A 56,079-nucleotide genomic window follows, 5' to 3' on the forward strand; every position below is an offset into this window, starting at 1 on the left:
ACTTCGTTCCAGACTTTTAAAAACAACCCCTGAAACAGCAATTTAACATGGATTTTACTATCTAATGAGACCACTGATCCATAAAATGAAAGCAATAATCAATGTACTATAAAATAAATACGACAGTATTGCAGATGATAAAAATTAATTTATTTTTTTTTACCTGCACTGATGATAGTCGTTGTTTGGATGAGGGGCTTTCATCCATTTCTGCAGTCACACAACCAATCAATCAGTAGCTGAACTGGGTTCCACACAGTCACAAAAACAAATTAACCGAAAAAACGCAAAATAAATAGCAAAAACAAAAGCTCCAAACTTAATCTGTTCCAGAAGTCCATTTGACTTCCAAAATGTTCAAAAACCAAGGTACAGCTTCTGACTGGTGCAGGTGCCCAGGAAACAATAGCCGACAGCTGTATCAAATGTTCGGATTCCGAAAAAAAAATCGAAAATTGGAACACTTACTTCTGGGTTTTTGGAGTTTGAGAACCAATGCGTTTGAGAACCAAGGTACCACTGTATTCCTCCTCTAGACACTAATTCTCTGTCTTCTCCTCTTAATGATTAGTTTAGCCTTGAGGGGCTTGGAACATTTCTATTATGACCCATCGTTCGCCCTGGAGTGGAGAGAATAAACAAGAGGTGGTTTTTATCATTGCAGGGCGGAAACTCTCATATTGACATTGCAACAGAATCTGCAAATCCCTTTCAAGGTTATGGAATCAGCCATCATGTTACACAATGGCATTGGACAGAACGCTGTTGTGGCATGTGGGTAAATAACTAAATCTTGGTGTAGCTAGAAGGTAAACATGTTTATTTAATGGAGCACCTAAAGGTGATTCAATGCTTGATGATACGGTGTTAGACCTTTCCCTGCAGGCTTGGGCGAGGTTTGGAGAGAAACGTTTGGGAGCAGTGATGTAGCAGCAAAGTCACTGGAGGTTCTGCAGCCAGCTCACCAGAAACAGGATGGGGGGGGGGGCAGAAGGGGAGCAGAAACCAGTGCATGCTGCTTGCTTTTGTGGATACTGATGATGTGTCACAGATGAGCTCAGTCGATACTTAGCTTGCATGTTTGGATAGCAGATACACCAAGAGCCAGGTGTGGTGGTTTGAGTGTTGGACAAGGACCCAGGAGACCAGAGTTCAAATCCCCACTCAGCCAAGAAGCTCGCTGGGGGACCTTGGGCCAGCCACCATCTCTGTCTAAGCTACCTTGCCGGGTGATTGGTTTGAGGATAAAATGGAGAAGGGGAAGAACCACGCGAACCAACTTAAGCTGGTCGGAGGAGAAGCAGAATATAAATATAGTCATAAATAGAATCAGGAGAGTTGGAAGGGACCCCAGGGGCCATCTAGACCAACCCCCTGCAATGCAGGAATCTCAACTAAAGCATCCATGACAGATGGCCATCCAACCTCTGCTTTAAAACCTCCCATGAATGAGAGTCCATAACCTTGGTTCGAGTTCTGCTATCCAGAGCAGGAGAAAACAAACTGGCTCCATCTTCCACGTGACAGCCCTTAAGATATTTGAAGATGGCTATCATATCTCCCTTCAGTCTCCTCTTTTCCAGGCTAAACATACCCAGCTCCTTCAACTCTTCCACATAAGGCTTGGTTTCCTGACCCTTGATCATCATGGTTGCCCTCCTCTGTATGCCTTCCAGTTTCTCAATATCCTTCTTGAATTGGGCTGCCCAGAACTGGCCTCAGGACTACAGGTGGGGTCTGACCAAGGCAGGTTAGATCTGGACGCTACTTCCATTGGTGCAGCCTAGAATTACATTAGCCTTTTTTGCTGCTGCATCACAGTTGACTCGTTTTAATTTTTTTTATAAAATAATATTTATTGAACATTTTCAAATATAACAGAAAAAAGAAAAGAAATAAAACATAACCTTATTTTCATTAGCATCTTGCCAGGCATTCCCCACCCCACCCCCTCTTGTATTCCAATTCCTTCAATAGATTCAGCAAGTTCTTACCCCAAATTTTAAACTTATTATGGTTAACCCAATGTTAAGAATGTTTTTCCATCCCCTAAAATCGACCCCGCTCCCTTCCACGAGTTCCCCTCTTTAATATGCAAAACAGATTAAAATAAAAGAAAATAGAACAAAGAATAAAATATAATTTAACACCCTTTGGAATCCAAATTTCCCTCCCCACTTTCCCGGTTGTGTTCCCCAATGTCCATCAATGCCTGTTGTCATCCTGGAGATCCCACATCTAGGCCGAAATCCTTCACAAGTCCACTTTGCCGTCTTTTTAATAGTCTTTGCCATCTTTTTAATCATCTTTAGTTTCAAGCATCCAATCTTGGAAAAGCTCTATCTCAAAAAGGTCCATTTTTTCCATCCAGATCTCTGTATTTAAGAGTAAAAACTCCAATTTTGTTTCTTTAGACCTTTCAAATCTGGATGTCCCAAATGTTCCCACTTCCAGCTTTGTCCAATTCTTGTTGTTCATGTTGTTCTTATTATTCTCTCTCCTCACTTTCCTCTAGTTTCTTTTCCTGCTCTCCTGCAAAAATGTTCCAATTCCAAAAGCTTCTAAATCCCCTACAGAGGCTTTGTTATTCAGGAACAAAACTTTACGTCAAGTCCCTTCCATTCTTCAATAGATAAATCTATTGTCTCCTTTAGTGTAGAGACCTCTGTAGACAAAATAGTGTTCCATTTCTGCAGTTTCCCAGGAGATAAAAAGTCCAATTCAAATTCCATGCCAGCAATACTTGTAGTGTCCCACAGCCCCTCTAGAGGGATTATAGTAACTCAGTTTCCTTCCAGATCGCACCCAACAGTCAAAGTAACTTGTTATTCCTTGTTTTAAACAATTTATATCTAATTTGTAACAAATGTAATCGGCAAAGTCCTCATAACAAAGTTCTCTTTTTATTCTTCAGCTTTGACAGCTCCTTTGACAGCTGTCAAAGCCTCTGTTTCTCCTCTCCCGGCGCTCTTGTGGATCGCTCCCGGTTCCCGGGGGGGGGGAGGTTGCATTTTAACTCACGTTCTACTTTTCTCCTCCAGCCCGGTCTTATAATTTTCCATCGTGAAATTAGTGACTTTATCAAAATAAGGTAGCACTCGATCTTAGTTGTCAAATCCTTTGCTTTAAATCCTCTACGACAGGGGGGAGACTGACTTCCTTTTTGCACCTCCCCCGCTCGCTCCGAATTTAAAAATTTTCCCCTTTTTAAGTCCAGTTTCCAATTACTCACGGGTTGTTCTTTTTAATCCGAATTTTCAATGGAAGAAGTCAGCGCTCTCCGCCAAATGGCATGCGGCTTCGCTCGGTAGGGGAAGCGGAGGACTCATAGCACCCCCCCCCCGGCACCCGCTCCGTAGCCTTTAAAAAGGCTCCTTCGTGGGTCGGGGGGGCGCAAACGGTGCCCGCCGAGTCACCATGCCCATGGGTTTCAGCGCCCATGGTTTTTGAGGGTCCCCACGACGCCGACGCGGTAGAACCCAGCCCCTGCCGAGCAGGCTCCCTCCGGAGCTCGGAGGGAGTCCGCCATTCGGCGATGGCGCCAACCCGGAAGTCCACAGTTGACTCGTTTTAAGCTTGTGGTCCACTAAGACCCCTAGATAAATAAATGCAATAAATAAATAAATGCAATATTGTGTTATATTTCCAAGCTCTTTGTAGGAATGTTTCTGTTCTCCAGCCAGCCTGGAAAAGGAGACTCAAAATGCTGTTGGGTATCTCTGAACTAAACTAGACATTTTTGTAGCATAATTGTTCTCCCAGTCACTCCTGGGTTGTTGTTTCTTTCCAAAAAGAGCTATTCAGTTCAGCATACATCTCCACAGAATGCCTGTATTATTATCTTTAATTTAAAAGGAGCCTGGTCAATTTAAAATTCTCCATTTTGGACAGAGCAAAAGTTATATTTATGAAACCTAGTAGGAAGTAATCACCCATTCCCATCTAGTTAATGCTAGAAACAAGTTGTAGAGGGACCTTCATGCAAAACCAAGTATGGTGCTCTGGCATGCTTTTCAGGAATGTGCCGTTTCTGGCCCATCACAGGTGTCTTTTCAATTTGTGCAATATGCGATCCCCCTTTTAATCCTGCTTGGCCCTGCAAAATTCCAGTCAGTGCCTGTCCTGTAGTTTCCTGCTGAAATCTGGTCACTTCTCACATCCTGAATCTCCCAGGGTTGGGGTTTTTTTTTTTTTTTGGTCCTACTTTTGTTGCACAATAACACAAGAGTTATCCCTGGAAAAGACCCTGATGTTGGGAAAGATGGAGGGCACAAGGAGAAGGGGACAACAGAGGACGAGATGGTTGGACAGTGTTCTCGAAGCTACCAGCATGAGAGAGGCAGTGTGGGAGGCAGTGGAGGACAGAAGTGCCTGGCGTGCTCTGGTCCATGGGGTCACGAAGAGTCAGACACAACTAAACGACTAAACAACAATAACAATGCAAGAGTGCCCCCGCAGTGGCAATAATGTCACTTTTGCACCGTACATTTAAAGCATGTTGAAATCACTTTAAACAGTCCTGGCTTTCCCCAAGGCATTCCATGAGCTGTGCTTTGTTAAAAGGTGCAGAGAGTTGTTGGGGAAGCCTTATAATCTCCCTCAGAGAACTGCATTTTCCAGAGCTCCCTTCGAACGGGGATTGATTGTAAAACCACCCTGGAAATTGTAGCTCAGTGAGAGGACTATGGGGTCCCCTAACAATGCTCAGCACAAACGTATCACAAGCAACAGCTCCCAGAATTCTTTTGGGTTAGCCATGGATGTTTATACTGGTATCATGGTATATCTATGGTGTGAATTTGGCCTAATATTTGGGAAGCATCACAGAACAACTAAAAGCTCAGAATGTTACGTGGATGGTGCAGTAAAAAAATCTTCACTAACGCATCATTATTGGGTCAGTGGTGTGCTGCAGAATATACCCACAAGACCCCTCAAGTCTAGATGGGTTTTCCAGAAATACAGTGGTACCTCGGGTTACATACGCTTCAGGTTACATACGCTTCAGGTTACAGACTCCGCTAACCCAGAAATAGTACCTTGGGTTAAGAACTTTGCTTCAGGATGAGAACAGAAATCGTGCAGCGGCGGGACAGCGGCAGCAGGAGGCCCCATTAGGTAGCTAAAGTCATGCTTTAGGTTAAGAACAGTTTCAGGTTAAGAACAGGCCTCCAGAACGAATTAAGTTCTTAACCTGAGGTACCACTGTATGTGGTTAAGCCTGTTCAGTATTGGAGGATTGCCACTTTGGGCAGTGGTTGCTTATGCAAGGGCTGTTGGGAACCAGTCCCAGCCGTGTAGGAGCCTGAAATTCCACATCACTTCCACTTACTGTGGCTTTTATGTGCTTCTGCGTGGGCTACCAGCCAACACCCAGTATGCAAAATGAGGAAACTGTCAGTTGCATGCAAATGTTGACAACGCTTCACACGGTTGGTGAATATTCAGAGTTTTAGAGTTATGTTAATGAAAGCGGGGCAGTTACTATTAGGGGATTTCCTCAACCTCCACTGCCTTCGTGGGCCACACGTCTGATGAAAGAAGTACTTAGCAGTGATACCTTATGGAATTCTCATTCCGCTAGTCCCTAAGATGTCAGTATTTTTTTGAACTTTTTACGTATTTGTCCTTAATTTCTGATTTAATACAATGTAAAGCGGGGAGGCAGAGGAATAAAGCTGCATACTGTGCCCAAATAGTTTTAAATCACATGTATTTGTAGACTGCACCTGGGTTTTGTTTTGTTTTTTAAACGATACAAGAGACTTTTCTTCTTCTTCTCAAAACAATCTAGTGACATCTGGTGGCCTGCTGTATAATGGACTCAAAAACGATTGCAGATAGGAGGGACAGAGAGCCATGGCTCATTTCTGCTGGCATCTAACACGGTGGCCATGGGAGAAGCAAGAACCTCTTGGAGTGTTAATGCTGCGAGGTGTTGGGAAGTCAAATGATGTACTGTAGAAGGATAATGAAGAATGGGTGTACTAATTTACTGTAAAAGCATTTAAAAACCAAATATCAAGTAGTCTCACCAAATCATGGAATTGTAGAGTTGGAAGGGACCACAACGGTCATCTAGTTCAGGCATAGGCGAACTCCGGCCCTCCAGATGTTTGGGACTACAATTCCCATCATCCCTAGCTAACAGGACCAGTGGTCAAGGATGATGGGAATTGAAGTTCTAAACATCTGGAGGGCCGGAGTTTGCCTATGCCTGATCTAGTCCAACTCCCTGCAATGCAGGAATCTCAACTGACGCATCCATGACAGATGGCCACCCAACATCTGCTTAGAAACCTTCAAGGAAGGAGAGTCCACCACCTCCCCAAGGAGCCCGTTCCACCGTTGAACAGCTCTCATAGTCAGAAAGTTCTTCCCGGCATTTCGTTGAAATCTCCTTTCTTGTAACTTGAACGCATTGGTTTGGATCCTACCCTCCGGAGCAGGAGGAAACAAGCTTGCTCCCTCCTCCATGTGACAGCCCTTGAGATATTTGAAGATGGCTATCTTATCTCTCCTCAGTTTCCTCTTTACATTCTGAACCATTGGTGGAGTATCCAAATATCGGCTTCCCACAGCGCTCTCCCTGCGGCATTCCAGCAGACCCAAAGAACCATTCAGATTTAGCTGCACCCAGAGTGAACCCCACCCCACCCCACTGAACGACAAGGCATGGCATATCGGCTGGATCCAGCACACCTGATGCCATCAAATGGTGCCAGTCCTTAGCATGATCAGGTAGGGGCAAAACCGATAACCAGTGTTGTGTCTTTGCAGATAATAATAATAATAATAATAATAATAATAATAATAATAATAATTTATTATTTATACCCCGCCCATCTGGCTGGGCTTCCCCAGCCACTCTGGGCAGCTTCCAACAAAATATTAAAATGCAGTAATGCATCAAATATTAAAAGCTTCCCTAAACAGGGCTGCCTTCAGATGTCTTCTAAAAGTCTGGTACAGTGGTACCTCAGGTTACATACGCTTCAGGTTACATACGCTTCAGGTTACATACGCTTCAGGTTACAGACTCTGCTAACACGGAAATAGTGCTTCAGGTTAAGTACTTTGCTTCAGGATGAGAACAGAAATTGTGCTCCGGTGGCGCGGCAGTAGCGGGAGGGCCCATTAGCTAAAGTGGTGCTTCAGGTTAAGAACAGTTTCAGGTTAAGAATGGACCTCCGAAACGAAATAAGTACTTAACCTGAGGTACCACTGTAGTTGTTTTTCTCTTTGATATCTGGTGGGAGGGCGTTCCACAGGGTGGGTGCCACTACCGAGAAGGCCCTCTGCCTGGTTCCCTGTAACTTGGCTTCTCGCAGTGAGGGAACTGCCAGAAGGCCCTCGGCGCTGGACCTCAGTGTCCGGGTAGAACGATGGAGGCGGAGACACTCCTTCAGATCTTCTTTAACTTCCATTTTGGCATTTCCATCACTGGGGAAGCAGCAACAGCCCTACCTGTTAGCCAATCTTTTTGGCAGTTTGAGTCAGGAAGCTTGCTTCACAGACCTTCCCTCCTGCACTCTCCTCTTCCCTCCTTGCCTGCAGTTTTGGGCATTAAGCAGCTACAAGCCGAAGCTGATTCGGGGCAGTCTGCCCCACCCGGTTCCCCTGAGAGACACAAGTTAAACTATGGAACTCACTTCCTCAGGAGGCAGTGATGGCCGTCAACTTGGATGGTTTTAAAAGAGGATTAGACAAATTCCTGGAGGATGGCTGTGCTTTGCCTCCTCAGTCAGAGGCAACAGTGATTTTGAATACCAATTGCTGGGAACCCCAGGAGGGGAGAGTGCTCTTGTGTTCGAATCCTGCTTGAGAGCTTCCCACAGCATCTGGTTGGCCACTGTGAGAACAGGATACTGGACTAGGTGGGGCACTGGTCTGATCCAGCATAGCTTTTCTTCTTTTTTTTGCATTCTTTTTTTGGGGGAATATTTTATTAGTTGAATATAAGAACAACATATAATCAAATACAAGCAATAAAATACAGTTTTCCCCTACCCACCCCCAAGAAAAACCCAGCCCCAACTACGTCCAAGTAATTACATTAGTAATATAATCAAATGAAAAATTATTTCTGCAGTTGCTGGTTTAAAAAATACCATTCCACATGCTCCCATGTGTCTTAGGTGGTTTAAATGCATGTTCTTTCATTGATGCATATGTAATAAAGGAGGACCACGTTATGTAAAAATTATGTAGTTTCTCACATTGTTTTCTTTCACGTACCCTTTCCCTTAACTTTTCCATCAAAATTAATTCCCAGACATAAGCATACCGAACTTCATATAGGTTCACGTTTTTGTTTTTGTGGGATGAATATATTTGATTGAAAAGCAGCTTTTAATTTTTTTAAAAAAACAACACCTTTAATCGTCTTATGCTACTGCAAGGCTAAGCACATTGATGCATGCTTAAGTCCTGTCGAAACAAATGGAATATAAGAGTTTATTCTGGGTTGAATTCCAGGTTAGGACAGCGGCTTTACGTAGACAGAAAACTGGCATTTGGCTTCCTAAATTACGAGTCCATCAGTGAAGATGAAGGCTGCTGTCATTTTGTCCACATGTCAAATGAAAAAGATGGATTTTCATAGACACATATCAACACAGGCATTCTTTTTAAAAAAGGGGGGTTGAAATTTTGATGAAACATCAGGAAAAACTTCCTGCTGTCACAAGCTGTTGGCAGTGGGACAGACCCCCTTGGAAGGAGGTGACCCCTCCATTTGTTAGAAGTTTTAAAGCAGGGCCTTTAAAATGGGCACTTCTCAGGGATGCTGAAGCAGCAAACGTCCTGCATCGGCAGGGGGTGGGCTGGATGACATCTGAGGGGCTTTTCAGCTTTATGGCCCCATCTGCAGTACAGAGGTACCTTGGGTCAAGTACTTAATTCGTTCTGGAGGTCCGTTCTTAACCTGAAACTGTTCTTAACCTGAAGCTCCACTTTAGCTAATGGGGCCTCCCGCTGCTGCCGGAGCACGATTTCTGTTCTCATCCTGAAGCAAAGTTCTTAACCCGAGGTAATATTTCGGGGTTAGCGGAGTGTGTAATCTGAAGCGTATGTAACCTGAAGCGTATGTAACCCGAGGTACCACTGTATAGTTAAAGCTATGGTTTTCCCAGTAGTGATGTATGGAAGTGAGAACTGGACCATAAAGAAGGCTGATCGCCGAAGAATTGATGCTTTTGAATTATGGTGCTGGAGGAGACTCTTGAGAGTCCCATGGACTGCAAGAAGATCAAACCTCTCCATTCTTAAGGAAATCAGCCCTGAGTGCTCACTGGAAGGACAGATCGTGAAGCTGAGGCTCCAATACTTTGGCCACCTCATGAGAAGAGAAGACTCCCTGGAAAAGACCCTGATGTTGGGAAAGATGGAGGGCACAAGGAGAAGGGGACGACAGAGGACGAGATGGTTGGATAGTGTTCTTGAAGCTACCAGCATGAGTTTGACCAAACTGCGGGAGGCAGTGGAAGACAGGAGTGCCTGGTATGCTCTGGTCCATGGGGTCACGAAGAGTCGGACACGACTAAATGACTAAACAACAACATTGCAGCAAGTTAGTACAGCCAACACTTTCTGTGGTCCCTTTCGAGGTCTGTGGCCAATTGCAATTTGCATTCTGCCCCCCGCCCCTTTCTTAATTTTTTGACTGACGGACTGATTGCATTTATATCCCACCTTTTTCTCCAAGGAGTCTCAAGTGGCATATGTGTCTACCAACTCCACCTGGTACTCAGGCTGAGACCCTACCTGCCCGCGGACTGTCTCGCCAGAGTGGTGCATGCTCTAGTTATCTCCCGTTTGGACTACTGCAATGCGCTCTACGTGGGACTACCTTTGAAGGTGACTCGGAAACTACAACTAATCCAGAATGCGGCAGCTAGACTGGTGACTGGGGGCGGCCGCCGAGACTACATAATACCGGTCTTGAAAGACCTACATTGGCTCCCAGTACGTTTCCGAGCACAATTCAAAGTGCTGGTGTTGACCTTTAAAGCCCTAAACGGCCTCGGCCCAGTATACCTGAAGGAGTGTCTCCACCCCCATCATTCTGCCCGGACGCTGAGGTCCAACGCCGAGGGCCTTCTGGCGGTTCCCTCATTACGAGAAGCAAAGCTACAGGGAACCAGGCAGAGGGCCTTCTCGGTAGTGGCACCCACCCTGTGGAACGCCCTCCCATCAGATGTCAAAGCAATAAATAACTACCTGACATTCAGAAGACATCTTAAGGCAGCCCTGTTCAGGGAAGTTTTTAATCTGTGATATTTTAGTGTATTTCTGGTTTTTATTGAAGCCGCCCAGAGTGGCTGGGGAAACGCAGCCAGATGGGCGGGGTACAAATAATTTATTATTATTATTATTATTATTATTATTATTATTATTATTAGTGGTTCTCATACCCTCCAAGTATCCCTGTTTTTCAGGGACAATCTCGGAGTCTCAAGTGGCATATGTGTCTACCAACTCCACCTGGTACGCAGGCTGAGACCCATGACTAAATGACTAAACAACAACATTGCAGCAAGTTAGTACAGCCTACACTTTCTGTGGTCCCTTTCGAGGTCTGTGGCCAATTGCAATTTGCATTCTGCCCCCCCCCCCTCTTAATTTTTTGACTGACGGACTGATTGCATTTATATCCCACCTTTTTCTCCAAGGAGTCTCAAGTGGCATATGTGGTTCTCATACCCTCCAAGTATCCCTATTTTTCAGGGACAGTCTCGGAATTACAAAAGCCATCCCAGCTTCTGATTTGATCCCAGAATGTCCCTGTTTCCCTTGCCATTACCACCACTGCTGAGCTTGGCGAGGAGGAAGAGCTGGCGCTTGTCCCGAGTGATGTTGGCAGCAGCAGTGGGGGCTGCAAGGAAGCACACCTCTGTGGCCTCTCCATGCCTTCACCATGGTATCTCTGTGGCCGCTGCTGCCACCCTCCTCCCTAGGGCAGCTCATAGTGGCTACTGGAAAGCAGGCAGTCTTACACTGCAATTCTAAGCATTTTTACTCAGAACTAAGGCCCACTGAGTTCAATAGGATGAACTCTCTGGTATGTTCCTGATCATTCTCGTTGTTGTTGTTGTTGTTGTTGTTGTTGTTATTTCCTGCCTTTTTTCCTGACAGCAACTCAAGGCACCTAAAATTCAGAGGGAGAGGGTGGTGCTGTGATCTAAACCACTGAGCTTCTTGGGCTTGCTGATCAGAAGGTCGGCAGTTCGAATCCCCTTGGTGGGGTGAACTCCCGTTGCTCTGTCCCAGCTTCTGCCAGCCTAGCAGTTCAAAAGCATGCCAGTGCAAGTAGAAAAATAGGTACTGCTGCGGCAGGAAGGTAAACAACATTTCCATGCGCTTTGGTTTCCGTTGTGCCAGAGGCAGTTTAGTCATGCTAGCCTCATCATCTGGAAAGCTGTCTGTGGACAAACGCCAGCTTCCTTGGCCTGAAAGCGAGATGAACGCCACAACCCCATAGTCGACTTTGAGTGGACTTAACCGTCCAGGGGTCCTTCACCTTTTTTTACAGCTAAAATTTTATTTTGTTCCCTTTATCTATTGTAGGCATTGTACATTATCATGTCCCTTGCATATTTTTTCTTTATACCATTCCTCTGAGGTAGCTTAGGCAGAGAGGTTGTAATTGGCTCAATGTGACAGATGTCTATGTGTGTAAGATGTCTATGTGTACGGCGAGATCAAACAGGAGAGAATCTTCCTGATGCAGAATAGGATGTCCCTATTTTCATCAGAGAAATGTACAGTGGTACCTCGGGTTACATACGCTTCAGGTTACAGACGCTTCAGGTTACAGACTCCACTAACCCAGAAATAGTGCTTCAGGTTAAGAACTTTGCTTCAGGATGAGAACAGAAATCGTGCTCCGGCGGCGCAGCAGCAGCAGCAGCAGCAGCAGGAGACCCCATTAGCTAAAGTGGTGCTTCAGGTTAAGAACAGTTTCAGGTTAACTATGGACCTCCGGAACGAATTAAGTACTTAACCCAAGGTACCACTGTACTAGGTCAGGGGTAAGTGATATTTTTGGCCCCAGGGGCCCGGATTTTATCTCCCCCACCCCATGGGCCAAATTTGGCAGGTGGACCAGGCATCCCACCCGTCAATCCTCTGATGTCATTCTGGTGTCAGGTGGCTGGTAGGTAGTTGATCCCACCCACCTGTCAAAAGCTAAGCTGCTGGGGGTGAGGTGGGGTTCTGCTTTGCCAGTGCATTCTGCACAGGAAACACCTGTGATCCTTCAGATGCTGTTGAACTACCAACATCCATCATCCCTGACAACTGGCGATGCTGCCTGGGGCTGGTGGCAGTCCAACATCTGGAGAGTCTCTGATCTAGAAGCATATTTCATTGTACACAGGTTGTACATTGACAATAAAGGTATCATCATCATCATCTATTAATGTGTGACCCCAGAATTCTGGATCCAAAACAGATGACAAAGTTTTGTGCTAGTTTACTGCTGCGAACCCCACATTTTGTGCTGTCCCCCCAAACTGAGTAACTGACACAGCAAATCGGGGTCACAAGTTAACGCCAAAAAATCCAACCTTGTCTAATGGACTCCAAACCAGTGCCAAAATATTGTGCTAGTTTGATGCAGCAGGCTTTGGTGAAGCTAAGCAGATTTGGAGCTAGTCAGGGTCTGGATGGGGGGACCATGTAGGAACTTAATGCATGTGGAGATGGACAGGAGGTAGATTAGAAAATCCAGAAGTATAGGAGTAGGCGGTGAAGCTTTCTTTTAATTAAGTCCAGTTGCAAAGCAAGCTGGCTCCCCCTTTCTCACCCCGCTTAACCAAGAATCGGACAACAGACTGAGAAGTAAGTTTAAAGTATTATTTACTTACAGTCATGCGTTAGTTCTCAGCAGCAGCAGCAGCAGTAAAATAAATGCAAGCAAAAGACTTCTATCTACAGTATAGGCAGCCTCAGGTATATGCTTGATGCTGGTGGAGTTGGATCTGCGTGTGCTCCCATTGCTGGTGGTGGAAGAGAAAAAAGAGAGCGGGAAGGTACAGGAAATACTACTTCCATTCTTCCTGCCCAAGAGAGGAGGGGAAATGACATCACATAAAGTCCTCTCTAGCAATTACATTTCTGGGTCTGCCTATCAGCAATGTGGCTCGGATGTTGGAATGAAGTTATGTGGTTTTAGCATAATATATTAAGATAAATTATTAAGATAAAAGCAAAAATGGAAAGGATTTGCTGAAATAACTAATTGAACTAGAATACAAAAAAGGGAGGTGTGAGGAGGTCAGGGAAACAAGTAATTGAAAGTTAAGATATGGAAAGGTTGTCTTGTTTTTAATTGTTTTTACTTTTTTGTATTTTGTATTTTTTGTTTCTTTTTCTTTTCTTTTTTTATTCTAGTAACTTTTTTGAAACTTTAATGAATATTATTTTTTTAAAAAAATCAGCAATGTGGCTCTGTGGTCTTCTCCCTTCCCATGCCAACTCGCAAGAATATGCATTGTCAGATTTGACTGTAAATCTCCCATGTCAGTCGCAGGGGTGCGTGTTGGACCTTCCTAATTCCTAAAAGCCTTGAGGCCCTGAGTATATCCATACCCTCAGTGGGGTCCTGGCTGAAGCCTCCATAATACAGTGGTACCTCAGGTTAAGTACTTAATTCGTTCCGGAGGTCCGTTCTTAACCTGAAACTGTTCTTAACCTGAAGCACCACTTTAGCTAATGGGGCCTCCTGCTGCTGCCGGAGCACGATTTCTGTTCTCATCCTGAAGCAAAGTTTTTAACCTGAAGCACTATTTCTGGGTTAGCAGAGTCTGTAACCTGAAGCGTATGTAACCTGAAGCGTATGTAACCTGAGGTACCACTGTATATATTTAAAGCAGGCTCATTTATTTTTTGGGGAACTTCAAATTACCGTGTTTTTTTGCCTATAAGATGCCCCATGTATAAGATGCCCCCTATTTTGGTGGACTCATATTTAAGAAAACGGAGGGGAGATGTATCCGTGTATAAGACGCGCCTTAATTTCTGACATTATTTTTAAGGGAAAAAACCTAGTCTTATATACGGAAAAATATGGTAGGTGGCGTTTCAAAACCAGATCAAATTTCTCTGCCACCTCTGGTCACACCACGGAGGTGGACTCCCAATAAAAAAAAAAGAAGAGTGTCTTGAATTAATCTTGCACACATTTCTCTCTCTCCTTGCCTTACAAGGTCAAGTGGTTTCCTGCTGCTGTGTGGGAGAAGAGACCTGGCTTTTTTCTCTGCAAATGTGCAACCTTCTTGTGAGGGGGAAGCTCAGAGCTTTCGTGGCTGGCTTTGCAAGTGGCTTTATTTTGCAGGAAATGACCGTGCAGAGTGAAGTTCCTCATAATGAAGGAGCTCGGAATCGGCTTCACATCCTGCCCGTCCTTTGATTAGCAGAGTTGGTCCAGGGCCATGAACGAGCTGGTGGCCCCGGGACTGCCACCTCAGTCTCCCATAGCCTTGAAGGGTTATGGAGTCATTGAATTTGGCGAAGACGACCAGGGAGCGAGGAGTCCCCCGGCCAGAAGGTCTTACATTGCCATTGCAGTGCTGTGCTACCTTAACCTGGTGAATTACATGGACTGGTTTCTTGTCCCAGGTAAGATGACTGCCCTCTCTCTGTGGTCCATTCCCTGAAAGATAGCCGTGTTAATACTGCTTTTCGAAAGGTCCGGAGAGAGGCAACACGAGAACAGGGCCTTCGCTGCAGTGGCTCCCCATCTGTGGAATGCTCTCCCCAGTGAAGTTCACCTGGCGCCTACATTATACACCTTTAGGTGCCAGGCAAAAACGTTCCTTTTTAACCAGGCCTTTGGTTTATCTTGTTTACATCCAACACATTTTTAGAATGTGGCTTTTGGGGAGGGGAGTTGTTATTGGGTTACTGCTTTTGGTTTGATTTTATATGTTGTGGTCTTGTTGTGAACCTCCCTGAGACCTCCAGATATAGGGTGGTGTATAAGTTGAAATAATAATAATAATAATAATAATAATAATAATAATAATAATAATAATAATAAATAACAACAACAATTTTTTAACAGCACTATTTTTTAAACAGACTCCAGACCCTCCAAGTGTCCTTATTTTCCAGGGACAGTCCTGGATTTACAGAAGCTGTCCCAGTTTCTGAATTGATCCCAGAATGTCCCACTTTTTCTTAGGACGTCCCTATTTTCATCAGAGAAATGTTGTAGGGTATGGAGTTATGTGACCGCCTGAGCCAAGGAGATTAGCAACTATACAACCTTTAGAAGAATATCTGTGTAGTTTTATTATGTTTTTACATATTTTGGAAGCCGCCCAGAGTGGCTGGGGCAACCCAGGCTGATGGGCAGGGTATAAATAATAAAATGATGATGATGATAATGATGATGATGATGATGAAGATGATGGACTAGGATGTTCCTATTTTCGTCAGAGAAACATTGGAGGGTATCAGACTCCCCCACAAGGAAATGTGACAGCGTATTGGACTATTTGGTTTAGAGAGAAGGCAAGCGAGAGGCGATATGATAGAAGTTTAGATAATTACGCCTGGCATGGAGAGAGTGGAAAGAGGAAGGTTTTTCTCCCTTACACCATACACATGGGAACTTGTGGGCGTCCAACGAAGCTGAGTGTTGAAAGAAAGGACTTCTTCATGCAGTGAGGGCCACCAACCTGGTGGCTTTAAAAGAGGATTAATGGAGGATAAGACGTCTATGAGCCACAATGGCTCTGCTCCCACAGCTAAAGGCAGCCATGCTTCTGAATACTCGTTGCTGGAAACCACAGAGGCAGAGAGGGGCTCTTGTGCTCGAGTCCTGCTTGGGGGTTTCCCACAGGAATCTGGTTGGCCACAGTGAGAACAGGATGCTGGACTTAATAATAATAATAATAATAATAATAATAATAATAATAATAATAATTTATACCCCACCCTCCCTGGCTCAGATAGGGGAAAAAACAAAAACCAATTTAAAATACAGGTTAAAATGCAATTTAAAATACAGCCTCATTTTAAGTAGCCCATCGATCAAAACCCTAAGGGGAGGGAAACATAGAGGTCAGACTGAGTCCAAGCCAAAGGCCAGGTGGAACAGCTCTGTCTTGCAGGCCCTGCAGAAAGATGTCAAGTCCCGCAGGGCCCTAGTCTCTTGTGACAGAGCGTTCCACCAAGTCGGGGCCAGTACTGAAAAGGCCCTGCCCTAGTTGAGACCAATCTAACCACCTTGCGACTTGGGACCTCCAAAATGTTGTCCTTAAGGTCCTCTGCGGGACATACCAGGAGAGGCGGTCCCGTAGGTACATGTGTCCTAGATGGGGTCACTGGCCTGATCCAGCAGAGGTACTTCTTATGTTCTTAAAATGCAACAAAATGATAAGAGCTGGAGCTCTGTGAGGGGTAAACCACAAGCCCAGAATTCTTTGAGAGGGAAATGTGCCTCCAATGTGCATTAAAGGCATAGTCGTATACAGCCACAGATCCCATTCGGTATGACATGCCAGACGACACCTGTTGGCCTCCATGTTTTGTCCTGGATTTCCAGAGTCCTGCCCCCTGCCCCCATATACAAGGGGCTTGTATTTTTAAACCTAAAGTTCACAGCCTCTGATGTCCCCAACGAAGAATTAGTGCTATTTTGGGCTTGCCAATTCTGTAAAATGGAAAGGCAGGCTTCTTTCCTTTTCCACCCTTTGATTGTACATATAACATCTTCCATCTAAATGTCAATGAAGAGCAGGGCACTGATTCTCAGAGGGTTTCCGCTGTTAGGCTATCGACAGATTAAGGTAAGCTTCATAAGAGCTCAAGTAAAAGCAAAGTGAGATGGGTGATCCCCGCTTCTCTGCAAGCAAACAACAACAACAACAACAATAATAAATTTGATTTATACCCCGCCCTCCCCAGCCAGAGCCGGGCTCAGGGCGGCTAACACCAGTAAAATTACAGTAAAAACATAATAGGAAAAAAAACCACCAATTTAAAATACAGGTTAAAATGCAATTTAAAATAAGGCCTCATTTTAAAAGTAGCCCATAGATCAAAACCCTAAGGGTAGGGAAACATAAGGGTCAAACTGAGTCCAAACCAAAGGCAAGGCGGAACAGCTCTGTCTTGCAGTCCCTGCGGAAACATATCAAGTCCCGCAGGGCCCTAGTCTCTTGTGACAGAGCATTCCAGCCGGGGCCAGTACTGAGAAGGCCCTGGTCCTAGTTGAGACGAGTAGTACAACAAGTAGTAAAGGCAGCTTTGCATAACCTGAGCTGCTAGATCAAAGCAGCACTCCTTTGCTAAACCTCTGCTTCCCCTTCCCACAAGCTGGGGCAAGGGATGGAGCCTATCATGTCATAGGAGTGGACTTGGATTTTACCCAGCCATGGGAGAACTTAGGCCAATCTAACCTAACTCAAAGGATAAAATGCAGGGTGGGTGACCATGCTTGCTGTTTTGGAGACAGGGTAGGATAACAAACAAACTTTAAGAAGTCAAAATTAATCCTATCACTGTAATATTGTGGTTGTAATGGATTTTTACCTTGTTACAGGGGTGCTTCAACACGTACAGACCTACTTCAAACTACAAGACAGCAGCGCAGGCTTGTTACACACAGGTAAAAACATGTTAATACAATGGCATTCTCTTTTGTTGCTTTCAGCTCGCGTATGATCATAATCAATTATCTACCCCGCCAATCACTACTGCTTTTGCCTTGCATTTGCATTGCATTGAAATGAATGGGGCAGAGCAATATAATTAATTATGTAAATTACACGAGTTGCATAATTTCACCACAGCAGACGGTGAGACAAATAGTGTCATTTTTGTCAGATGGCGAACTGCAGCAGAAAGGAAACAGCGCTGTGCGCAATGAATACAGGGTAGGGTAGATGGACGTAATGATGTCTTGTTACATTACTACAGTGGTACCTTGGGTTAAGTACTTAATTCGTTCCAGAGGTCCATTCTTAACCTGAAACTGTTCTTAACCTGAAGCACCACTTTAGCTAATGGGGCCTCCTGCTGCGCCACCGGAGCACGATTTCTGTTCTTATCCTGAAGCAAAGTTCTTAACCCGAGGTTATATTTCTGGGTTAGCAGAGTCTGTAACCTGAAGCGTATGTAACCTGAAGCGTATGTAACCCGAGGTACCACTGTACAAGGGCAAGGAGAGAGTCCCGTTTCAGTCCCTGGGGAGCAACTGCCAACCATTGCAGACAGTACAGAGATAGATGGACCAATGGTCTGACTCTGTGTAAGGCAGCCTTCTAGAAAGAAATTCAAAATAGCGTTCTGAGAATACTGGAATTTTGTGCTATGCAAAAACCATACAAAATAAGATCTGCCTGTCGGTTAACGTTTCTCAGGAAGCTGGATTTCGCACCCAACACCACATCCTGTGTTTTATTCTCTGCCCCCCCTGTGAAATTGTGGCATTTTGACAGACCTGTGCAGGCAACCTTCCCAAGTGACCACTCTGTTATAACACATCCTCTCATGTTCCATTAACCTTCTGGTTTCTTGTTTCTTAAAAATAAAATGAAGATCTGCTTCACATTCAAATAAATAAACACATGACTGTATATAGAAAACTTCGCTTTGTGAAAGCGAAGCCAAAATTGCTTTCAAAATGGATTTTGTGTGTGTGTGAATCTGGAACTGTGTGTGAAAAAATAATAGAAATAATAATACAATGAGTCTAATCGGAAGTCAAATGTGTTTATCTTCATTTTTTTCCTTTCTTCTAATTCTTTCTTTAAATCTCCCCACCCTTTCTTCTTTTTCTTTCTACCTTCTTCTTCTTCTTCTTTTGTTCTTTTCTTTTTGATCTGCTAAGAAAGAGATAAAGAGATAAAAGTTAAATATGAAAATTTGAGCAAGCTAAATTGATGTTCTGTAGTTTTTCAACTACTGTTAAAGATGGTCAGTTGTAATGAACTGATGTAGTAGTTATTGTGAATTTTTTTTATTGTTGAATCTTAAATAAAGTATTAAAAAAATGGATTTTATATGTGTGTGTGTTACGGAAGGGGGGGGCATGTCTTCTTCACCTTCTTCTTCGCTACAATATATCAATTTATTTCCAATTGTCAAAAGGGACTAAAATCTATAAAATTCATAGAAAATCAGCGTGCCAGTTTGCTCAATTACTCTAGGACTCCATCACATCTCCCCTGTCCAGCATAATCCCTCAAGCAAAGTGTCAAGACCTTAATCCTTTCAAATTGTTCTGATCAGCCTTTCCTCCAGACAATGTCAGGTGGCAGACTATGCATATTTGAGACCATTGTCTTTTCATCCCCAGGAAGTGTTTATCTGTGCATATCTCCAGCTCTGCATATTCCCCCCTCCCTCCTCCATATGTTAATCTGTGTAACCCAACCTCCCTTTAATATATTCATGATGTAATCTGTGTAACCAAACCTCTCTTTAATATATTCATGACGTGTTTTGCACTGTATTCTGGGACATGGAGGGAGTTTCAAAAACTCATGTCACCCCTTTCTCACTGTTCAATCTCGCCTTGAACCTGTTGCGCAATAAACTTGGATCTTCTGCAGTTTGCTCCTGTCTCCGGCTGAGCTCATTTTCCTCCGCAGGGACCCACGGACTTAGTCCGATGAGCTGGGTGGCAGAGCAGCCTCGCACCCAGATTTTTGCCGTAACAGTTGGCGCCCCACGTGGGGCATGCGGTTCTCCCGCGTTGCTGACCGGGGGCCCTGAAATCTTCAGCCGGCACCAGGCCATTTTGCCTGGGAAGATCCTTTGGACCCCCGGCCATCCTCCGGGCGGTAATCGAAAGCCCCAGGAGTTCAGCCGGGGAGCAAAGAGGGATCCAGCCGGCTTATTCATCAATCCGGGGATCATCATAGAAGACATGTGAGTATAAGGAAAAGGAAAAATCCAGTGCACTGGTGGGAAAGGGGTGGAAATCTCCTGGCAACTGAATCTCTGCCCTCCTCCTATCGCTCTTTCTTACCTTTCTCTCGGTCCGGTTAGTGAGAGAGACCGTGGACCACCGCTCGGCCCGAAAGGGGGGCTCTGAGCTCTATCCCTTTCTCTAAACTCTCCAGCCAGCCGCACCAATTGGGAGTCCGAAAGTAAGACGGAGAGAGCCGACTTGAAAGACAGCCGACTCTCCGCAACGGACATCCCAGTTGAAAGCAAGGGGTTGGAGTTCTTTTCCGAACTTCTTTAGCGCCCGGCAAGGGGGCGGGAAGTGGTCTTGCTTTCTGTATCAATCCCAGCCGCACTGGTCGGTGCCACGTAACACGTGTATCATGCGTGAGCCCGCTTCCAAAAGCAAGGGGGATTTTCGGTTCGAAACTCTATCCAGGGATCACCCGATCTGGCACCGCACGGCGCGGGCGTTCAGTAGGGCCCCTTTTCCTGAGATTGACGATAGGTAGGAGGTTGCCAGGAGGGATAGCCCATGAGGAATTGGGCGGGATCGGCAGAGTGGAAAAGGACCCCAGGTTATTGACTAAGGAAATAGGAAGGAATACCGGATAGCTAGAGCTCTTTAAAAACCCTCTAAGGAAGTTGCCAAGCGACTAAAGACCCCTCTTTACTATAAATCCCGTATTAAGTATATCAATCTCCTAGATATACCAATCCTTACCACCCTTTCTCTTCCCTCTTTCTGTCTAGACACGCGTAAAACATAAAATGGGTACCCAGGCTTCCAAACGCGAGCGGGCTCACTCTGGGAAGAAGGCTTCTAGAAAGCCATCTCAGTCTCAGAAGGACCCTGACTCTCCTCTCCAATTTGTCATCACGTATTGGAAGACGATACCTGGCCACAAATTATTATCGAAGCAAAATTAGAGAACCTCTGTTCTGAAATCTGGCCTGCCAGCACCGCCTCCGCCAAGCCCGAATTGCGTTGGCCGGCTGGTTAACTGGTGGTGTTTGAAGAGGCAAGGAGGCTCTTAAAACCATGTGGGACCTTCCTACTAATTTCACTTAATGAAGCTAAAGGAAGCAGCCCAACTCCTTGCAATAACCAACTAAAGGATGAGAGTATATATGTTTACATGTTGTCTGTTATGTGTGTTGTGTGTTAATACATATATGACAATATGTGTGTTTACATGTTGTCTGTTATGTGTGTTGTCTGTTCCTTCTGTCTCTGACAGACTGCCTTTCTTAAGCGCGCATAGTTTAAACTGCAAGCTTGCTTCAAAATTTAATTTTTAAGGAAGCCATGCTGGACCTTATCAGTCCTAAATAAGACAAAATGAGAATGAAAGGTGCAAATGTTTACCCCACCTCGTGCTCTGCCGCAACTTTTCAGATTGTGAGTCTACAGTCTATTTTGGAATGTGAATGTTTCTAATGTTTCTGGAATGTGAATGTTTCTAATGTGAATTAGATGTTTCTGCTGCAAAAGCGTAGGTGAGCACCACTGCTCTCTCAAGCTAAAATGCAGTGTATTTATTTCATGAAGCACATGCCTATGAAAGTATGGTCTTCCTTCTAAGAAAATATCTGAGTCCAGTTTTAACTTTGATTTGGTTGGACAGAAGAGTTATTGTAAGGCTCCTGATATCAGGCCTCTTTTCTTAGAAAATGCCCCCCCCTTGTTTCATTCTGTCTCTTTCAGGTTTTTTTTCCTTTTTCTCTTCTTCTGTGCCAGGTAAATTTACTTCCGAGTAAGCTTCCTTTAAAGGAAACTGCAAAAGGGGGGGGGGCATAGATTAGGCTTAAAATTGTCACTTTTGTATTCCCTTTAAATCAAATCTATGGCTGTTTTAACTATGCTTTATAAGAGATCCTCTCCCTATCTTAAGAAAATGTTCACTTCAATCTTTCTTTAAAGATCATTTGTCTAGGAACTTGCACTCTAAGGAACTTGCACGTCTAAGGAAGTAAACTCAAACTAATCTCAAGATCTGCTAAAGGGTTCTGTATAAAGTTAGGAATTTTTATTTTCCTCTTCCTTAGTACATGATAGGAGCACTGATTGTGCTCTCTTCCCCAGTAGTGCCTGTATACATAAGAATGTGTGTGTAGTACAAATCTTGCTGTGAAATCTTGCTGTGAACCCTATATTTTGGAGGGTTGGACTAGATGACCCCAGGGTCCCTTTCAACTCTCCCAATTTGTGGCTGTGTGGAAGGACATGTGTCCGCAAGCATCGCAGGGTAATTCTTAAATTCTGGTGTGGTGATGGAGTTGAAATTCAGCCTAGCTTTGCTCTCTAGTTTTAAAAGGTGAGAGGTGAAGCTGTGATGTTTTGAAGCACAACTGGTAATATCAAGCATTTGAGTGATTACAGTGTTTATCATTTTGTCTACTATTTAAAAATCAGACAAATACATATGGGCCTTGACCAATCCTGTAAATAAAGGGGCAGGAAAATTTTTGTCTGCAAATGGTAAGGCCGAAAAACTTAGAATGTTAAAATAAAATAAAATAAAATAAAATAAAAATTCCTATGAATTCTGACTCTCTGGCCATTTCCCATATATAAGGGCGCGGCATTGTTCCACGAATGGCCAGAGGGATATTAGCCCTTTCCTGTACATAAAGGAAGCAGTCGCTTTGCTTGGGCTGAAATTGCTAGCTTTTGTTGGTGAATACTTCAATTGCTGAGTTTCTCTCTTTTGTTTTAAATCTAACCCTCTTTTAAAATCTACTTACCCTTCCCTTATTCAAATTCTAATTTTGCCAAAAGATGCAACATTTCAATAGTATAAAAGGTTTGCTGAGACATGAACTCCACACATGCACAGAGACTAGATCAGCAAAAAAAAAAAAAGAGGATAGGAAAAGAAATGAGAGAGAGAGAGAGAGGAAGGAGGGGGAACTGTAGAGGGGGGGAGAGGAGGTTTATGTAAAACTTGGAACCATTGAGAGAAATCACCCTTAATGTGTCCCAAGTTTGAAATCTTAACATGCCAAATTCTTTTCACAGGTAAATATCAAAGAATTCCACCTCTCAATGGGATTTAAATCACAGACTTTGTTTGTGTGCATTTTAGGAACAGCATTTCCTGATAGGCTTCTCACATGAAATAATTTTCCCTTTTAACAGGATATGTGAACCCCGATAACAAAGTGTTTGTCCCTTTTTTTCTCCCACAACAACTTTCTTTCTGTTCTGTGAAATCCCTGCTGTATTAACTTTCTTTCATAGGTCACTGTGTGTGTGTGTGTGTGTGTGTGTGTGTGTGTGTGTGTTATTATTATTTTAACTGTGTCTTTTAAGTCCACCCTGCCCTTACAGGATATCACTTCTACAAGTGTGTTATTACAGATCCAATGAAAGACTTCGCCACCACAACAGAAGACACCAAAGTTTCAAAGTGATGTCTCTTTCAAAGGATATAGACTGCCGGGGGGAGTGGGGCTGACAAAGGGGGGTGGAGTTGAATTACAAGGACATTTTCTGACTTTTGAACCTCAAGATACATATATAAAATATCCCAATTGTCTCAAGATATGCAACTGATATTTAATTAGTTTGTTTTGTATTATGTGTTATTACGTAGGAATGTTGAAATGTGTCTGACAGTGTGTCATTTCCACAAATGGGGGGGCTATTTTGTGGCTATTTTTGTGTGTAAGTGTTTTATGTCTAATGTCTTATTCCTTACACCCCAGTGGAGGATCCTCATACATTTTATACCTTTTAACAGATCAGGATATTATGTAGTCCAATGTTTAGACTTAGATAAATTTATTACCATATTTCGTTGTTTCACCTGGCACTCTGCCAACTTCCCTACCCATTTTAAAAAATGTGCTAAAACCCACTTTACCAAGGAGAAGCTTCTAAGATACATGAAGGTGGATATGCTTTGGTTTAGCAGGAATGATCCCTTATACAGTTAAATTGACTTATTTCGACAAGTGCCCCTTTAAGAATGGTTTTCTTTTAACAGATTGGTTTGAAGAGTTGAGAACCATGGGGAAAGATAAATTCAAATTGGACTCAGTTTGAATTGGGCAAGTGTATCCAGGCTGCAATTAGCTTTTGGTCCTTAAAGTGCAAGTGCGCAACTTCCCATGACTGCAAGACCAATAATAAAACCCCCATAGGAAGCCAAGGCAAGGACATTTCCCTCAGGACGTGCCCGAACCTATGGCAGCTGTGGTGAGTGCCAGGCAACATGGTTAATATGAAAGCCCTAAGTGGATTCACCAGGGATTGCCACTACTGTGAGACCACAGAAAAGCTACCTTGACACCTGAGAACACAAAAATGGCGGGGGACAAAGCAAACTGCATTTTTTTTCAGTCAGTAGTGGACCTTCCTGCTAAATGTAAAGCATAGACCACTATTGAACAAAATACAACAGGTGTCCTTTTTGCACTACTATACTTGCAAATGGCCTTAAGAGGCATGATTTGCAAGTCCCCTTCAGGTTTGCACAAACCCACACATCTAGTACGATAGATACAAAGTTATTATTTAGTGCATATCTATATAACGTAAACATACATTGTCTTGGTCCGTGTTGCTCCCTCCTTTGTTGCCCTGCTCAACCCACCTCCTTTTCCATTAGGGCCTATTCCCACTCACACGGCACCCCTACCTTCACCGAGATTTAGGGTGCGGAGAAAAGATTTGCAAGTTCTTACAGAACTTTAATGCAAATCTATCTCCGAATGGGGGACTGTTACGGAAGGGGGGGGCATGTCTTCTTCACCTTCTTCTTCGCTACAATATATCAATTTATTTCCAATTGTCAAAAGGGACTAAAATCTATAAAATTCATAGAAAATCAGCGTGCCAGTTTGCTCAATTACTCTAGGACTCCATCACATCTCCCCTGTCCAGCATAATCCCTCAAGCAAAGTGTCAAGACCTTAATCCTTTCAAATTGTTCTGATCAGCCTTTCCTCCAGACAATGTCAGGTGGCAGACTATGCATATTTGAGACCATTGTCTTTTCATCCCCAGGAAGTGTTTATCTGTGCATATCTCCAGCTCTGCATATTCCCCCCTCCCTCCTCCATATGTTAATCTGTGTAACCCAACCTCCCTTTAATATATTCATGATGTAATCTGTGTAACCAAACCTCTCTTTAATATATTCATGACGTGTTTTGCACTGTATTCTGGGACATGGAGGGAGTTTCAAAAACTCATGTCACCCCTTTCTCACTGTTCAATCTCGCCTTGAACCTGTTGCGCAATAAACTTGGATCTTCTGCAGTTTGCTCCTGTCTCCGGCTGAGCTCATTTTCCTCCGCAGGGACCCACGGACTTAGTCCGATGAGCTGGGTGGCAGAGCAGCCTCGCACCCAGATTTTTGCCGTAACAGTGTGAATAGGTCTTGCCTGTCGCAAGGGATGTCTATATTCTATCGTAAGGCTTAAAAAATGAGAGGCGGTTCCCCTGCTGTGTTTCAAACCACAGGGAACACCTCTGTTTTGGGCCAGTTCAAGGTTAGTGAGATATAACTTCAGCTATGCTTGTTTTTCTATATACTTGGTCGTTTTATTTCTAAAAGTGCATTCCACCAATTAATCTGGAGAACTTCGAACCAGCCTATAATTTCCTGGATTCTGCCCTGCCACGCAGATTTCTCTTTAAAAATTGGTGTTAGACTGGCTGTTTTCCAGCCCCCTGGTATGGAGGCCACACTTAGGGACAAGTTATCTGTTTTTTGTTAGAAGATCAGCACATCCAGGTGTGAGTTCTTCTTCAGAACTCTCAAGTTCATGCCATTCAAACCTGGCTCGTTTATAATTTGTTGCTGTTGTTGTTGTTGCTGCTGTTGTTGTTGTTGTTATATCACCCTTTATCATGAGACCCCAGGGCGGTGTACAACATTAAGAACACATTTACAGAGCACAATCATAAAATAATTTTTAAAAAGCATAATAAAAAAATAATAATCATAATAACAGTCCCTCCCACAGCTTTAACAAGGACATTAACGGCCAAAGGCCTGGGTAAAGAGGAATGTTTTTGCCTGGTGCCTAAAGACATGTAATGATGGTGCCAGGTGAGCCTGGGGAAAATACTCCACAAATGGGGAGCCACCACCGAAAAGGCCCATTCTGGTGTTGCCACCCTCTGGACCTCTCACGGAGGAGGCACACAAAGAAGGACCTCTGTTGATGATTAAAGGTTGAAGATTGGTTCCTATGGGGAGAGGTATTGATGTCCTGAGCCATGTAATAAAGCCTAAACTTTACCGTTCTTCACCTCTATTTGCCTCATTTCTTCAGCCCCTCTTTGTGAAAAAGTCCAGTTTAGGCCGAGGTATCTGCCCTACCCTGAATTCTGTGGCCATCATGTCTGACTTGGGAGTTTCAAGGAGGAATGGCCACCATGAGGAAACAGGGTACTAGGCTAGACTGGCCTTTGGTCAGATCCAGCAGTGGGCTTTTATGTTTTTAATCAAAACAAAGATTCTTAAAATATGCTTCTGTTTTTCTAAATTCATGAATATAGCCAAGAGTGACACCCACACTCTGGGTAGACCCAAGTTCAAATCCTATGGAGTTTACTGGGAGACCTGAGACCAGTCAGTCTCAGCCTAGCCTACCTCACAGGGTGGTAATGAGGATAACATGTGTGTGTTTATGGCAAATCTTAGATCTTTGGTAGAAGGATGGTGAAGTGTGGGAACCTAACAGTAGACACTGGGATAGCTCAGTCAGTGTCTCAGCATGAGACTCTTAATATGGGGGGTCATGGGTTCGAGCCCCCCACTGGGCAAAAGATTCTTACATTGCAGCAAATTGGACCCTTGTGGCCCCTTCCAGCTCTTAAGATTCTATGAATTGAAGGAAAGTGAAATAATGTGATAAATACACTGAAATGGACCCTGGTGAACTCCCACACAGCTGTCAACATTCATCACTCCTCTTGCTTCTTTCCACAACAGTTTTTATTATTTGTTTCTTGGTGGCGGCCCCTCTTTTTGGATATCTCGGTGACAGATACAACCGCAAAATCATCCTGAGTGCTGGGGTAATCCTCTGGTCTGGCGTTACCCTTGCCAGCTCATTCATCCCAGAATGGGTAAGTGTCAATTATTTGGTTTTTTGGGGGGTGGAGGTTTGTCTGCATGAATAGATGTTCCATTTTGGGAATGGTACACCTCCTGGTGGCGTTCGAATGTTCAGCAAATCCAAAGCTGGTTCAATGAGCTAAGGCTCAACTATTACAAATGAGAAGAGTGGAGGGGAGGAAACATATTTTAAAAATTAGCTAGTGCTTTCCCCCCCAAGAAAAATAGGTGCCAGAATTCACTGAAGTTGTTACAATAAGTCACCAGGCGACTTAGGGCAGCCCTGAACAGATGCCAGTTTGATAACAGACCCATTTACTGATTGTGGAGGTGCAAAAAAACTACAGCCAGCAGTCTCCTTAGCTGGTTTGGGGGTTAACCCTGGTTCTGGTATAGGTCAAATCAATGTGCCTCTTCCGCCCTCATTCTCTTAGATTATGGCAAATGTCTAGGGCAGCTTGGAAGGGCCCTTGTGCTAACACTCACTTGTGCAACAGTAGAGGCCTGGCAGGAAAGCTTAAAGCCCCCTGCCACTATACAGTGGTATCTCTGGTTGCGAACGGGATCCGTTCTGGAGGCCCATTTGCAATATGAAAAGAGCACAACCCGCAGCAGTGCATCTGCGCACATGTGGGTTGCGATTCGGCGCTTCTGCGCATGCGTGTGACGTCATTTTGCACGTCTGCGCATGTGCGAGCGGCGAAACCCGGAAGTAACCCTTTCCGGTACTTCCAGTTGCCGCGGGACATAACCTGAAAGAACGTAACATGAAGTGGACGTAACATGAGGTATGACTGTACTGTACTGGAGACGGATTAAAGAGAAGGGAATACGAATTGGCTGCCCTGTAGCTTGACTAATCATGGCTAGGAGTTAGCTGGAGTCATAGATCTTTTAAAAAAGTGTAGACTTGCACAAGCTGGCCAACTTCTGTTTTGACTTGAAATGTACGTTTTGGGCTTCTCAGAAGTACATAAAGGCAAGAAGGCGGTGAGGGGAGCGCTGGCTCACAATGGCGCCCACCTGAGAGTTGGTGGAACTGTACTCCTGCATGCTCTGGCTGGGAAAAAAAAGAGCACTGGTTAGGAGAACTGTTACGTACTGAAGTTCTCGTCCTGGGCCAGCAGGGGGATACTGTAGATAGTTATGCAAATAAGGGATCGAAAGTGACGTTCAGTGATTGGATAGTTTTAGAAAATTGTTACAGTTACGCTGTACTGGAGCTCTATATAAGCAGGCTGACTGAACCCTTCAGTTCAGTTCTGTCCTGGCCTGTGAATAAACAAGAGCTGTTTGAAGAATCACTGTGTCGTCTGATATGTTTGCCCACAACTTAACAAGAACAACTCAGTTTTACCTAGGCTACCAATTTAGAACGGAGGGAACCGCCCAGAGAAACTCTGAGTGATATTCTGGGCAATAAAGGTGCAAGCTTTATGTTATAATTGTTTGCCTTGACTGGATCGTGGACTACAGTCTATGAGACAGAAAAGAGAGTAAAGATAGCGAAATTTGTATATCTTTTTATGTCTTGTCTTCTGCTCGGCATGAGCTTCTTCTGAAGGGACAGGAGGATAAATTAAAATAAACAAAGGCTATGCCGAGTGCTGGAAGGTGCTACTTAATGTGTGCCCTTTTCAATATCTTGCACGTCTCATCCCCTTCCTCAAGATGCCCTGGCTGTTCTTCATTTCGCGGGGACTGGTGGGTGCTGGCACCGCCAGTTACTCCACTATCGCGCCCACCATCATCGCTGACCTGTTTGAGAAAGACCGCAGGACGTGCATGCTCTCGCTCTTTTATATCTTCATACCAGTTGGAAGGTAGATCTCTGTTCTCTGAGACAAGTTGGGAAGGATCTGGGGCTAGGGGGCAGCACGGAAGTGGGGAAGGGGAGAAGCGGGGGGGGGATGTTATGGTTGGAGCCTCTTCATTTTCCTTTTAGCAAGGGTGGGGCTGTTGAAGAGAGCCATCTGTCTATCCACACCCCCCCATCCTTGCATTTCTGATGATCAAACTGAAAGTGCCAATCATTTTGTACCCAAAAACACCTGGGAGGAATTTCCAGCAAGATTCAGGGAACTCAAGACATGCAGAACTGCAAAAAATATTTATGGGAAGAAAGGCAGTGTGAGAAACTGAGATATGAAAGCGAGGAGCTAAATGGCACCTTAAACCCAGATTATGGGTGCAACAATAGAATGTCTAGGTGTGCTTTTTTTATAACAAGAATACAAAGCTGAAAATGAATGAACTGCAGCTAAAATATTATGTTCATTTTTCACATGGTCTAGTTCTTCCTTTGCTCACACCCCTAATAGTCTTAAAAGGGTCTCTTATCCAGTCTTAAGAGAGTAACTGGAAGTGGAGAGGCAGAAAAAGTTCCTCCTTTCCTTCCACTCTGCAGTTTTAATCTGAAATCTTAGGCACAGTACTGCGCCCAGAGCTCAGAAACTGCTCGTGCTAATGAAACCCCCTATCGCAAAATGCACCTAGAACAATGGGAGTTTCAAACATTGAAGAAAGGTCTAGAGGTGCAGTGAGGGAGAACCTCTCAAACTGCCCCATGAGGCTGAGTGTGCTCAGTAGTCACAAAATGCTGACTGTTTGGGGGTGGGTTTTTTTTGAGAGGGGACACAGAAAACCAGGTTGGGTGGAATGGGAATTCAGAATGGCAGCAGTCCCCACTGCAACACTTTGTTGCAGGTCCCACTTACTACATTGATATCCCTCTTTCCTTTCCTCACGGAACTCCATGTGTCATACATGCAGGTTACCTAGGTGATCCTTCATCCATGCACTGGCCAAACCTGGACCTGCTTAACTTCAGCAAGACAGCTGCATCCAAGGCCACGTTCTACACTCTTGACTGGTCCTGATTGTTGTTTGAAGAGGATCAGTCACTGGCCACAATTGGAAGCCACGTTTTATTGAATCGCAGAGACTCTAAACTTTTTAAACTGGAGAGGCTAAGAAGTGACCACCAAAGCTCCAACATGAAAATAGGGACGTCCTATTCCATCATTGGGATGTGGGTGGCACTGTGGGTTAAACCACAGAGCCTAGGACTTGCCGATCAGAAGGTCGGCGGTTCGAGTCCCCATGACGGGGTGAGCTCCCGCTGCTCGGTCCCTGCTCCTGCCAACCTAGCAGTTCGAAAGCATGTCAAAGTGCAAGTAGATAAATAGGTACCGCTCCGGCGGGAAGGTAAATGGCGTTTCCGTGCGCTGCTCCGGTTCGCCAGAAGCGGCTTAGTCATGCTGGCCACATGACCCAGAAGATATATGCCAGCTCCCTCGGCCAATAAAGCGAGATGAGCGCTGCAACCCCAGAGTCGGCCACGACTGGACCTAATGGTCAGGGGTCCTTTTACCTTTTATTCCACCATCATCATCATCCTAAACATCACCGTCATTTTATTATTTATACCCCGCCTCTCTGGCTGAGTTGCCTCAGCCACTCTAGGCAACTTCCATCATATATTAAAACACAAAGGAACATTAAACATTTAAAAAACTTCCCTATACAGGGCTGCCTTCAGATGTCTTCTGAAGGTTGTATAGTTCCTTATCTCTTTGGGTTGCGTAACTCCAAACCCCCCAACGTTTCTCCACTGAAAATAGGGATGTCCGAAAGAAAAGCATCACATTCCAGGGTCAAATCAGAAACCGGGGTGGCTTCTGTAAATCCGGGACTGTCCCTGGAAAATAGGGACACTTGGAAGGTCTGGACCACTGGCATGGGAGATGTGCACCCTAATCCTGAGATGTAGCCCCTCCCATGAAGAGCTTCTATCTAGGCTAGTGACCTGGCAACCAAACTGGTGCTCAGTCTGTCCCCTAGACATGCTTGGTGGTTTGAAGCAGTCAGATAAAAACGGTGCGTTTCCTTTCTCTTGCAGTGGGCTCGGTTACATCATGTCATCTGGAATGGCACTGGCTACTAGCCACTGGAACTGGGGGTTCAGGGTGAGTATTTTCTGGATGGACCCCCTTTTGGGGGGCAAAATGGCGGGGTTCTTCCACTCTGCACTTTATCAAGGGAGTTTCATTCAGCTGAACAAATCCGACCGCTGGCCTCAGCCCACTGTCAGCCTATTTTGTGAAGAGGCAGAAACTGTTTGAAACAGAAGACTGGCTTGAGATCTGCAACGCTAAAACCAAGGGCCTGCTTTGAAAAATGATGGGCAAGAGCTTATAGGAACTCCATCTTTTCTGCCATTATTATTATTATTATTATTATTATTATTATTATTATTTATACACCGCCCTATACCCAGAGGTCTCAGGGCAGTTCACAGAATAAAATCGAAATATAAAACCATGAAATGCATAATCAAAACAAAAACAACAACCCAATAACCCTTCCCCCAATAACTCCTCCTTATTGATTATCAGAATGTTGCCACTTTAATCATGGTCTTTGTTGAAAGCCCATTTCCTGCAACATCAGCAACTGTTCCTTTCTCTGTAGGTCACCCCTTGTATGGGAGCTGTAGGCTTGGCTTTCCTCATTTTCTTGGTTCCTGAATCATCCCGGCGTGGAGCTGCGGAGCCCGCAGCTGACAAGGTCAGAGGGGATTCAACTTGGCTCAAGGACATTTCATCACTTTGCAAAAAGTAAGTATCATTATTATTATTTGAATTTTCAGTGCCTGTATGGAATGCCAACCCTTTGCTTGGAAGTGCAGCTTTTAGCCTTAGGTAGTATAATATGCATATATAAATTCTATCTGCCATCTAAGAACAACACTGTGTCCCTGATGAAGACCAGGCTCAAGTCCCCGAAACCTTATATACTTTGACAAATCCGTGCATCTTGAAGGTGCTGCAAGTTGAGCTGGATCCAGTAGAGGGCAATGTTGACTTGAAGAAATCTTCTCTAGGCATCCTTTGAACATTTCATGCTCAGGGCCAAGTCAGGCATAGCTGTCAACTTACAGATTTGAAAATAGGGGACCAGCAGCCTCGAAAATAAGGGACCAGCAGCCAAAATAAGGGATTTTAGTCAACCAGCTCCCGAGCCAAAGGGAGAAAGCCCAGCCAGCCTAACAGCCAAACGAAGCCTCAAGCGGTGGTTCCCACAGCAAAGCAAACCGGCAAAGGGGGTGCAGCAAGGACAACCACTGTCACCTCTCCGCTGGGAAGCGCTGAGCAAAGGCGAGTCCCCAGGCAACGCGGCCGATTTGATCGGCACAAGGCATGCAAGCTCCACCCCCCAGTCGTTCTTAGACTCCTTATTGGGTGAGCAACGCAGCCAAGCAACACAGATAGAGCCTCCCTCCTCCCTGGCCGGCAGGGAGGGAGGGAGAGGAGCTGCTTCCTTTGAAACCCGGGAAATTTAAGGGACATCATCAATAAGGGACAGCAGCGGGACACGGCACTGGGATAAGGGAGTTTCCTGCCAAATAAGGGATGGTTGACAGCTATGAAGTCAGGTAGCGAACATTGTCTGCTCTGGAAGGTAAAAGCCCCCCCGGGTGGTTAATTACGATACTGTGTGCCCTACTTGGCTATCATGTAAAATGCTCGTTTATGACGTAGGCACTGAAATTTCAGGCTTGTGAAACACTTGCCACCCTCCCTGCTAACATTATGTCATTTCTGTGGGTTGCAGTTGGCTTTCAGCAACGTCGAAAGGCACTCTAAAAATTAAAAATTACCTGATTACCCAGAATGCTCTGGTGAACATGCTGGCTAGCCCCCAGAGCTCTCAAACATCACCTTGTCATCCTTCTCCTTAATTAAAAGATGCATAGAGTATACTGTCAGGCATCCGGGTACTCTACAGCAGGAGGAGGGGGGTGTTTTTCAGCCCAGGGGCCACATCACTTCTCAAGCAGCCTTCTGGGGGCTGCATGCCCATGGTGGGCAGAGCCAAAGGCAAGAGTGGGTGGAGCCAGAGGCCAAAATTCAACACAGAGCAACACAGCGATAGCTGGTAGGACAGAAGGCAGGAAGCTCAACAGTAGGTGGCGCCAGAGCCCATGACAGGCAAAGCCAGCTAGTTCTAGTTTTACCCCATCCTCCTCCCTGCTGAGTTCTAGAAGGGGCAACACTGAGGTGGAGGAGGAGGAAGGTGGTAGCCTGGGCCCACTTGCTGGGCAGGTTGTAAGGAAGAAGGCAGGCAGGTGGGGGCTGACTGAAGGCAGATGGAGTTTGGTGGGGCAGCCTCCACTGGAACAACAGGTGTGACCCTTGTCTTTTTACAGTCAGCTGTATTCCAGCCATGTAAAGGCCAGGGGTATCTACACATAGATCACAGAATTGTAGAGTTGGAAGGGACCATATGGTTCATCTCATCCAATCCCCTGCAACGCAGGAATATTTTGCCCAATGTTGGGGTGGAACCCACGACCCTGAGATCAAGGGTCTCATGCTCCGAGCTATCTGTGCATCTCTCCATTCACTCAGACAAGCAACGGCTGTTATCACAGTTTAGTCAGCCAGAAGCACTCAAGGAAACTGCAGAACGTGGCAAGCTAAGGCTGTGGCCTGGGGAGGGGAGGTATGGCCTGATGAAATCCTGAGGGCCTGACAGAAAGGCCTCAAGGGCCGCATTTGCCCCCCAGGCCTGAGGTTTTCCCTCCCCCTGATTTGGAGAGCAATAAAAGCCAAAACCCAAGAGACCAAGGAAACTACAGTGGTACCTCGGGTTACATACTCTTCAGGTTACAAACTCCACTAACCCAGTAATATTACCTCAGGTTAAGAACTTTGCTTCAGGATGAGAACAGAAATCATGCTCCGGTAGCGCAGAGGCCCCATTAGCTAAAGTGGTGCTTCAGGTTAAGAACAGTTTCAGGTTAAGTACAGACCTCCGGAATGAATTAAGTACTTAACCCGAGGTACCACTGGATTTAAATATGTTTCTTATTCCACCCCACCCCCTGTCAGCTGGAGTTTCTTGTGGTCCTCGCTCGGAGTGACTGCCATGTCCTTCATCGTCGGAGCTCTGGGGTTCTGGATGCCAGTGTTCCTTTCCAGAGCTCAGCTCATCCATGACGCTGTCCCTCCCTGCCAACAGGAAGGGTCGTGTGACACCTTCAACAGGTGAGACAAGCTTCCTTTGGGACAAGCAAACAGAGAGCATGGGGAACGCTCCATAGGAGAGATTATCTGAATATTTTTTATTTACTATATTTTTAAAGAAATGTGACAACAGGAGGCTGTGGCAGAGATGGAGCATTGCAGAAAGATCACACCTGTTTGATTTGTGAACCACCCTGAGATCTATGGGTATAGGGGAGTAGGCAAATTTGATAATAAAAATAAGTAATTTCTGCCTGCTACAGCATGGTCAAAGCACAAAGATACAGTCATGTAATAATAATGATGATGATAATAAAATAGTCAGCCAATGGACAGAGCCAATGTTTATAAGGTTATATAACCTGCTATGGTCTTTAAAACACAGACATATTTTTTTCCTGTCCACCAGCCAGATATTTGGAGGAATAACCATTGCAACTGGCATCTTTGGAGTCATTGTTGGAGCAGAAGCCGCCAGAAGATTCAAGAAGACCAACGCAATGGCTGACCCTCTGATCTGTGCTGTGGGCTTGCTGACATCATCTCCATCCATGTATTTGGCGATCATGCTGGCTCAGGAAAGCATTATAGCTACATATGTAAGCATGTGGCAAGAGGGGTTTTGCCTTAGTGGCTGGCCTCTCCTCAAAGACAACCTTGCCTATGGGGGAATTCATAGCAGAGATACTGGCTTGGAAAGGTTTCTAGTCCTCAAGATGGCAAGACTGAAATATTGCAGAAACCGAGATAAACCTTTCTGAATTTCATATATGTGGGCAGGCAATATTACCAGGGAAGCTTGGACTGGGTGCCAGGGGCCTCTAGCATACTCATCAATATACCCTATCTAGTATTTAATTTTTGGTCATTGCACTGGGTAAATCTGCCCTCTAAAAGTTAACTGGTTTTTGTTTTAAGCAGTCAAATTGTACCAGCAAAGCAGCTTGCAAACCTGAGAGGGAGGCTTCCCATAGTTGGCTGTAGTAGCTGCTACTGTCACTTGGGCACTTCCTTGTTCACAAGCTCCTTCAAGCCGGTTTGTGACCAAATCTATATCCTCTGCCAGCTCTTGCTGGCAAAAATGAAGGATCTTCCCATGTTCCTAATTTCTCTCAGCTGAAACCCAACATTGGTAACACCGCCCTCAGCTCATTGATGTGAAGGTGGGATCTTGTAAGGGTTGCTAGTACCCAAAACATGAACCGTTAAAAGGATGGAGAGTAGTATTTAATCTTTCTGTGTGTGCATTTGCAAATCTCCAGTGCCCTGTCAACTCATGACGTTCTCTCTACCTCTCTGTGTGCTTTTTCCCTATTTCAGACTTTTATCGCCCTTGGAGAATTTCTTTTATCCTTAAACTGGGCCATTGTGACTGACATACTGCTGGTGAGTTCAGCTGTCTTTTTCTGTCATATTGATTTTGCTGATAACCTGATACACCTATTCTTAGATCTCTGCTCTCTCTTTCTCTCTCTGTTTTCTACCTTCACATCCCTTCAGGTCCATAGCCAGAAACGTAGCAGAGACAAGAGTCACACGGGGGTGGGGGTGGGGTGGGAAGCAGGGCATTTGAAGTTAATGTGAAATGCCTTAACATGCAATCCCATGAATATTATCCTGCTGACAAGTCCTTCCGTGTTGAATGGGGCTTGCTCCCAGGAAAGTACGTGCTGGATTGCAGTCAAAGAGGATGTCTTCGGCTAGAGGACTGTCCTTGTAGACTTGGATGTGTGGCCACCCTCCTTGCACACCATGCAGAAGTGGTCTCTCTCTTTCAGACGTTTGCAGTGCAAAGCCAGGCACACCTAGGAAATTGTGTAGTGAGTCTCTGTGGTAAAGGTAAAGGGACCCCTGACCATTAGGTCCAGTCGTGGCCGACTCTGGGGTTGCGGCGCTCATCTCGCTTTATTGGCTGAGGGAGCCGGCGTACAGCTTCCGGGTCAGGTTGGCAGGAGCAGGGACTGAGCAATGGGAGTTCACCCCGTCGTGGGGATTCGAACCGTCGACCTTCTGATCGGCAAGCCCTAGGCTCTGTGGTTTAACCCACAGCACCACCCATGTCCCGAGTCTCTGTGGTAGGGCTGGCATATCTGCTAGCAACCCAGATACCAGCAGTATGTTGCTAGGAAGGCAAGGCCCACGTTAGAAGCACTGATATGGCAACCACAGCCTGCTTCCTTATGTAGGTGTTACAGCCTGGTTGGATGCAGAGGAAACGTTGGAGGCCCGGCTGGGGAACCCCCAAGGGAAGAAGGCTCAGAACTCGGGGACTGGTGGTGGTCAGAGGGAGAAAGAGGGAGGAGGTGTTGGAAACTGAAGAGGCAACAGGGCTAAGTGAGCAGGAAGAGTCTGTGGCAGAGAGCAGTCCAGAATCAGAGGCAGTAGCTGAAGCAGAAGAAGAGAGAGGACAAGAGGAGTCAGGTTGGTGCAGAGTCGCCGGTGGCTCCCCCTCCTGCTATGACAGGCTCCCCTCCTGCCCCCCTGTTTCGCAGAAGCAGAAGAGGCATGAAAAGGGTGGAGGAGAGGTTGGCTTCATGGAGGCACAGTCTCCGATTGCTTGGGGAAAGCCCTGGCGAGGAGAGGACCTAGGCAGCTGTGTGGAGGTGAGGGCCTTCAGTCTCAACAGCTGCTTCACAGGGGCAAGACCTGCCGAAGATGAGTTGCTGTGCTCATCAGGCCTGACACTCCTGCATCCATTGTGGTTTTGCTGATAAAGAGTTAACCCCGACTTGCACCGTGTGATTTACTGCTGGCTCGCTCCTGACAGTCAAGCACATTTAGCTGGTCTTTCCTACTTCCTACTTACCTTGACCATTGGGTCTTTTCCCTTTGACTTTTCAGTATGTCGTGAAACCAACATGCCAATCCACCGCACTATCTGTACAGATTTTTGTTAGTCATTTGTTTGGTGATGCCGGAAGCCCCTATCTCATTGGAATCGTAAGTTATATGGGCAGCTTTAGAGGTGGGGGTGGGCTGAAGTCCCCCCCCGCCCCTTGGTGGGAAACGGTACAAAGTGATCTCATTTTACAAGTGCATAGAAATTATTTGCACTGTGAGTGAATAGCTTGGGGCTTCATTTCATGGCAGGTTGAAGCAGGTTCTTGATCCTGGCGATGTTCAAATGGGCCAGAGGCAGAAGGCATAATCCAAGACAGGCAGGAAATCAGGAAAACAGATAAAGGAACCAACCTAGGACCAGAGGCAGATAGGCAGTCGAAAGATGATAAGCTGGTCAGGTAGAGAGCTAAGTGGATGAAGACCAAAGGATCAGATGTAGGAAAGCCATCAGAGGTCCAAGACCACCTGCACCACTGCTAATATATTAGCCAATTTACTCAGACTAATAAGAAACAAAGTGAGTTTTACACAGATAGCCAAGCTCCTGTTGGTCCCTCAAGAACCAAATGGTCTTGAATAGGGTTACGGGGAGAAATTCAATACCGTTTGCATTTAAAGGTTGTTGTTGTCGTTTAGTCGTGTCCGACTCCCTAATTTGCACTTTTGAAAACACAATTCTCCTATGCTTCAAAATTAGAAATTCTCCTTTAAACAAGCATCCCCCCACAAAAATACTTAGGCTAGACTTAATTTTGCAAATCAGTTCTCTGGCCAATTAATGGGCATATAATGAGGTTGAGCATGCATAAAAATGCACATATTTTTGAAGACAGCAGACAAATATGCATTACATTAGAGAAAATGCTCTGCGGAAATGTGCGTCTTAGGCAAAATTGCACAGAAGCATATGTATATTAGCAAAAATCTGCACTAAAATGTTAATGAATTTTCATGAGGACTTTTTTAAAAAATAAATAAATCTGCAAAGTGGAAATGTGGAGGACTGACCTTAGGACAGAAAAAATCAAGAGAAAATGACATATTTACCCATTTCCTTGTCTTGGAAGAACTAAAGTCCCAGCTTTGGCCACCGGAGGGCTGGCACCAGTCAGTCCGTCAAACGCATCAGTTTATGCATCCCAGAGTTTTTGCTTCATCTGTGTTAGGGCCCAGGAAGCCTCAGGGCAGGCTGAGGTCAAGACCAAAAGCAACCAGAGAAAACAACACGGTCAGACTGAACGGGGTTCAAATCCCCCACTTGGCCCTGGAGCTCGCTGGGTGAGCTGGCAGGGGGGCGGTCACTGCCTCTTGACCTAGGGTTGCTGTGGGGATTAAATGGGGAGAGGAAGAACCATGGATGTCACCTTGAGCTCCTTAGAGGAAGAGGGTGGGGCATAAATGCAATAAGCAGAGTAAAAAATCACATTCCCCCCTCCAGATCTCCAGTGAAATCCAGAAGCGACAGGCAGGGGCCTTTTCCTACCTCGCCTCCTTCCGGAGCCTGCAGTACAGCTTTGTCCTATGCTGTTTTGTCGGTGCTCTTGGGGGAGGCTGCTTCCTCCTGACCGCCCTCCGGATCAAAGAAGATCGGCTGGAAGCTGCGCCTCCAGCCCCACCACCAGTCAAAGGTAACTCTGACCCTTGGGTTCAGCACATCTGTACTGCGAGCATCGCCCTGGCTTTGACCACCATTTTTTGCCAGTCCGACCTTTCCAGCTGAACCGTAGAGTCATAGAATTGTAGAGTTGGAAGGGACCTCGAATGCCATCCAGTCCAACCCCCTGCAATGTGGGAATCTCAGCTAAGGCATCCATGACTGGTGGCCACCCAACCTCTGCTTAAACACCTGCAAGGAAGGAGAGTCTACAACCTCCCAGGAAAGGGCTGGAGGAAGCAGAGTGCAATGTGTGCGGACAGCCCCAGGTGTCACAACTGAGGAGGGTGACAAAATGCCAGGAGGCACTCACCGCGGGGCCTGCAGTGCGCCTGAGCCACGTGTCTCTCCTGGGAGAGATGCGGTGGCTTGGGCACACACAGGCTCCATGCTGTCTAAATGGTCTGCCCGCTGCCTCCCCGCCCCCAGCTGTAGGGCGGCTGAGTGGGAGGAGACAGGCAGACTCCGGAGGCCCCGCGGTGCGCCCTGCCCATATGGGTGGCTCGCCCTACCCTTGCCCTGCCTCTATGTGTGGTGTAGTGGTTAAGAGCGGTAGACTCGTAATCTGGTGAACCGGGTTCGCGTCTCCACTCCTCCACATGCAGCTGCTGGGTGACCTTGGGCCAGTCACACTTCTCTGAAGTCTCTCAGCCCCATTCACCTCACAGAGTGTTTGTTGTGGGGGAGGAAGGGAAAGGAGAATGTTCGCCGCTTTGAGACTCCTTAAGGGGAGTGATAAAGTGGGATATCAAATCCAAACTCCTCTTCTACTCTTCTTCATCCTGGGCACGCCGCCCCAGGTGCCCGAGCAGCTTCCTCCTCCGCTGTCCCAGGCCAGACCGTTCCACTGTCAAACAGCTCTGACTGTCAGAAAGTTCTTCCTGATGTTAAATCAGCATTTCCTTCCTTGTAGCTGGAAGCCATTGGTTCGAGGCCTACCCTCCAGAGAAAGAGAAAACAAGCTTGCTCCATCCTCCATGTGATACCCCTTGAGATATTTGAAGGTGTCTATTGTATCTTCTCTCAGTCTTCTCTTTTCCAGGCTAAATATACCCAACTCCTACCATGGGAACTGTAGTTCGCCGAACATTATTAAATGGTCTTGTCCAGGGGTCAGCAAACTTTTTCAGCAGGGGGCCAGTCCACTGTCCCTCAAACCTTGTGGGGAGCTGGACTATATTTTGGAAAAATAATAATGAACAAATTCCTATGCCCCACAAATAACCCAGAGATGCATTTTAAATAAGAGCACACATTCTACTCATGTAAAAACATGCTGATTCCCGGACCATCCGCTGGCCGGATTGAGAAGGCGATTTGGCCGCATCCGGCCCCCGGGCCTTAGTTTGCCTACCCATGGTCTTGTCTTTTGATGTCGCCCATTTGCTTTGCACCACTGCCATTCCTGTGCCTCATAGGAGGAAGGCCTGGGGAGTTCTAATAAATATAAGTCCAGCGTTATGTGGTTTCAAGTCCCCTGTGGGTCTGATGGTGCAGATTAGGGCAAAAGATGTAGAGGAAAGGATTTGGACGACTTGCTTTAAACTACACCTGTCCCAGTCTCCTGCCCAAGAATGATGGCAAGTGCCCTTTCTTGCATGTCAAGTAGCCAGGCTTTATTGCAGTGCAGGTTCAGTAAAGAGTGAAGAGCAGGAAAAAGCCCAGAGATGCAGCAAGGATTAAAGCACGAGGAAAGGAACTTCAAGATTCAGGGACAAGGCCAGAGATACAGATCAGAAGTTGGGAGCTGAGACTGCACAGGAGTGTGAAGTTGTTCCGAGAATCAGCCCTCCCTGCCCATCATGCTTTTAAACATAGATTGTCCGGCTACTCAAATACATGCATGCCCTATAGACAACCCGACCTTAACTTGTGCGTGTTGAATAAAGAGGTTTCGAGGAGAGAGTTTTACTATCTCTTAGCATAGTTAGCACAGTGGTGATTGCTACCAAGCATATTAAAACTTGGTTGGCTTCACATCTGCCCTCACCCACCTTTAAACAAGCATTCCCCACGAAACTACTTAGGCTAGAATAAATCACAGACATCTAGTTTTGCAAATAAGCGAATATTTTACTCGCAGAGTTTCCAGCAATTGAGTCTCCATCTGCTGGCAGTAATATAAAGAAGAAAAAGGTTCCCAAAGGTTTGTGCTCTTTCTTGGGGGCTGGGTTTACTCCTGACTCTTGATGTGCTGCTGTTGTCTCAGAGACAAGGTCTGACGCTGCTCCCCCGCTGGCAGCTCAGTCTGTGCCACCTCCTCTCCTCAGGTGGAAAAATGGCCTCCCTGGGCATATGAAGCCCCGACCTCCTCACCCTGAGCCAAGTAAGGGGTCAGCTGCGAGACTTCCCGAGCAAGAGTCTCAACAGAGGGTACTGGCTCTGAGTTGGGGAGGTTGAGCGGGAGGGCCCTGCTCCATGGCCTCTTCATCCACCCTTGTTGTCCTCTGTTGTACACAGAGCTCCTCCTCCTGCCATTGCCACCTGCCTCTCAGCGCTTGGCTTCGCAATTGGCCTCCTCTGCCCCCTGATTTTTTTGACATTGGGGGGCCTCAGCCCCTTCCCAAATATATTGGGGAACCCCAGCTGGGCTTGGCCCCTAGCAGTTGGCGTCGTGGCCTCCAAGGCAGTATGCTTCTGTATACCAGTTGTTGGAAAAAGCAGAAGGGGAGAGTGCTCTTGTGTTCGAATCCTGCTTGCGGGCTTCCCACAGGCATATATGGTTGGCCACTGAGGGGATAGGATGCTGGACTAGGTGGGCCACCGGCCTGATCCAGCAAGGGTCTCCTTACATTCTTCTAGAAGATATGAGCAGAGCAGCACCTTTGCAGCAGAAGTAACAGGAGATAATATTAGTTTTCTCGCTAGGAGATGCTAATTTGACAACCGCAGCGTGAACGAAACCCACCAGCTTTTGGCGCTCTCCTTATCAAGCAGTTTCGGGAATCCCCAGGAGGACATTCTCCTCTCTTAAACTCCCGCTGAAAAGTGTGTTCGGAATATACCGAAGGCATTCCAGGAAAGTAGCTAAATAAGTCTTTTCATGAAAGCTTCCAAAGGGAATAGGTTTTAAATCAAGAATGAGGAACCTGGTGCCCCCCCAAGATGCTGAGCCCCATAAACCCATACCCTCCAACAGTTCTCTGATGATAATAGGGACATCCTATTCCATAATAATACTAATAATAATTTCATTATTTATACCTCACCCATCTGACAGGGTTGCCCCAGCCACTCTGGGCGGCTTCCAACTTAAAACATTTTTTTAAAAAAAGCTTCCCTATACAGGGCTGCCTTCAGATATATTCTAAAAGTTGTATAGTTACTTATCTCCTTGGCTCGGGGGTCACATAACTCCATAATCTCCAACATTTATCCAATGAAAATAGGGATGTCCTAAGGAAAAACAGGACATTCTGTGATAATAATAATAATAATAATAATAATAATAATAATAATAATAATAAATAATTTATTACTTATACCCTGCCCATCTGGCTGAGTTTTCCCAGCCACTCTGGGCAGCTCCCAATCGAGTGTTAAAAACAATACAGCATTAAATATTAAAAACTTCCCTGAGCAGGGCTGCCTTCAGATGTCTTTTAAAGATAGGATAGCTGCTTATTTCCTTCATATCTGAAGGGAGGGTTGTTCCACAGGGCGGGCGCCACTACCAAGAAGGCCCTCTGCCTGGTTCCCTGTAACCTCACTTCTCGCAATGAGGGAACCGCCAGAAGGCCCTTGGCGCTGGATCTCAGTGTCCGGGCAGAACGATATACTGGATCAAATCAGAAACTGGGCTTCTGTAAATCCAGAACTGTCCCTGGAAAATAGGGACACTTAGAGGGTTTTCAAGCCCCAGTCAGGATTGCCAGTGGCCAGGGAGGAGGATGGGAGATTGTGATCCAGCAACAGCTCTGGGGTTGAAGGTGCCTCATCCCCGGCAGCGGAGGAAGCTGCGAGGGCACCTGGGACGGCTGCCCAGGGGTGAGGCGAGCTACCCATGGGGGGGGGCTCACTGTGGGGCCTCCGCAGTCTGCCCGCCTCCTCCCACTCAGCCACCCTACAGCTGGGGGGGAGGTAGGCGGACCATTTGGGCCTGCAGGTGCCCAAGCCACCGTGTCACTCCCAGGAGAGACGTGTGGTTCGAGTGCGCTGCAGGCCCACGGTGAGTGCCGCCTGGCATTTTGTCACCCCCCTCAGTGGTGACACCCGGGGCAGACAGCACCCACCACACCCCCCTTCCTCCACCCCTGTTTTAAGAAACAGCAACGTAGACCTTTCTCAAAGTGATGTCTTTCCTAACATGGGGTCTTTTGGTTTTGCAGGCACAGAAAACGAGAGTTACGTCCGGCATGAAGGAGAAGTCCAAGGGGAGCTTCCTGTGTCATAGAGCTGCCTCCTGCACTTTGCAAACACGCTCTCATCAGGGAAGGAGAGGCACGAACGCTTATCAACACAACCTCCATCTGGTGAGGGGCGGGGGAAGCTTTTGGGACTGACTTTGGAGCGTGACATTCAAAGTGGGCTGCAAATCACATGGCCACCCGCCATCACCGCCTTCGAAGCTGCCAAGGAATCTGGTGGCTCCAGGAGCCAGGAACATAGCTGAGCTGTTCAAGTGACAACTTCCTCCAGAAAACATAACCAGTGGAAGTAAGATGTGCCAGCTTCCCGTCTAAATTTACTTGGTATATGGCAGCTCCTTCTTGGGGGTGGGGGTGGGGGTTGTGTTTCAGGAGCCAAGCGCATGCATTGCTCAGAGATGTTTCCAGGTTCAACCCTGGGGGCTTTGAGTCAAACAGAGCTTGGGTACAAAGCCTGAGACAGCCCTTTGCCCAACACCTTGGAGAGATTAGCAAAGAACAGTAAGGATCCCTTCTAGCCACTTCCAGTAGAATTAATCTCCAACTTGAGAAACATATAAAGTGCCAAGCTAGATGCATCCTCGGTCCAACCTGTTGGTTTTCCTTTGGACTCTTCACGTTCCATCTCTGCCCAAATTTGATATCGCGTCTCGGCTGCATTTACAACGTGACAAAACTATGACCTTTCCTCACTGCCCCTTTGGCAAAAACTCTTTTGTGTGCTCTGGTCCTATCTTGTATGGACTAGGGATTAATTGTGTCAGTTTCAGTTTCTTGTTTTTTCACTCTTAAATCCAGTTCCTCACATTTCTGCATTAGTTTGTGTTTTTTATTTTATTTTAAAAAGTCCCCGTGAAAATTTTCCAGCATGATAGTTTGCATTTCTCCCAATACATTCCTGCATGCAGTTTTGACTGATCTCAACATTTTTTCAAGCAAGTTCCTCTTAACAGTTTTCCATGTTAATTTCATGAATCTATTCCAGGCATAGGCAAACTTGGCCCTCCAGACGTTTTGGGACTACAATTCCCATCCCCGACCACTGGTCCTGTTACCTAGGGATGATGGGAGTTGTAGTCCCAAAAGGGCTGACTTTGTCTATGCCTGATCTACAGTGGTACCTCTACTTATGGACGCGATCCGTTCCGGGGTGCCATTCACACCCTGAAAAGTCTGTGTCACTTTTGCGCATGCGCATGACGTGATAGATTGCTCCTGTGCATGCGCAAAGCAGCGAACCCAGAAGTAAACACTTCCGGGTTTGGCGCGTTCATAACCAGAAAAAAATGCAACGTGAAGCAAATGCACATTCTGGAGGCCCATTTGGAAAAGCCTGCAACCTGATGTGCCATATCTGTGCAGGTGCGCGGAGTAATTTGGCGCTTGTGCGCATGCGTGCAGTGCAATTTACTGCGCATACTGCGCATGTGCGAGCGGCGAAACCCAGAAGTAACCCTTTCCAGTACTTCCGGGTCGCCACAGGATGCAACCTGAAAAAACGTAATATGAAGCAAACGTAACATGAGATATGACTGTAGTTCAATAAAGGGACTTCCTGTTATCACTGTGTCTTGCCTCGTGGGAACCCACAAGGAAGCTGCCTTACACTGAGTAAGACCATTGGTTAAATCCTGTCCTGGGTCCTGAGGCTCAGGAATGAAGCAGTTGTCCCACGAAGACCCTCTTTGTGAAACAAGACTGGCTGTTTCCCCATGTTGCCTTCTGCATTGCACTTACGCACAACATGAGGACGGGACGCAGCTTTAGATATCCGGCAGCACCTTTTCCTGAGAGCTCTCTTTAGCTGAGCAAAATGGGATCCTCAACACACCCACCCACCTCATTTTTGCCTTTAATCTGCTTGCTTGTCTCTGCCCAAATCACTGCCCCTGACCTGGAGCGACCCTGGCAGATACAGACCTGTTTGGAAGGTTGACAGGAGATCAGTCGGTCAAAAGGAAATCCTCCAAATTGGTGCGTGTTGCACTAAGCTGTGACATAAAAGTGCAGAGGGGCAGCTGTTTCATGAGATATCTGCAAACGGGCCTGGCTGTCTCCTTCCCTCTGCAAACTGTATTCTCCTCTCTCTTTTTTTGGTGTTGGTAAATCACAGCAAGGTGCATGCAAGGTGCCTGGAAATTAATCTGCAGCTGCAGACACACCAATCATTTAACACAGTCACCTCCTCCAAATCTGGGAACTGTTGTTTACCCCTCACAAAAGTACAATTCCCAGCCCCCTGAATGAACTACAGTTCCCTTTGCAAGCTGGGAGGAGATGTGCTTTAAATGTGCACAGCCTAAAGGACCAAATGTTCCCCACATCTGGTTTAAACTGTCAGGCAGCTAGCCCAACTAAAGTGAGTATTATTCTTATTCTTATTCTTATTCCCCTGCCCATCTGACACTAGAAGATCCATTTTTTGGATCCGAAATTAACAAGAGCAAAAAAATTGCTGCGGATTAACAAGTAAATATGGTACTTTTCTTCTGCCTTTTCTCTACAGTGGTACCTCGGGTTAAGTACTTAATTCGTTCCGGAGGTCCGTTCTTAACCTGAAACTGTTCTTAACCTGAAGCACCACTTTAGCTAATAGGGCCTCCTGCTGCCGCCGCGCCGCCACAGCACGATTTCTGTTCTCATCCTGAAGCAAAGTTCTTAACCTGAGGCACTATTTCTGGGTTAGTGGAGTCTGTAACCTGAAGCGCATGTAACCCAAGGTACCACTGTACTCTAATTCTGTTAGGAATTAGCTGGGTCAGATCCGAATAAGGTAACATTGCATTTATATCCCACCTTTCCTCAGAACAGCTGTCCACCCTCCTGCAACAACAACAACAATTTATTACTTATACCCTGCCCATCTGACCGAGCCTCCCCAGCCACTCTGGGCGGCTCCCAACAGAATATTAAAAACACGATAAAACATTAAACATTAAAAACTTCCCTAAACAGGGCTGCCTTCAGATGTCTTCTAAAAGACAGTTGTTTATTTCCTTGACATATGATGGGAGGGCATTCCACAGGGTGGGAGCCACTACCAAGAAGGTCCTCTGCCTGGTTCCCTGCAACCTCACAGTGAGGGAACCGCCAGAAGTCCCTTGGAGGTGGTCCTCAGTGTCCGGGCTGAACGATGAGGGTCGAGACGCTCCTTCAGGTATACTCTTGTACTCACAACATGTCCCCATCTTGCTGTGCCTCTCGCTGGGCCGAGGCAGAGAAGGGCTACTGGGACAGCAGTGGGAAACAGCTGAACTTGCAACTGCATTTGGGTCGAAAGCCCGTTGCCTTCTGTGCCTGGAAACGATAAAGTCGGGCAGGAGCTTTCCCAGAAGAGTGCCGTTCCTCTGTGTTGTTTGTGGAGACCTGATTAAGAAGCTCGTTGAGGGTCTCCACTGAATTAGGTACTGCGGCGCGGCTAATTAAAGGAGCTCCCTGCGGGGTTGCTTAATAGCTGCACCAGAACAGGTGAAGATTTCAATTATCTTGCCATTCCTTCTTCCCAAATAGCTCAGCCACGGGCCCTTAAATGCTTGCAGACAGTGCCTGCCGACTGAAGCGGCTTCTTTCTGGAAGGGGCGAGGCAGCTACCCTGAACCAGCCGCGTTCAAGAGAGTCACATTTAGCAATATGGCGCCCATCCCAGGATAAACATGCTCTACATAGGAGTACAGAGGGACGCGGGTGGCGCTGTGGGTTAAACCACAGAGCCTAGGACTTGCTGATCAGAAGGTCGGTGGTTTGAATCCCTGTGACGGAGTGAGCTCCCATTGCTTGGTCCCTGCTCCTGCCAACCTAGCAGTTCGAAAGCATGTCAAAGTGCAAGTAGATAAATAGGTACCGCTCCAGTGGGAAGGTAAACGGCGTTTCCGTGCACTGCTCTGGTTCTCCAGAAGTGGCTTAGTCATGCTGGCCAAATGACCCGGAAGCTGTACGCCGGCTCCCTCAGCCAATAAAGCGAGATGAACGCCGCAACCCCAGAGTCGGTCACGACTGGACCTAATGGTCAGGGGTCCCTTTACCTTTTACATAGGAGTGCAGGAAGCTGCCTCATCCCAGCTCAGACCTTTGGTCCATCTGGCTCTGTACTGTCTACACTGACTAGGGTTTCAGGCAGGAAATCTTTCTCAGTCCTACCTGGAGAGGCCGGGATTTGAACCTGGAAGCTTCTGCTTGCAAGGCAGATGCCCTGTGCATCTTTCTCATATGGGTTCCTTTCCTTTGGGTTATCGGGGGGCTCTCATTTAGTCAGTCAGATTAATCAGCTAAAAGGCTTTTTGATCAGTAGAAGAAGAGAAGAGATTGGATTTGATATCCCGCTTTATCACTACCCGAAGGAGTCTCAAAGCGGCTAACATTCTCATTTCCCTTCCTCCCCCACAGCAAACACTCTGTGAGGTGAATGGGGCTGAGAGACTTCAGAGAAGTGTGACTGGCCCAAGGTCACCCAGCAGCTGCATGTGGAGGAGCGGTGACTCGAACCCGGTTCACCAGATTACGAGTCTATCGCTCTTAACCACCACACCACACTGGCTCTCCAGTAAACCAGGAAGCAGTTGTTCCTTAAATTAGAAGCACACCCTTTTCCCGAGACTCCCCATCACCTAATATCTTGAGAGAAAGCATTTCTCCGGGTACCTTGTAGGAGAGCCTTTTCAGTGGTGGCTCCTAAATTCTGAAACTGGAACTCCCTACCCAGAACCAAAACCATCCTTCTGAAAGGGGAAGCTGTGTCCCTCCAGACATTGTTATACTGACATACCGGTATATGTTTTTAAAAATCATGTGTTGAGAGATACTATTTAAATATGCTGATGCCAAAAATGGGATGGACTTAGGAGTGAAGTACATGTGAAATTGGCTTGGGCTGGTGTTATGTACTGAGTTGAATAGGATTCAGAATGCAGCAGTCTGATTGGTCCACAGGAGCCACCCAATCCAGCTCCAGGTGGAAGTGAACCCGCAACCTGATTGGCCTACAGGAGAATCCCCGAATTAGCCAATCACGTGGGGCCCATTGTGTAAAGAACGTATATAAAGCAGACATTCTGGGGGAACTTCCATTCCTCCTCACCACTATGAGCTGAATAAAGAGCATGAAATCCACTCTCGACTCCGAATATATTTCAGCTGGCAACAGATTGACTTTACTCATCCCTCCTTTGTTGTTCCTGGCAGCCTTTCCAGCTGCATCTTCCCCGCCCCAAGCAATTTGGTGCAACCCCCTGAGGTTTGTTTGCTTTTAATTAACATTTTGCAATCCACCCCCCTCCCGAGTATTAATGTGCCACCAGCAATTGGGCCGGGAACACCTACCAAATAAGCAAAATGCCCTGTGGACCACTCTCCATTTGCCTACGTTTACAGGATCTTAGTATAGATCGGCCTCCCGGCACCAATCGGAATTCCATTCCCCAGCTATGCAGTGCGGCCCTCAGAATGCCTGGAGATGAACGAGCGAAGTGAGCTTGGCAGAATGCCATCTTCCGAGGCAATTACCAAACCCTTACGCACACGTTCTGCCCCTTGTGTGCCAGGCTATCTATAGGAATGAAGCCCAGATCGTATTTCATCCTGCCACTTGGCTCATTCCTTGCATGCTTCAGGTTCTGTGTTTTAAAAAGAACATCTCTCCCATCCATGCTTCTTAGAGCGGGGGGGGGGGGGGGGAGATGTCAAGAGAATTCTCCCCCAACCTGATACCCTGTAGACAGTGGAGATCGGTCCATTAAACAGGACACTGTCCCACCAACCACAGTCTGCCTCCAGCCAGCTCCCACCTGCCTGCCTTCATATGTAGGTACAACCAGCCCAGGGAGTGGCCCAGCCTGTCAGCTTCCTTCTCCTGAGTCTCAGTGTTGTCCTTATAGAACTCAGCAGCGAGGAGGAGAATGGGGACAAAGCTGGGATCAAGTATCATGGAGTCATTAGTGATGTATGGAAGTGAGAGCTGGACCATAAAGAAGGCTGATTGCCAAAGAGTTGATGCTTTTGAATTATGGTGCTGGAGGAGACTCTTGAGAGTCCCATGGACTACAAGAAGATCCAACCTCTCCATTCTTAAGAAAATCAGCCCTGAGTGCTCACTGGAAGTACAGATCATGAAGCTGAGGCTCCAATACTTTGGCCACCTCATGAGAAGAGAAGACTCCCTGGAAAAGACCCTGATGTTGGGAAAGATGGAGGGCACAAGGAGAAGGGGACGACAGAGGACGAGATGGTTGGATAGTGTTCTTGAAGCTACCAGCATGAGTCTGACCAAACTGCGGGAGGCAGTGGAAGACAGGAGTGCCTGGTGTGCTCTGGTCCATGGAATCACGAAGAGTTGGACACAACTAAATGACTAAACAACAACAACATCATGGAGTCATAGAATTGTAGAGTTGGAAGGGACTTGCTGAGGTTCATCTTGTCCAGGGGTCAGCAAACTTTTTCAGCAGGGGGCCAGTCCACTGTCCCTCAGACCTTGTGGGGGGCCGGACTATACTTTGCGGGGGTGGTGGTGAACGAATTCCTATGCCCCACAAATAACCCAGAGATGCATTTTAAATAAAAGCACACATTCTACTCATGTAAAAACACACTGATTCCCGGACCATCTGCAGGCCGGATTTAGAAGGTGATTGGGCCGGATCCGGCCCCCGGGCCTTAGGTTGCCTGCCCATTATCTTGTCCAACCCCTTGCAGTCCAGGAACCACAGCTGAAGAATCCCCGACAGATGGCCATCCAACCTCTATTTAAAAACCTCCACTGAGGTCATGCAAGGTAATAAAAGCATTCTGGGAAATGATATATAATGAAATGACTTTTAAAAAACAACCTGTATAAAAATACCAGAAGCTTTTTTTATTAGGAATTGTAGGTACCGATATCCCAAAGGAGCAGAAAATACTTTTTATGTATGCAACAACAGTCGCACAGATGTTACTAGCCCAGAGATGGAAAGAAGACAAAATCCCTACCAGAGAGGAATGGCAAACCAAGCAGCTGGAGTACGCCAAAATGGCAAAATTGACCAGAAAGCTCAGGAACCAAGAGGACAAAAACTTCAATAAAGAATGGGGTGAAATTTAAATTTATCTAGGAGACTACTGTAAGCAGGTATGAAAACATTAGCAGGATTTTAATGACATTTGTAATGTAGCAGTTATCGTGGACAATACAGAGAGATATAAAATATGGATTATGAAATAATACGCAGTTGAAAAGGTTGACAATAGGACCCATGAATGGGAGGTGGGAAGACTGGAGATTCAGAGAAATCTCTAAAAACGGATCTGTATTTTGTCTTGTCATAATTCTACACTTGTAAAATCAAATAAAAATCATTTTTAAAAACAAAAACCTCCACTGAAAGAGAGTCTACCACCTTCTGAGGGAGCCTGTTCCACTGCTAAACAGCTCTTAACATAGAACTTTTTTCCTAATGTTTAGTCGGAATCTCCTTTCTTGAATCCATTGGTTTGGGTCCTTGCCTCTGCAGCAGCAGAAAACAAGCCTGCTCCATCTTCCATGCAACAGCCATTCAGGTATTTGAAGATGGCTATTATATCATCTATCAGTCTTCTAACTGGCCCTGCTTGTCATTGACTCTGGTGCCGCCTACAGTTAGCCTCCCTGCCTTCTGCCCAATCCCTTCCAATGGGCAAAAGGCACCTCTTCCTGCATGGGAGTTGCAGTCCAGCACATGTGCAGGGCACCAGGTTATGGTAGGCTGCTCTACCTTCCTGACCTATGGCTAGGGTTCTACACTTAGGCAGTATTCCAATGTTAAACCTTTCAGCAATACACATAGCCATTCCAATTCCAGCATCAATTAAACAATGATACTTAACAGGCAGGAATGACCAGCTGCACCAGTATAAGATAGGGGACACCTGGGTTGCCAGTAATACATGTGAAAAAGATATTGGGGTCTTAGCGGACCACAAGCTTAACATGAGTCAACAGTGTGATACAACAGCAAAAAAGGCTAATGCTATTCTAGGCTGCACCAAGAGAAGTCTAGTGTGCAGATCAAGGGATGTAATAGTAACACTCTATTCTGCATTGGTCAGAACACACCTGGAGTACTGTATCCAGTTCTGGGTACCACAGTTTAAGAAGGATAAAGACAAGCTGGAACGTGTGCAGAGGAGGGAGGCCAAGATAATCAAGTAGCTGGTCGCTGTCCTTACCCAAAAGCGACGCCAAGGAGCACTACAAGCTAACTAAGGCGTAGTATGCCATTCTATTTTATAGTATTTTATTGTTATAGTGGTGATTTAGCGGCTGTTTTTTTCCCATGTGCACAAGCTGTTATTTATGTGTTGTTTTTACCTGTATGGGCCTATGGCCGTAATAAATATTGTTGTTGTTGTTGTTCTTAACACAAGGGTCTGGAAACTAAGCCTTAGGAGGAACAGTTGAGGGAGCTGGGTATGTTTAGCCTGGAAAAGAGGAGATTGAGATGAGATATTATAGCCATCTTCATGTATCTAAAAGGCTGTCACATAGAAGACGGAGCAAGCTTGTTTTCTCCTTCTCTGGATGCTAGGACCAATGGATCCCAAGTTACCAGAAAGGAGATTCTGACTAAACATTCAGGAAAACTTTCTGACAGTGAGAGCTGTTCAACACTGGAACAGACTCCCATGAGAGGTGGTGGACTCTCCTTCCTTGGAGGTTTTTAAGCAGAGTCTGGATGGCCGCCTGTCGTGGATGCTTTAGTTGAGATTCCTGCACTACAGAGAGTTGGACTAGATGACCCTACAATTCTATGATTCTATAATAAGACAGACAGACAGACAGCAAAGGGCTTCTGGTGAGGTGCTCAGTTGCTATTCTTCCTCCCTCTCAGGTGATCTGCTAAACTAGAACAGAACATCTTTCAGGAGTGCTGTCAATCTTTTATCTCTGGGTAAAGCTTGAGGTGCCTGAGGTTAAACCACTATTTTTAACCCAGTCTTCAGCTGTTTAATCCATATTTATATTTGTTCTTGCAATCTATTGCTCTTTGCATGGAGTGGTCTTCGTGCTGCAATTCATAAATATTTTTGTCGATTTTATCCCTGCCGCTATGTAAACATCAATTGGCAATTAATTAACTGCACAAATCCTCTTGCCTTCAGCTCTGCAGATGAGGTGGGGGTTGTTTCCTCCCCCTCCCCAAAAATGATGGGCTCTTCTCATCTCTGCCTCGGAGGTGACCGTACCACTGATGCCATCCTCTGTACAACATTCAGATTCTTGGCATGCTACAGTGTAAGAACAAGAGGGCAGGTACCTGGTACAGAGCAGGCAGCAGAGTGGGCGAGGATAAAGAGAGGAAGGGTACGAATTCAGCTCTCTTACTGTGAACATACTCTGCTGCCACTTAATTGAACTCCTTCCTAAAATCCCCAGGAATCTTGCCAATAACTGCTCCAGTGATGGAACTTGGCTCCAGGGAAAGGAAGACATCAAAGCAACAGATGAGATAATTTGGGTCCTTCTCTCTGCTGTGTCCAAGCTGGGCCACCCACAGCTACCTGCAAATGGGTATTTCTGCAACCCTTGTGTGTGTGCTTAAGGTCACCTAGGTCTTTTCTCCGCAATTAGCTCGTGGAGCAGGTAATAAATACACATTTGTTAGTCTTCTTTCAGTAGATGCTGGCAGCCACCACGCATCCCCTGAAACGTCTAGTTAGGCTCTCGAAAGGCGGAAGGCGGTAATGACAGCTATCTATCCCACTTCATGAATGAGAAAGACCTTGGCAGACTGAACTGCTACCTAAAAGTGACCTGTATATGCCAGAAAAGGTGTGACGGTTAGCGAGATTACTGGAAAGTGTTTCTCTTTCAAGAAATGCTCTGTGTAATCAGAACTGGCAGCTGGGCTGAGATGGGAAAATGGCACATGGTGCTCTGTTTAAAGGCACAGATCTAACCTTCTCAGCGGATTCCTCCTGGTAGAAAAATCATTTGTTTATTCCATTTATATGGAGGGCAGACCAAGATGATTAAGGGTCTGGAAGCAAAGCCTTATGAGGGACAGTTGAGGGAGCTGAGTATGTTTAGCCTGGAAAAGAGGAGACTGAGAGGAGATAGGCTAGCCATCTTCAAATATCTTAAGGGCTGTCACGTGGAAGATGGAGAAAGCTTGTTTTCTCCTGCTCCGGAGGGTAGGACACAAACTAATGACTTCAAGTTACAGGAAAGGAGATTCCAATTAAACATCAGTAAGAGCTGTTAGACAGTGGGACGGACTCGCTTGGAAGGTGGTGGACCTCAGAGGTTTTTAAGCAGAGGTTGGATAGCCACTTGTTAGGGATGTCACCTGAGATGGGGGGGGGGGGAGATGGGACCTCTGAAACCTGCCAGTTTGAATTGAGAAGCAGCATTGAGAGATGGTACTCTTGACCCTTTCCCCACTGCCCCCCTTTTTTTGCAATAAAACTCCCACCGCTCTCCCCTGCTCCACTTGGAAAATTATTAATAATAATAATTCCATTCTCCTTATGGCCCTTCTATGTATATGGGGAAAGATGCAAAAGTTTGCAATGGCAAGAAAGTAACGGATGAAGCATTTCCTTCCTTTTCTTCACCTGAATCCAGCCTTCGAGGCTGCTTTTCCGTTAAAAATACCCCCAAATCCTTGGAAGGCTATTCACAATTCAATAGGCAATTTGTTTTAAAAGGTAAAGGGACCCCTGACCATTAGGTCCAGTCATGGTCGACTCTGGGGTTGCGGCGCTCATCTTGCTTTATTGGCCGAGGGAGCCGGCGTACAGCTTCCGGGTCATGTGGCCAGCATGACTAAGCCGCTTCTGGCGAACCAGAGCAGAAACGCCATTTACCTTCCTGCCAGAGCAGTACCTATTTATCTACTTGCACTTTGATGTGCTTTCGAACTGCTAGGTTGGCAGGAGCGGGGACCGAGCAACGGGAGCTCACCCCGTCCCGGAGATTCGAATCACAGACCTTCTGATCGGCAAGTCCTATGCTCTGTGGTTTAACCCACAGCGCCACCCGCGTCCCAATTTGTTTTAATGTGCATCTATTTATTTAAACCAACTTCTTTGGTGACATGCATGTCTTCAGGCCCTCATATTCAAAATATCCAGTCTCCCTAGGTGAGCAATAATGTTTGCCCCAACTAGACAGAGAACTGAGCTTAGAAGCCTAAACTCTGCTGGGAGTCTCCTGACCAGTCTATATCTCGCCCCCCTTTCAAATGTCAAAATACCCACACCCTAATTTATTTGCTTCCAGAGATTTCGTGGGTTGCTCTGATCCTGAAAACTGCTACACACTTGATGAGAACACTTTCTTTTCCCTCCCTTTGAAATGCCTTTGCCTTTCAATGTCATGCAGAGAGTTGTTCATTTTGGTGGCGCTCAGGAGTGTTCTTGCACTCTCTCTCTCTTTTCCCCACAGAGGCATCAAACCTGCTTTTAAAAATTGCTGTAATGTCTTAGCAGGCATAATCAGACCGTGAGGACAAAAGAAACTCGGCGACGCTAATGCTGGAGCAACTTGGCTATTAGGAAACCACCAGGAGTCTGCGATATGGAACAAACCTACGTGGTTTCATTAAGGCACAGTTCTTGAAAGGAACCCTGAGAGGTTCAGTGCGATGAATTTGGGGGATTATTGTTGCAACCGTCAGGAATGGCATAATCACAGACCAAGTGATTTTTAAAACATTGTGGAGGCTTAAAGGTGTGGGTGGGGAGAGAAATGATGTAAAGGAGGAGTAATGGCCCACCATGGGGTAAGTGAGGCGAATTTGGTAGCTGGTCCCTTTTATAAGCTCACACCAGGATGGGCGCTGCAGCAAAATGTCGTAGCGTGGAGTGCTCAGGGCTCCAGCAGCCAGCCTTGCCCCCATCTGTGATACTCCATTCCACTTCCTTTCCCTCTCCAGCTAAATAGCACTAGGGGGTGGGGAGGGGGAATTCAACAGAACCGCAGGGCAGGGCAGCCCATTTTGAACTGGCAGGGAGCGGTGAGGGAGAAATTGAACTCATTTCACCTTGAAAGGCAAACTTGTCCAATTTGCCCTTTCCAGAACAATCCAGGGATCGAAACACAGCAACCGGCTGACATTTTTTACTTCTCTGAATTTCATAAGGCAGTTCTCCATTCAAGAAATGCATAGGGGGGAAATGCGCATGTGTTTAAATGCATTCATTCATGAAAATAACAGAAGAATGCGTTCTTTTACGGGAAACGACTTTGCAAAAGTGTGTATATTAGGCAGAATTGTGCACCAAAATGACAAATTTGCGGAGGTGGAGATGTCATTCTGGTAAGCCTCTGAAATGAAGAATGCCTGGGGTAACCAGGAGTGGATTTCGGAGCAGAAGGACGGAGATTTCCATTCAGTTCTAATACTCAAAACAAATTCCTGGGTGTGTGATTTTTGAGTGTGTGATTTTTGCACCAGGTTGGTGGGGTCTCACAGAGAGCAATACTGACCCTGCACATCTGGAGTTGACTCACCTCTGACTTAGGACTCCTCTGTACCAAATTTGGAGGTTTCTAGGTGGTGTGCGTGTCCCCTGGGAGTATGTGAGGCCTGGGCCCCTTTTTTGTGCATGCTTTGCGTTAGCAAGACTGAGTGATGGGGACCCCTTTCCGCACAACAAACGTTATTAATGAACAGCCGGAAAGTGGGTCAACATAATGCAAAATGGAGCAGATGATCTGGAGAGTTTAATTGCAGAGGTGTCCACAAATAAGACGTGAGGCAAATGCTGATGTTGACCGATTGAGCTTCTGGACCCAGCTGTGTGGTTCTTCCCCTTAGGATGAGGAATAACAAAAGCTGAAAAGATGGACACTAAAAAAGGAGATGGGGGGGAATTATTATTATTTGCTTCAGATGGGGATGCAGTTGTTACATTCCGTAAACTATTGTGCCTGCTCCAGTGCTAAAAATGAAACATGATAGCAAAGACGTACATAAAATGAGATGTCTCTCTTTTTTTGCCACTACCCAATCTATTATTTAGGGTGTACATAAATATTTCAGCACAGCCCTATTTGGATACAGCAAGATGCCTTTCTTTGGACTGTCAGTCTTTGTGATTGCATGCATGTTTTACTCAGAAGAAAACCCCACTGTGTTCAACAGTGCTTATGGTCAAGGAACTGCATCCAGAATTGCCTTTCCAGGCACTTTGGAGAAGAACACAAAGAGTGTTTTCTGATGTGCTGATTCTAGTATCAGGTGCAG

General features: G+C 46.0%; 1 protein-coding gene across 4 annotated transcripts; it reads left to right on the top strand.

Annotated features, from left to right (window-relative positions):
• The first annotated feature begins 699 nt into the window (after positions 1–699).
• Positions 700–43,890, top strand: SPNS3 (SPNS lysolipid transporter 3, sphingosine-1-phosphate (putative)). Of its 4 annotated transcripts, none has more exons than XM_081843541.1 (14): positions 700–809; positions 14,339–14,622; positions 17,555–17,620; positions 26,859–26,995; positions 28,656–28,807; positions 30,886–30,952; positions 31,458–31,603; positions 33,881–34,036; positions 34,425–34,614; positions 35,336–35,401; positions 36,857–36,955; positions 38,295–38,484; positions 39,424–39,514; positions 42,839–43,890. In XM_081843541.1, exons 2-13 carry the CDS (start codon positions 14,436–14,438, stop codon positions 39,501–39,503), a joined length of 1,536 nt encoding a protein of 511 aa, XP_081699667.1. In that variant the 5' UTR covers positions 700–809; positions 14,339–14,435; the 3' UTR covers positions 39,504–39,514; positions 42,839–43,890. The 4 variants fall into 4 exon arrangements, with proteins under 4 accessions (XP_081699667.1, XP_081699668.1, XP_081699670.1 ...); XM_081843542.1 differs by lacking the exon at positions 39,424–39,514 and adding an exon at positions 6,526–6,741 and having other exon boundaries at positions 710–809; positions 14,211–14,622; XM_081843544.1 differs by lacking the exons at positions 39,424–39,514; positions 42,839–43,890 and adding exons at positions 6,526–6,741; positions 40,136–40,532 and having other exon boundaries at positions 710–809; positions 14,211–14,622.
• The last annotated feature ends 12,189 nt before the right edge of the window (positions 43,891–56,079 follow it).

Source organism: Podarcis erhardii, assembly GCF_964252035.2.
Source record: "Podarcis erhardii genome assembly, chromosome: 16".
Lineage (NCBI taxonomy): Eukaryota > Metazoa > Chordata > Lepidosauria > Squamata > Lacertidae > Podarcis > Podarcis erhardii.

Excerpts from the sequence above, each read along its gene's own strand:
- SPNS3 (XM_081843541.1), top strand. The coding sequence starts at position 14,436 with ATGAACGAGCTGGTGGCCCCGGGACTGCCACCTCAGTCTCCCATAGCC. Across the intron at positions 31,604-33,880 it reads ATTTCATCACTTTGCAAAAA|CTGGAGTTTCTTGTGGTCCT; the intron begins GTAAGTATCATT and ends ACCCCCTGTCAG. Across the intron at positions 38,485-39,423 it reads AGCCCCACCACCAGTCAAAG|CTGGAAGCCATTGGTTCGAG; the intron begins GTAACTCTGACC and ends CCTTCCTTGTAG.